General features: G+C 38.9%; 2 protein-coding genes across 2 annotated transcripts in view; both read right to left on the reverse strand.

Annotated features, from left to right (window-relative positions):
- The window catches only part of LOC139732910 (uncharacterized), a 49,162-nt gene extending 45,056 nt beyond the window's left edge, over positions 1-4,106 (reverse strand). The window contains exons 1-5 of the mRNA XM_071643748.1: positions 4,100-4,106; positions 3,448-3,570; positions 2,862-2,933; positions 1,981-2,109; positions 1-13 (exon numbers count right to left, since the gene is read on the reverse strand). The exon at positions 1-13 is cut by the window's left edge and continues 107 nt beyond it. Coding sequence (XP_071499849.1) covers positions 1-13; positions 1,981-2,109; positions 2,862-2,933; positions 3,448-3,570; positions 4,100-4,106 — 344 coding nt within the window. The remainder of the gene's footprint in view (positions 14-1,980; positions 2,110-2,861; positions 2,934-3,447; positions 3,571-4,099) is intronic.
- Positions 4,107-6,129: 2,023 nt separating this feature from the next.
- On the reverse strand, positions 6,130-53,576 carry LOC139732911 (pregnancy zone protein-like). Its single transcript, XM_071643749.1, has 30 exons — positions 53,529-53,576; positions 50,687-50,873; positions 49,477-49,561; positions 47,587-47,692; positions 47,066-47,192; positions 44,152-44,261; positions 43,292-43,462; positions 42,266-42,493; positions 41,188-41,410; positions 39,636-39,686; positions 34,734-34,957; positions 33,558-33,707; positions 32,745-32,924; positions 32,257-32,338; positions 31,432-31,612; positions 30,354-30,585; positions 29,995-30,139; positions 29,419-29,522; positions 28,554-28,605; positions 23,400-23,486; positions 22,068-22,227; positions 21,088-21,346; positions 20,212-20,286; positions 16,894-17,053; positions 15,759-15,979; positions 15,177-15,410; positions 14,107-14,240; positions 13,255-13,417; positions 8,773-8,875; positions 6,130-6,476 (listed from the first exon to the last, which is right to left on the reverse strand). Exons 2-30 carry the CDS (start codon positions 50,832-50,834, stop codon positions 6,130-6,132), a joined length of 4,542 nt encoding a protein of 1,513 aa, XP_071499850.1. The 5' UTR covers positions 50,835-50,873; positions 53,529-53,576.
- Between the last annotated feature and the right edge of the window lie 18,513 nt (positions 53,577-72,089).

A 72,089-nucleotide genomic window follows, 5' to 3' on the forward strand; every position in this document is an offset into this window, starting at 1 on the left:
CACTCATCAATATCTGGGGAAGACATCACATTGAGGTTAATTTTTGGGAAATATCTGAATGAATTCAATCAACCTTGGGTCACTTTGGTGTTTTTTTCCTCTATCTAATCACAAAACTTACAGCTAAATACCATATGCACACTTTATATCAGTGGTGGACAGATAACAACCCAGCATCTTCACCCCATGTGATTATACATACACTGTACATGCTTTGTAGCTAATATGACCTCTGAATATTTTGTACACCTTTTCTCTTATATGAAAATCAAAAGCCATCTCTGGCAAACTCAACGAAGTTCCCCCCCCCCCCCCCAATACTGTCTAAAGAAAACAGCGGGGTCAAGATGTGCAAAATATTTGACAAAGTCAATAAACTGTTGCTAGGATATTCTTCAAAGTTCCTTGTAGTGACTGTGGTATAGTTTATCCATCAAAAGAATGAAGCAGCAGACAATCACCTTGTAGCTCTATGAACCATATGTCAGGGGTTGTTGATTTTAAGGTTACTTTACTTTGTAGTCAGTATGAAAATGCTGTGCTCATGATTCGAAATATGGCAAGAAACAGAAAAAAAAAACCAAACAACCAACACTCTATCCCATAAAGGATTTAACCCCCAAAAGGGTCTCTTCCGGCACAACATGATTTTTATACGAAAGAATGCATTGTTTTTTTTTCCTCATTCCCCGCATGCCTATTAAAGATGAAATGCATGATCTGTTAAACTTCACACACTTGAACAGTTAAATAACTGAGATATGAAACGGTCAACTCCTGCTGGCTAAGCAGCCACATAATAAAAGGGCTGCAAAGGATGGTGGAAACTAGATATATCGCTACAGCGACTGATATGCCTCCGCCATAATGCATGGTTCTCCTAATAGGTCTATAGTACAATGTCTTGACAATGTGTGATGACAGTTTCACACAATCGGCAAAATATCAAAATGACAGGTTTGACACAAATGTGCTGAATGTTCACTTTCCTAGAACTAGGTTCAACTGGATGAATGATTAAAATGTCAGAGTGCAGGTATTTGGGGAACTGATGATTTTTACTTGACTTTTGACCCTTTTATAAGTTTATGCATTGAGTAATTTTCAAGGTATTGAGAAAAAGTATAATTTCAGTATCAAATGGGAAAATAGCATTATCTAAACCTGGCCTTTGACCTTTGACCTCACAGTTCCAAAGAAAATCACTGTTATGTTGAACATGCATAAATATGTAAGTTTCATGATGATACCTTGAGTTACTTTTGAGATATGGAGGAAAAAGTGCAATTCAGCACTTTCACTTGACCTTTGACCTTTGACCTTTTGGCAAGACACTTCCCACAGAATATATATTGGGTAATACATGTATACATCAAGTTTAAAAAAAAAACCTTCAGGCATTGCATAGATATAAGGAAAGTAGTGATATTTTGAGGAGTTGACCTTGACCTTTGACCCCTGACCTTTGAACCATGACCCCTAACTTCCCTAGATAATCACTGCCCATTGGAACAAGCATATATACTAAGTTCCATGAAGATACCTTGAACCATTTGCGAGATATGGAGAAAAACATGAATTTTCAACCTTTTTTTTCACAAAATCACCTGTGACCTTTGACCTTTGACCCCGTGACCCTAAAATCCAAACAAAGTATTATCCCCCCAGGATATACCCTCATACCAAGTTTGATGTAAAACCACCACACGGTTCTTGAGATATCGACAAAAACAAAACGGGACGGACGGACGGACGGACGGACGGACGGACGACCCGAAAACATAATGCCTCCGGCCACTTCGTTGGCGGAGGCATAAAAAAGGCATTTTACATGTTGTAGAATCAAAATCTCTCTTAACATATGAAATAAATGTGAACTATTAAAGAGATAGAATATATAAGACTTCATAAATCATAGGACATGGAATTAGCAAGTGTTAGTTCCATGTGACTTTAAGCTGTCAAAAACTTGAAACTCACCAATACACTGTAGATCTGCAGTCAGTTGACGCCCTGGTGGACAGACCACTGGCTCACAAGTGTGGCCAAAGGGTGTGTTCCTACACCTCGCTCCAACAGGACATGGATTGCTGATACACTCATTGATTGCTGACATAGAAAATAGATGAAGAGACAGATACATTGAGAGCTAGACGTAACAACACACATTCATATAGAGATATTCACATTCACACATGACTCTGAACTTTTAATTTGTCTGTTTTGCAGTAGGACTATTGAGAATTATGTCATATCATATTATCATCAAAATATGTTGCTCAAAGAAACAATACTGGTTCTTTTTTTTATACAAAGAGCAATTCACTGCTTTCCTCCTCACCTCTATGTGTACATGCTTCACAAATAATATCACACCAAAAGTACAAAGGCTGCTCTAACTCTTTTAGCATCTGAACTGCCCACAGCATCTGTTACAAGTGTGTGTGTTCTTGCAAACAGGTGTAATTGGGGATATTGATGAGTTTCACTCTGGGCGACCTAGGATGTTTCAGTAATTCACTGGGCATACGCCCATTTGTTCAGAGTATCTCAGAACAAATGAAAGAGCGCCCTCTCAAGGCCTAGGAGTTCATAAGAGAAGAATGCATGTTAGTAACACGAAAATACATCATTAAGCAAAGAGTTCATTCTTTTTGTTTGGGACATCTGTAAGTAGTTTAAGTGCACCAGCTGAATTACCCTTTTGCTACAAAATGTGCGACCCCCTATAAAAATAGCTCATGAGGTACGCTTTCTCCAAAGAGGGCTCAAATGCTCCAAATCTGGCACAGTTCAGTTTGCTGTGGTTCACTTTAGAGTGCTCCAAAACACCCATAAAGACAGTCTGGCATCTGACTCACATGTGCATCCACCATTGATCCATTCCTCTCCAGGTCCACAAAGGATGAAATTTACTGAAGGGTCTGGGAGACCTTTAAGAGGCAAACAAAACATGAACAAATAAGTATATGTACACAATGTACATCAAGACAGACAATTTAATTTTCACCCAAAATGCACATAAAACAAGGCAAGAAACACTGTAATTATCACAAGTTTCATTACTTTCTAAACCAAAGACAAAACATGTAATTATACAACTCCCCGGGTTAGAACAATGAAATAATCATCATATTCTCAAAATCCACTGCCTCACAAACACTTTGATAATGTACTATTCCATTGGGGATTTCTTCTCTTTCTCATCTCTGGTGTTTAGACTGTGACATATGATGTTAGACTTTAGAATTCATCCTTGGCCTTCTGTTCAATCACAACTTATAGAATCTGTCGAATTTCTAGTATTGGACGTTATAATCTCATATAGTATAAGACTGATACATTCATTATTGTGGCTAATGCAGAGAATTCACACCATGCTACAAATGAACATAAATTCTAACAAAGTAGATCAACTAACGTTGATGGCAGCATGAGGTAACTTACGGATGCATGTATTTGCCGGACCCTTGCGGAACCCTGGCTTGCAACCAATGCAGAGATGACCAGTATCTGTGTCAATACAATTCTGACCATCCAAGCATGGACTGCTGGCACAACCATTGATAGCTGAAACATCAGAAAAATCACACCATTTAAGTCTCGTCTGGTGTATTATTGCATTCTGTCAACCTCCTATGACTCTGGACTGGTTACAGCAGTATACTGATCAGTAGAACAACATTAAAACCTCCACTCCACATCAAAACTTAAGCTAGAGACATCAGCAAAATCACTACAAACTCACACAGAAGCAAAGCTTTGGAATAATGTATGTGGCACTCATTCTGCACAGTCTTTACAGTGGCAAATTCTGGAATTTAAATATTACCTCTTCAGACAAAAATGTAATGAATCTTGTTTGTATGTTTGGAAATTCTAACTACCTTTTTGAAAAGAAATAAAATGTATTTATCTCTTCTATGCTGTGGTTCTTGTTTATGCACATCTTCTCACTTATAAAATGATTTTCATTAATACAAGAACCCAACTCTCAAAAAATAATATTACATGTCCTGAGATGCAAAATAACACCCGCACAAATTAAATGGCATTCTTACAACAGCTTGTCCCTCATGTATTTACCACATATTCTCACATGCCATGGTGTCCAAATCTTGAACAATTTAAAGGGACTGTACAGTACTGGTTGAGGTGGGGATTCATGTTTTGAACATTCCAAAGTGATATAATGAGAAACCCCTAATGAAATATGAACGAGCATGTAATTTTAAGAAGGATTCAACGTTTATTTGATGAAATCGGTTTTCAAATGGCAGAGATATCCAAAAAAAAGTGATGATAATAAGAGGCGACATGCCACGCCTTTTATTAGGATCTCTTTGTTTCACCTTGTTTTTGGATATCTCAGCCATTTCAAAACCGACTTTCATCAAATAAACTTTTGATACCCCTTAGAATTGCATGCTCTTTGACATCTCATAGAGTGGTTTCTGAATATCTCGCAAAACTTTAAAAGATAAATCCTCACCTCAACCAGAACTGTACACACCCTCTAAGTTACATTCAGTGGAAACTTTTAAGCCTATCCTAACTGTAGATAACTATGTACAGTTTGTAATCCCCTGCTTGATAGTTTTATCTCCTGATGGATCATTAACTTAATCCACCCACTTCTTTGCCTTTGATAACTTGGAAATTTCACAGTGATTTGTTCTGAGAATAGCTACAATATGTATGAGACTTATGGGATCTTTCAAAAGAATGCATGAACACATTGCTCTCATTACTGTTGACAAATATGTCATTTTATGTTCACAAACACAGTAAATTGACACTAAAGAATTTCAGTTTTCTGTGAATAGCTACAATCTGTATGAGACTTACGGGATCTTTCAAAAGAATGCATGTTCACTTTGCTCTAAATACTGTTGGCAAATATGTCATTCATGTTCGCAAACAGAGTAATTTGACACTAAAAATATAGTCATTAATTAATGTATCTTATTAAAGCTCAAATCTTGACAACTTACGAACACATCGCAAGAGGCGATCCACAAACTTTTGACCAGCAGGGCAAAGGATAAACACTGAGTAAGGAGAAAAAAGAAGTCAAGACAATCATTTACATGTAAATATATCAAAAATAACTTAGGAATATTCATTTTGACTAGAAAGCAAATTGGGTAAAGTAACCGATTTTAAGATAAAGAGAAAAATCAGCATGGAGTAAAGGTAAACTTTGTCTTCAATTTTAACTATGAAAATCAGTGTACAAAGAGATATCATTACTGCAATACACTGTTATCAATACTGCTTCTGCTAATACTAAAAATACAACTTTAACCAATCCTCACACCATTGGCATCATCACTGTCATCAAATTAAGTTTATAAAGCTTATAGAAGTTATAGCTATATATTGTAATAAGATATTATGATCATATAATCATCAACACCATCATCACTGTCATCAAAATTGCATCCATCAAGCTTAAGGATACAACATGATAAGACATTCATATTGATGATGATGATTAAATACGACTGACAAAAATCATCAACATCACAATTGTTGCTCCTGCTGTGCCAATACTTTCTGCAGCACGAGCATCACCAAAGCAATCAGTGTCACTATAAGACTTTCACTGACTTTTCTGATAATTGTTTTATCTGGTTGCTGTCTTTCTTCTGCTGCTGCTGTCGGTTGCAGGAAACAAAGTGGTACAAATGATATGGTAATGTAAATGGGATAATGGTAATGATGTGATAACGGTTAAGAATGTGATAATTCCATAATATGATAGTGGTCAACTTGATATTGCCAAAATTGGAAAATTAATGTTTGGTAAAACATGAGTCTTTGATGGCAAAGGGTCATTTGCAGGGGCGGATCCAGGAATTCCGTAAAGAGGGGGCGTGTTTACAAAATTAAAGGGGGGTGCACGCACCCCTCCCCCCATTTTTTTTCTTTTTATTTCTTTTGTTTCAACAAAAAAAAAAGGGGGGCATGCGCCGGTTGCGGCCCTCCCTGGATCCGCCCCTGATTTGTAATCCGTCAAGCCCAACAGGGCATGAAGAATCAAATACACAGCATAAATGCAAAGAACGCAGATTTCATCTCACAAAATATACAACTAAATAGGGCTTAATACAGAGAATACAAAAACTAAAAGGAGTGCAGCTCACCATCTGATGGTCCTAAATTCCTGGCAGGTGAAATGGGATTCAGCTCTGGATTTTTCTCATTCCCATTTACATTCCCTCCATCTGTTCCCTCTGAATCTTCAATGTCAACGACGTCCGGTCCCTCCTCGGGGGTTTCGGGTGGTTGGAAGATGACCAGGCCATCCACACTGCGGAGAGCGGCGAGAATGAACGGTAGAGGGCGCATGCCATCCTTACTACTCTCATCCTCCTCTCCTGGCTCTCCAGGAACGGTGAAGAGAACCGACGGATTCCAGGAAGGTGGGCTCCTTTCACAGTCGATGTTGTACTGTTTCTTAACATTGATGGCTAGAGACAACACAAAAACAATGTTTTAGAAAAATATCTCAAAATCTTTGTTACAGATTTTAGTAGTATAGTAAACATCAAAATTTTCTAGCATTGGAAGCACTCTCAGAAAAGTGTTGCTGCCAGGTATGTCAGAATAGTAACTTTTATATAAATGATAACAAATGATAATCACCTGAATGGATATGACTAAACACAGAAATACATGAACATACAGGTTTGTATCATGAATGCCCTTTTCTTCGATAAGGATCATGTCTTCTCATGATGCTTTAACTTCAGATGACTCGGGGCCTTCTATATGTACCGAGTTTGCTTAATTTAATACACAATTACAAACACAATTGCCTCTCTCTCATTATCTTCAATCTCTCTTTATCATCCGGAATATTCCCCACCCCACTCAAGATCGCAAAAGTTATTCCTGTGTATAAAAAAGATGATTCTTCATGTATTAGTAATCACAGACCCATTTCTTTGTTACCTAGTATTTCTAAAATATTGGAAAGAATCATATACAATTATAGATTAGAAAATTACTCGACCAAACACAATATTCTGCATCCTGATCAGTATGGATTCAGGAAATCACATTCAACTGACTTGGCACTAGCTCAATTATATGATAGAGTATCAAATGCTTTAGCTGACCAAAAGCATGTTGTAGGTGTTTTCATGGACTTGAGCAAAGCATTTGATACTCTTTACCGTTCCATTTTATTGTCAAAGTTACATTATTACGGTATAAGAGGAACTGCTCTCAAGCTGTTCGCAAGTTATTCATACAGTGTTGATGGAATGTGGCGTACCGCAAGGGTCAGTATTAGGGCCATTGTTATTTTTATTGTATATCAATGATTTACCCAATGCTTCCAATATATTACAATACATAATTTTTGCTGATGATACAAATGTATTTCTCTCCAACTCAGATTTTTGGTGTCTTATTAGATCATTAAATGCTGAATTATCCAAATTGTCTCAGTGGTTTAAAAGTAATGCTTTATCTTTGAATTTACATAAAACGAATTATATTCATTTCAAACATCCGAGGAAAAATATTGATAGTGATTTTGAATGTATTTAAAAATAGATGGTATTTTTCTTGAGAAGAAATCATCTACTAAGTTCCTTGGGATTATAATTAATGAAAATCTGAGTTGGAAAGACCATGTGAAATACATTGCATAACACATGTACTGTAATTATGTCACAAATGTATTTGTTATCAAAATTGTTGAAATTGTAGAAACTAGCTATAATGAGTATCATATTTGTATATATTATGTTTGATTATGTTGATAAAAAAAAAAATTGTAAATGATGCCATACGGAGAATAAATAAATCAAATCAAATCAATTACGATTCGAATCATTGTTCATTTACACTACAGGAATTGTTACTTCACGGATTCTGTTATTCTGAATTTCAGAGCGAGGAGGAGAGGTTGGGCGTCTTGCCAAGTTCCCGTCAATCACTCTTGAGCCTTCTTTCTGCAGGAGTGATTGGAAGGTCACAGTAACCCCCCAAAACACGATTGTAGTTAAGTCACACGCTAGTTTCATTACTTAATTCTGGTCAGACGCGATTAAAAACACCAGCGAACATTCATTTGCGGCACGATTGTAATTAAGTTTCAAATCTTCCTCTGCAATTCCAGTTTGCATTCACACCGAAAGTTTGCTTAATTTGAAACACGATTCTAGTTTGCTCAACCTGTTGGGGACGAGTCCGGAGTATACTCGGGAAAGTGTCTATGGGAAATGCATGTTGTAGCAAAGTGAAACCGTCCTCAACTGGTTAATTACAATCATGTTTCGAATTAAGCAATCTTGGTACGTGTGAATGCCCAGTGAGACACGGTGACACAGGAAGACACTGAGACAGGACATTATATGATTAATGGCAGTGTGACACATTCCTCCTGTATAAATTCTAGTGGTTGAGTTACCAGTGCATTCTCTCCTGTACAGTAACATTGGGTTTTTGTGTGAGAGTCATTAAAGAGTCATACACGTATGTATCATTCAGAAGGTTTCTTTGCCGAAGTGTGTTATTACTAATTACTGAGAGGGACTTTGACGGCTTACAACAGCTAAAATTGCTTTTCGAAATTCAAAACAGTAACTACCTACTGTAAATCAATCCTAAAGTTCCTTTTTTGTTTGTGGACAGCGTATAATCGTGTCTTATGCAGTATTTTATGATAATATGCCATCTTTCTGCATCCTAAAAACTTCACAGTGACTGTCTTTTATAGAGTAAGGCAGAAACAAAAAATGAATTTAATCTTACCCTTATCGTAGTAGTCATAGACTTCAACGATGCCTGGTTTAGCATCCTTAACAGTCATCTCCTTGGTAACAGAGAACACCAGGCAGGTGTCTTCACTGGTCAGCTGTTAAATAAAGAACGCAAAGTGTGCTACAAAATGTTATGTATTAACGTGTGTTGTATAATGTAACCAGTTATAGTATGCCCTTGGCAACGGCACTATATTGTACGCGCATGTACACCACCGTAACCAGGGCTGTGAGGTCCGTACCAATAAAGCCTCAAGCCAGCAAGATGTACCTCCAGTACCGTCTCCGAATCAAACCTTATTTCTGCGTCTCTCTTTACTTTTGTGTTATGAAACTGCCACATAGTCCTACCCCATAACACAACATGGTGGCAGCGGTGGGATACGAACCCACGCCATCGAAATGACAATGCTCTTCGAAGGTGCCCTCACAAGATACCTACTTTAGAGGAGCTGAACCCAGCATTCAGCGGTGCCAAGTTTTTCTCGAAACTTAATGCAAAATCGGGCTATTGGTCTGTACACTTGGAGAAGAAATCACAAGAGTTGACCACCTTCAGGACACCCTTTGGTCGCTACTGCTTCCAGCGCTTACCGTTTGGACTGTCGGTAAGCCAGGATATATTCCAGGAACACATGGACCACATCATTGCACAGGTCCCTGGCTGTGTAGGGATTGCAGATGACATTGCTGTTTTCGGCCAGACAGAAGCCGAACATGACCACAACCTCCTCCAGCTCATGGAGACAGCCAGACGTGAAGGACTAGTCTTCAATAGCACCAAATGCCACATCAAGACAGACCACATAGAGTTCTTTGGCTCTGTCTACACAGCTGATGGCATACGCCCCGACCCGAAGAAAGTGGAAGATGTTCGTCAGATGCCCACACCACAGGACAAGGATGACCTGCAGAGGAGTCTCGGATTCTTCACGTACTTGGCACCATACATTCCCAACTACGCGGAACGTTCGTCCATACTTCGGGACCTACTCAAGAAAGACGTACCATTCCTCTGGCAGGAGGATCACCAACATGCTTTTGATGATCTGAAGCAGGCAATCACTTCTGAATCATGCCTGAAGTACTTCAATCCTCAGGAAGAGACTACTGTTGAAGTAGATGCCTCCCAGAAAGGCCTAGGGGCGTGCCTTCTACAAGGAGGAATTCCAGTAGCATTTGCATCCAAAAGCCTATCACCTGCACAGGCAAACTACTCAAACATCGAGCGCGAAGCACTTGGACTAGTATTTGGCATCACAAGGTTCCATACTTACCTGTTTGGAAGGACATTCACGGTGGAAACAGATCATAAACCCCTTGAGATGATCTGGAAGAAGCCACTTGCAAGTGCACCACCTCGTCTCCAACGCCTACTGATCAAGATACAAGGTTATGACTGCCAGGTACGCTACAAGCCAGGCAAGAACATGGTACTCTCAGATGCCCTGAGCAGACTGCCAAATCCCCACAAGAGACAAGACATTCCACTTGACTAGCAAGTGGATGAAGTACACTTGGACATTGTGGACTTTCACGGAGTGGACCTAACAAGCTTTGAGGAACCAAAGCAGAAGCAACTGCAAGATGAGACAGCCAGAGACCCAGTCCTCAAATTACTCTGGCAAACAGTTGTCACCGGATGGCCTGATACAATCAAGGAACTCCCTACTTCTATGAGAAGCTTCTGGCCATTCAGAGATGAAATCGGCATCTCAAACGGTGTGATATTCAAGGGGAAGCGAGTTCTAATTCCTCAATCACTATGGGATGACATCAAGAGTCAGTTGCACCAAGGCCACATGGGGATAGAGAGAACGAGAAGGCTGGCAAGAGAGACAGTATACTGGCCTGGAATAGACAGTGACATTGAGAAACTCGTGAAAGCATGTGAGGCATGCCAAGCCCACCAAGCTAGGAACCAGAAGGAACCACTTCAACCACACGAGATCCCACCTTCCCCGTGGACCAAATTAGCCACTGATCTGTTCACCCTGGAAGGAGACTATCTGCTGATAACAGACTACTACTCAAAGTATCCCCTTGTCCACAAACTCCCAAACACGAGTAGTAGGACAGTTGCAAATATAGTCAGCGCAACATTCAGCCTCTTTGGAGTACCAGCACAGATTGTTTCAGACAATGGACCCCAATATGCTGGTCAACCGTTCAAAACCATGTGCGAGAAGTGGAGAATCAAGCACACAACCTCATCGCCGAGATATCCCCGGTCAAACGGGATGGCTGAAAGGAATGTGAGGACCATCAAATCCCTCATGAAGAAATGCAAGGAAACTGGTCAAGATATCCAGATTGCACTTCTTCACTACCGTGCAACCCCACTGGGATCCAATCTTCCCTCCCCAGCAGAACTCCTGCTCGGAAGACAGATACGCACTACCCTTCCCAGTCACCACGTCTCCAGTCATCGTAACTCAGATGACATCTATGACAATCTGGTGAAACGACAGCAGCGAATGAAGGATGACCATGACAAGATGGTGGGACCCAGTCTTCCGGCACTACACGTGGGACAGAGAGTTAGACTCCGAGATGCCCAGGACCAAACATGGATCCCTGCCCAGGTGACAAAAGTCTGCAAGGAACCGCACTCCTATGAGGTGGAGACACCCAATGGAACACGGCTCAGGAGGAACCGTTCCCACCTTCGCGAAGTTCCTTCCGTCAAAACCCCTCCACAAAGCACAGAAGCAATGCTTCCAGTACGTAGACGTGTGAGCTTCGCTGATGGAGATGTAACAGAACCACAGAACACTCCAACACAACTCCCTCCCAAACCAATCCTAAAAACTGGAAGGACTGGTTACCAGCAGTTGGAGCCAGGTACCACAGTTACTAGGTCCGGTAGAGTGGTCAGAAAGCCACTGCGTTATCGAGACACATAGTGTACATACACGCATAGATGAGATATCTTCAAATGCGTAATGTGGGAGGAGATGATGTATATAAGTTCTAAATTTTGATAATGAGTCATGCAACATAATTGCATAGCCCCAAAGACTGGGTAGACTCCTGAACATTGTTGTTACATTATGATATACCAGGTTGTACTGTTATAAACAACACTGATGGATTATTATAATGTCCTACTCTTTTATGTGAGAAGTGATTAATGTGGACACTTATATACATAAGAATACAAGAGTTGAAATTGTGATAACACAATGTGTTAAATAGTATCCATTTCAGTCTTCAGACACCCAACTTATCAAATTTTGTTGATCTTTGTTAACTGCAGAACAGCTCTATCAGAGAGCCTTTGTTAACTATACGACAAATTCTGGTCAATAGAGTCTTGTAATTCATTATTAACTCTGAATTGTTTATAAACGTTGAAGGTTTCTGTGTTAACTAGCAAGCAAAAGAGGTACCTTTGCATCATTCGGTTGCATACACACCGACGCATACAACTACAGTTGTAGTAATCACTAGATGAATGAAGTTAGTTGAAATGTGTATTATGTACCTGTCATAAGTGTGCAACCTAAATGGAATGTTTTGAGAAGCATGCATACACTTTACTGTTTTAGCTGTTATATGAAAACGACAAAAGCGTTGCAGTTTGTTAATTAGTTTGAATGCGAATTTCAAAAGTATTGGTACTGGCATAGAAAACAAACTTGGTGTGATAAAAGGTACACTCTGTAACTTTCTTTAAGGAGAGGGGGATGTTGTATAATGTAACCAGTTATAGTATGCCCTTGGCAACGGCACTATATTGTACGCGCATGTACACCACCGTTACTAGGGCCGTGAGGTCCGTACCAATAAAGCCTCAAGCCAGCAAGATGTACCTCCAGTACCGTCTCTGAATCAAACCTTATTTCTGCGTCTCTCTTTACTTTTGTGTTATGAAACTGCCACATAGTCCTACTCCATAACACAACAATGTGTACACCTTGAACTTTAAAGCCTTTGATAAGTTTAAAAAGCTGTGAGAAAAAGTATCACACAGCTTCATATATTCTTCAGTTACTTGAAACAAAGCATTATCAAATTTTCCACTGTCAAGAATACACAACCAATTCTTATGATCATTCCAATTGTTGGGAATAATCATATCAATATCAATCAATAACAAAATTTTTCCAAAAATCATTGTGTTTGTTTGATTATGGTAAGCTTCTCTATACTGTATTACCACTTGTTCAATATCACTTGTGAAGATGAAGATTAGGCATGGCTTAGGGTTAGGATTAGTAAATATCACATGTACATGTGAGTATTTCAAACAGTTGGTCTGCATTGATCTGTGAAGTGATTTGAAGTTGACATTTAAAAAGAATGATTTCAAATCATCACAAAATCTGATGAAAAGCTTCCCTCATTGTACAACTCCATTAAAGTGAATGTTAATGGTTAATACAGATTTCTCTTGAGCAAGTAAAATTTAAAGCACTTGAATATATGTAGCATATACTCGAGTAGAGTAATGTATGTCACTGACTCTCACCTCATTAAAGTAAAAGAAGATATTCTTGCCATCAACCTCATAGCGCTGCAAGGATTTGTGTTGCTTTTGGAGCAGCCGGAGAGATTCCTTGTCGGGATAGTAACCCGACACCATCTTGACAGCAATTATCACCATGTTAGATTCATTATCACTGCCTGTGTACCTGAGATACAACGAATACCAATAAAAAGAAATTAGCTCACTTAGAGTTTTGAAATCAAACAACATCTTTTTACACCTGCATACAACTGTAATCAAATACTACACAAATCAGTTATTAAAATATACTGCAGAGAAAATGAATAGTCATTCTACATTCACAAAAAAAACTGCAGAAGTTATAAAAGGTATTTCCATGTAAAATCAACATGCAACCTGGGATGATGCATTCATTTTTATATCATTGCAACTGAATGCTCACAACAGACATCGAAATGAATACATATTTAACCATGTGATATTTTTACTCTAAATCATTGCATGTTTTTAATACTAAACTGCACAGCCTTTTTTCCATTCCTCTGGACTGCCTTGAGGTAAATGATTCTCACATAAAAACTCAAAGAAGTTCAGAACTCCTCAAATAATGATGATTTTCTGTACACACATAATACTTTCACACATATAATACATGCACCTACAAATTAGTTTCTGGCTCTGCTGGTGCAAATTAAACATATGTGGGCAGACATTTTAAATCTGTTTACTACACATATGTTTAGTGAAAAGAACTGTCACCCTTCACTGTTTTGCTGTTGATGTGACAAAATGAAAGGCTTTATCAAATGAATCACGCACTGGATAAAATTCTCTGAGAAAGACGTCTACATGAACACACAAATCTTGTCTAACCTGGAGCATATCTTGATGAAATAATTCAAACACTTGTCTTTCTTTGAGGGCCGGTAGGCTTCCAGAATTGTGACATCCAGCTCAAACCCAGCATCCTCAGGGGTCTCTGGAATCTCATTGTGAACAGTGGCAACCTGTAAAGATATGGATTGATTGAAAGAGTTAGAATTCAATAATTTGAATAATGTCTGATATATTGTTATTGCTGTAGGAAAGTTGCTATACAAACGTCACAATGTATGCACATGTATGTACATGACAGTGAACTAGTTTCAGCATTATTGCTCAAACCCATCACGGTTCAGCTGATATACCAGCTCATCAACCACTACAAAGAAAACTTCTAATATCAACATTTATGTCATGAAAAGCATTCAATTATGCAGCAAAGTCATGGATATAAAGAGGCTCATGAAAGTTTTATAATGAAGATAATGGAAATCATTAAAGTGCGTTACATATCCATGTGGCAATATCACATACAAACATTTGAAGGAGTCCACTCCTTTTGTTTCCAAAATGTATATATCATTCAAGTATTTAAGCTCTAATAATAACATGTACAGTTCGACCTCGATTATCCGGCCTCCTTTTATCCGGAAATCTCTATTATCCGGACGCGTTCACGCAGTGAAGGACTTTTTTTTCATCCAAAAATTGAGAAAAAACAGTGACTTTAAACTCAATTAAAATATCTACAAAACTCGCACGATTTACCTACAAGATATACTTTATTTTTGTGAAGAAGGGACTACAATTTTGCGCAGGCTAGCATAGATTACACCACCGTTGCGGGGTACGCTACCTGCCCAGCTGCCAGTGCGCTGGGACGGCAGCTTGGACGGCAGCTACATGTATATACATTGACATTGTGTCTCCCATATCCGGCCAATTCGCTTATCCGGATGAGCGCCAGTCCCGACATGGCCGGATAATCGAGGTCGAACTGTATACCTCATGTCCCCTATATCTTTGGGGACTTAAAACAAGATACATATGTAGGTAAGTACACAAAGGATCATGCATGAGGGAGTGCAGAGGCAGCTGTTATAGTAATCTAAAAACCACACCTGGAAGAGAGCGCATCCAGTTCCTGTAGCCTGCAGTGTGACCAGGGCAGGGAGAATCTGAAGGGGATGTTCCTGTAGGACCAGGCTGTTTAAGGCATTGATGGTGAAGGCGTGTGTCTCTACGTTACCGGCTCTCTCAGGACTGACAGCAGTCACAGTCGCCTTGATGTTAATGGCATCGCTGTATGATATCTTGGCAAACTCGGCTAATGCCTGCAGTGCCACCACTGTATCCTACGAGATGGGAGAAAGATGTGGAGCTGGTGTCACTTTAAGAAGTGTTGACCATCAATAGAGTCTTCACAAATTTTAATAGAAACTGAGTATCAAGCTATTACGGGGGGAACAATTAACTCATGACATTTTTATTTTCCATTTGCAATCTAAAAGAGGAGACACAACAAACCATTTGTGCAATTCATTACACTTAAGCTACAAAATCACTGTTCTAACATGGGCAAAATTTAAAAAATTTTTGCTTTATGGGGACTTTCTAACCATTCCTTCCATACAGTACTGTATTTGAGGTGCATGACTATATATACAGCTGATGAGTTACTAAGAAGCTCTTCTTGGTCTCACCTGGGTTGAGGAGAATCCTCCATCACTGTTCCTCTGTAAGACAATCCACCTTGCCATTGGGTTGCCAAGCTTCATAGCATGAGACACATTCTTGGCCCCAGTGATATGAGCGAGAAGAATGTAGGCCGTTATCTCGATGTCCATACTGGCTGCCTGGTGGGAGTACTGGTCACTGGACGTGGCTACCTGTCGTCTGTTTGACTGCCAGTACTTCAGACCATCTGGGTATAAATCAGAGGTACAGATTGGATTGGGAAATAAGAGCATGTAACCTGTTGCACACGGGAACCTGGTGGCCTGCGTATTAAGTCCATGGACATTTCAGAATTCAGTACAGAATGGGTTAATACATTGTAATTGGTGATTTAAAAGACAGTTCAGAAGCAGTGACGCTACAAACTAAGCAGCTATCATGAAAGTATTAACAGCCTTTAAATCTGCATCTGGTTTAGTAGCAGAATGCTTTACTGTTGCTGTTGTTACTCTTTTGTCATAATATCTAATTTCAAAATTTGATAGTTTTGATAATCTATTCATCATACAAGTTTATCCACTTTGTCAATAAAAAGTTGCTAAAATTATGTAAGCAGGAAGAGATATGACTTTTGATGGAAGGTCAGGTCATCTATCCTATTTTCAGTCACAAAACTGCCTGAAAGAGTAGTTGACAGTGAAATCCTGCACACTGCAGCAGTAATCATGTTCTGTTCTGCACAGCAGAGTTCTGCACAAGAGTTTTCTGTCCATTTTCTGCATTGTTAAGTCTGTCAGTTTTTGTATCTATTCAATTTTCAATGTAAGATGCTTTTCTCATCCCCCAGATTAACAACATGATTATACCAACATTCTAGATAACTCCCTTCTACATTCCAAATTAACCACACGCTTAGGCCAATGTGTCTCCAAAATTATCTCTCTGCATTCAGTTTTGATCAATGAAGCATTTTCCATATCAATACGAGAGACTAAAAGCAACAAGCTCTCCCATAAACAATCAAAGAAAGATCAACAGAATTGATCAAAAGCAACAGGCACTCAAACACAAAACTGAATAAAGTTTACTAAAAGTGCAAGAAAGCATCACACACACTCCAACTCCTAATTAAAATCAAGTTTGGCTCATCTAATCACTCACCCTCACTGATAGCTTGTGATTCTAACTTCTCCAAGACAGTATCTTTATGGACGCTTTCTGCCAGGGTGAGGGCATAGGCCAGCTGGGCCAAGGCGTATGTGTCCTCCAGTGCCTCAATCTCCCTGGTTACACAGCGAACTGCATCCTGGATCATGGGATCCTACAGATGAGGATGTCAATCACACAAACATTATAAAGTGGTGAAATGTGCATACTGTGAAGCATGCATGGGGAAGACCATCTTCAAAAAAAGGGGGGGGGGGACAAGAAGAAATAAGAGTGACTGTCGTATCAGAACTCTTTTTATACACTAAATATGAATTCCAATAATATTCATGCCACATGATCTTGAGAAAATTTAAATAAAGGGTGTGAAAACATGTCTTGGATTTTTTGAGAAAACGATAAAAATGTAGCAAATTTATGCAAGACGCACAACAGATGACGCACAATGGATAATGAATGACCACAATCAGCGTGTTTCTACACAGAATCCGATACAATTGGAATTTTGTTAACGCGTTAATTGAATACGCGCTAACACAGACCTGAGTTGTTTCCACAGAAAGTGTATAATCGGTTAGAATCTGATTCTACGCCTGTATGCAGTAGTGAGCGGATGTCTGAAAAGTTGACTTAGTGCATTGTGGGTAAATAAATATTCATCATGACAGCTGGTATGACTGCCGATCGAGGGTTTTGCAGTCTAGCTTAGCACTGTGTCTGATGACGCACGATGACTCCATAAGAGTTAAAACACCCTTAAAAACTACTTCATCAACATCCTAATCTTTGGAAAGCTTATATCTACAATGACTCTGAATCATGACTATGAGTTTATGACACCAGACATGAAATTCCAGAATGTGACCTCTATCTTAACCCGTTGATGACGCACTGATTTTGCTATAACACATATTCCACAAAGATATCTGCCCGAGAACACTCGGAACTAGTCTTCAATTGGTTAAAGCCTCAAACTTCATTTGACCAAAAATGAAATCAGATAATTTCATTATGTTTGTCATATTCAGATTGTATCCACTATCCCCCCAGTTTTATGAAATATTGTTGCCTAAAATTATTCCTCACTCTCAATACTATCATTGTTGTTGATATTGTCATCAATGTTAGTGCAATTATCAGCATTGTTAAAGTCCGCAGAATTCACTGCAGAGATTTGGGTCACAAGAGCCGTGGTCACACTTTATGTATAGTTTGCTTCCCAATAACTTCAAGAAGAGCATGTGGTCACACTATACACAAAACTATACATACTTTCAGTGACAGGAAACTACAGGTACCTGTAGTCTTGGTCTCTTGTAGGAAAACAATGCCAACAAGCAACATTGTACAAAAGTATGCACAATGTGCGTAAACAACAAGAATGGATCGATTATGGTGTCACAAACTTCTTGGAAGTTTCAGCCGGATGCAGTCACATTGCACAAAACTACACATAGAATCTTGCAATGTGTATGCAGGAGGTATCGTGGGATATCCCCAGTCGTTTTTTCCAACTAAAAAATATATTTTTAATATATTTTTTGGATATTTTTTGAGTATTTTCTTTCAAACTGCATATTTTTGTGAGATTTTTTGGAAAAATACTCTAAAAATACCATATTTTATCAATATTTTTTTAAAATACTCTGAAAATGGCATATTTTGTGGGTATTTTTTTGAGTCTTGAGATGAGACGAATATTTTTTCTATATTTTTTCATCTTCCCTATAAACGCTCTTGACAGTTTGTAAAAATACTCTAAAAATAGGATATTTTTCGGATATTTTTGTCAAATTTGAAATGTTATTTATATTTTTCCCGTATTTTTTCAGCTTAATTAGTGAAAAACAAATTAATAAATAAAGCATTAAAATATGCTTTAAAATTAAAAATGTGGTAAATCTGTGGTAAAAGTGAATTCAGTTGGTACAAATTGAAGTTGACAATCAAACTAGCAGACTATTGTGTAGACCAGGTATGTATAATGCTCTTGTGTGTGTTTGTGCAGCAATATTTATATATATATATATATATATATATATATATATATATATATATATATATATATGTGTGTGTGTGTGTGTGTGTGTATGTGTGTGTGTGTGTGTGTGCGTGTGCATGTTAATTTGTGTGTAAACAGTTTGTTGACACTTGAAAGCCATGTACCTGACTGGGCTTGCTTACCAGTTCATACCAGATTAAAACCCATTAACCATAATACCTGTTGGTTTTCACTGATTTCTACTGATCATGCATATTCATGAGCTATTCAAATTCTCTTGGAATGGAAAAATAAAAAAATATGGTTTTGATTGTTTTTATGATTACATTAAGCATTAAACTGTGTTAGAAAGTTTACTCAATATCATTGTTGTGGTATTCATAATTTCAACTTTTGTTATGAGGAGGCATTTTCATTTTTCAATATCAAAAGTGTAATTTACTTGGTAACCATGCCGTAAAACATTATAACAAAATGGCCCTATATAAGTTAGTGTGATGTGTCTTGTACCAACTAGGTATAGGGTGTAGATACATGGTTTACATAGGCCTAGATTCTAAGACTAATTGCAGGGTTATGTTTATGAAAGGTTAATTTGGATATGGATAATGACTTCACATATACCGAATGGACATTCTATGTGTTTCTAGGATAAGCTCAAACATCAACATAACTCAAGAAATTCATTTTGTCCAAACTTGAAAATGTAAAACAAAAATATTTGAAAAATATATTTTTGCAGTATTTTTGTAGCCCCAAATGATAAAGGCACTAAAAATACCTAGAAAACATATTTTTACAGTATCTTTTTGCTGTAGCAGCACGATGTGACAAAAAATATTCAAAAAATATATTTTTAACATACAGTATTCGGTGTTCCAAAACTGAACGTAAAAAATATATTTTCAAAAATATATTTTTTGGGTATTTTTTAGATACAAAAATACCGTAAAAATATATTTTTTGGGTGATTTTTGGAATATTTTTCTAATATTTTTCTGATATTTTTTTTCGAGCTGGGATGTTTCGCTGGTAGCTTATCGAGAAGGTTGCAGTCACGCTGCCCAAACTGTACGAAGCAAAATACCCTGTTGTGAAACTATGTGTAGTTTTGTGGAGCATAACTGCACCTAAGGTGACAGTTCAAACATTGAAGTTGACCCACAGATGGCAGATGGACATTCACCGGCCCTCTCGCTGAATTCCTGGGCCAAGTTAGATAACAACAAACATACTGGTCCAGCGCTGACCCTAAAGATCTTCAGATTTATTTTTGGTACTGTATAGTTCTGTACAATTAATGTACTTACACTTCTAGTGAGCCCTGATTCCAGCATGGTAAGGAGGATGTAGGTTGTTAGAGTCTGCTCACTGTCTACTCCACCCTGCAGTCACCATGCAAACATACAAAAAAAAAGAAGAAATATAATATATATATATATATATATATATATATATATATATATATATACATGAAAAGTAAGGCATGTTGTATTAAATAATCACATGTTTATAGACTGCTATTACAACATATCACTTCAGACAAGAGAACACTACGAAAAAGTGGAATATATTCTATCCATACAATTAATAATCACAAGCAAGACCAAATGAGCATGCAGTTTTTCTAATCGACTGGCTGGCATTAGTGAGTGTCATCGCAAAAGACTATATTTGCTTTTTCATCATTTCAAAAACAACATCTTTCGACACATGTATGTTCCCACACATATCTCACTTATTCCTCAGAGAAAGGTCCATCAACACTTGACATATCATTTCATGCACATTCAAAGGCTCTAAAATAGACTCATGTACTAAGAATGTTCCACTGACAAACAGATCCAGTCCATGATTTGTTACATCATGTGGATAAAACAGGATGCAAAGAGGAGTACATCAAGACCATCATAACACGTCAAATTACAAAGCTCTCATTCTGGAGACCACATCATGATAATATAGACAAAATTTTTCTCCAAACAAGAACACATCTCAGTGGCGGATTGGGGGGGGGGGGGGGGGGGATGGGGGGGGAGGGCATCGGGTGCACGCCCCCTCTTTATATTTGGTTAAAACAAAAGAAATAAAAGGAAAAAATGGGGGAGGGGGTGCATGCGCGCCCCTTTAATTCTACAAAGATGCTTTCCCTTTAGAGAATTCCTGGATCTGCCCCTGCTTCTTACCTTCATCCCCTTGTGAATGACCCTCCCTCTGGACTGGAAACACCCCGTCTCCTGGTCTTGGAGTCTCTTCAGCCACGAGATGCTAACATCCAGGTCATCCTCATCTATGAAGATGTATTCCGCCGCCTGGGCAAAGGAGCGCACCACAAAGGCAGTCAGCCAAGTGCTTCCCTCTTCATCGTTCTCACCAAACGCCGAGTAAGAGCCGTCCCTGTGCCGGTAGTTCAGCTCCCGTTGGTATCCTCGCTTCATGTTGAAACTGTGATATCATAAACATGACTTCATGAACTCTGGAAGAGTCTACTGTAGCTGCATAACCGGCAGTAACCAATAATAAATACAACCGAAGGAGAACTGACCACATTCATATTCAAAGAGCTGCGTCACTTCAGTGATCCCTCACATTTATCCCCAAATTGATATCTATCCCTCAGGTTTATGTCAGGTTTTAGTAAGATTCTGACCATACAAGCATTGAGAATTACAGTGTAAGGGGTTTCTGGGAAGAACGCATACACTGCACCATACTGGAGCTTTCTATAGCTCAATTGGTAAAAGCATCGGTCTAGCAATAATCCAGAGGTCTCAGGTTTGAATCCCTATGGAATCCCCTTTTCTTTGCTCACTTTTTATCTACATGAGAAAAATTGACACTTAAATTAAAATTCTATTTGCGATAATGAACATACTTTAATAATTTCCTATTCATATTAAGAGAACCACGATCCATTATTGAAAACTAATTCATACAGCTTTCAGTATATTAGTGATACACACTCTTCTTGAATAAAGCACTAAAAACTGCCTTTCCCATATTTTGGTAGCCCAGGGCACAGAGCTAAAAAAGAAACAAATACAATGTAATTCCACAAAATGGAGGAATTCTATTTAATCAGGTACCCCAGGGTACCAAAAACCGTATCAGACTTAAGATCACTCAAGTTTGTTTTAGAGTTGATGATACAGCTTTAGAATCGCACCTTGCTTTGTTTTCAATGGAGGGAGTGAGTTGATTGGTGGTGATGAGGTAACTCAGGGCAACAATGTTGGGAACAAAGCCAAGCATATTTTGTTCTCCACAGCCTGTTGGTAGCTGGATGAGATGGTCTAAATTGGACAAGCTGGGTCCCATCATGTCTCCTGGAAAGACATAAAGACAACAGAAGACAACCAAGGAGACAATCATAACAACAGTATCTACAGTGTGCAATGTACTTAAGGAAACATACAAACAAAAACGTACAAACACAAATGAATGAGTTTTGCACTTTTATGTGGAAAATCAGAAAGATTGTTTGAAGGAATGAGTTTTCAATGTCCATATTTTTGAAAGAAGTGAGCCATAGATTGGACAGGTGATACTAAGTAAAATATGTTTGTTTGTTGTTGTTGTTTTTTTGACAAGAATTGGGATGTGGAGCACTGCAGGAAGAGAGTATATCAGAAAACACAGAGAATGTTGATCAAATTTTGGATATCATTCTATTAAAAACCCATATAAAGCTTGTAAATCCTCTAAAATAAACCAAATATCCTCTGTTAACATGTTTTGTGCAGTACAGGAACAGATATGAAGTAGCCCCTCTTTATTTTTATTTTTTGTTAAAACAAAAGAAACAAAAAGAAAAAATGGGGGGGGGGGCATGCACCCCCTTTAATTTTGTAAAGGCGTCTCCTCATTACAGAATTCCTGGATCTGCCCCTGCATACACATACAGAAGGTGAACACCATCTCTTCCTTCTTCCATGAAATAAACTGCAAATATTTCATTAAATCTTGAAGCTAGAGTTTGCCAATCGTAACATCACGGATAGATTTTAAAAAAATCATGTGTCTAGGAAAAATGAAGAATCTGGAAATGCAATCACGTACAGAAATCTCCCGAATTCATAGTCATAAATCTGAGCCATGGAGTACAATATGTATATCACACTGCTCAGAATAAATCTGAACTGTCTGCTCATCCATGTAGCCCTCTTATTGCAATAGGAAGCATGTGACAGGTTGCAAAATTGGAGATATCAATAGGTTTACATTACACTTGGCATGTTCTGCTTAGACACAAAGTTTTGAGCAGAAACACTAAACCTAACTAAGATATATATACATCAAGATGTCATCGCTTTGCACTAATATCCTTGTAATTAACATACATTTATGGTTACTCATGTTTTAAAGAAAAACCAACAAACTTTCATGTCACTTACTCCCTTTTGCCGAGGTGGGTTAGTGTGGAATCACTGAAGGCCTCACACATGACATACCCATTTATATTTCAACTGAGAATAACTGTAGCAAAAGTGTACCTCACCTGTCATGGATATCTTTCCTCTGGCAGACCCTTCCACTCTGTTGGCTGGCAGAGTGATGTTAAACATCTTCAAGTTGCCACCTTCCTCTACATCAACATCAAAGAAGAATGTACAAGAATCCACCACCACATAACATAAATGAATACACTGTAGTTAATGTAACATCTAAGGTTACACATACTCAAACCAGCCATCCCACATTAAATCAAACATGCACTCTATTTCATAATTCTTACCATTAAGTCGCAGTACACATTATGTTGAATCTGAAGGAATACAGGCATGATGCTGAATTTATTGGCCATACCTATATCCCCTTCTAAATGCCTTCAGAGGATGTTACAAATAGTTATCATGTGTCTATCCATTGGTGAGTAGCAGCAGAGTGCATTCATACTCAACACTAATCAAACTGCCTTATCATTCTTTAAAGCTGAATGTGAACTATCCTGCATTAGTATTTTGATCTTAATGCCATACTATCAAGAATGACATAAAGAGCTACGAAAATTGCATTTTCTTTTACAGTAGATCCTCATCATGATTGCTTGAATAATGTACATGTTTACGAATCACACAACCTATCAATATCTACATTTCAACAGACGCTGGATCAAAATCTCTTCAGACTTCCTGAGTCATTGGTCACATGATTATTTTCCTCTTGACCCCAGTGTTCTCTTATAGCAGGAGTGAAGAAAGGCATATCGTACACTTTTGTAGTCTCTCAAATGAATGAAAACAGTGAAAGACACACACAAGAGGCATACAATACACAGCAAGTTGTACTTCTTTGTTTCTGTAGATGGCTTTCATGACTCTAATATCTCTTTATCTTCCCATGTGCAGTCTACATTTATAATGCCTACATAAAAACTACACTGTAGGTAGCGCTATTAATTCTACATGCTGCATAGTACTACTAGAGTAAGATGAAACCCTTCAATGTATTGGTACATAGAAAAGGTGGGAAGTAAATGAGGAAAGCATCATGTGGTGACTTGGGAAGCTGAACTGATTCTCCACCAATATCCCTCTCTCTATCTCACAATCCGCTGCCTTTTGTAATGTTGTTGATGCCCCTTCACAACGGTCTTTCACAACTCATCAGTTCCATCTGCCAAAGAGAAAGATAAAGACAGAATCTTTTACTAACATGGGGAAAATCTTATAACCATAATCTTTGCCCTCATTAACATCACTAGGAAAATTATTGTGTGCAAAGAAAAATATGTTTTGATATGTTTGTAAAGTAGCACATAATTATATTCACTCACTTTAAAATACATGTCTCGGTCTCTCACTTGTTTCCACAAATGACTAGGGAAGTTTTTTATCATACATATACTGTAGCTAGTGATATACAAGAATTAAAGGAATTCAATATCGGTATATACAATATACATGTATGATAATTCCCTACAGACTTTAACCACAATAGAAAAAGAACCATTCCCCCCCCCCCACCCCAAATTGAAATGTTACACATTGCTATACAGTACACTTTCTATTACAGCACACATTACAGTTCACATGATGTGTAGTGTAACTTTCTTTAATTACAAGCTTCTGTACTAAAACAAATATTTGTGTTTTTTTTTCATTAAAACGAATTTAATCAAGCGGCATAGATATGGCATAATTAACTGTAGGACAAGATATTTCTAAATCATTTTTTTGTGTCTCATTATCATCACATTTAATATTTAACATATATGATACGAGGTACATGTACACTGTATGGCTTCAGTGAAGACATACATGTATGTACTGCACTTCCAAATGCAATGTTAGTTATGGACTTGATCAATAGTTACATGCATGATGATTTTATTATCAATTAGTCCATTAAGTAACACTAGTAAATACATACAAAGTTGGCCAGTACATATAAACAAGTTATGATGTGACGACACAGGCTGGATGCATGAAGGAAGAAACCAAAGTACCAAACCATTGTTATAACATAATATGACCAGTGACACAAGACATCCAATGTATTCTAACACAATGTGCATATCAAAACAAAATGTGAAGCTTTACTGCCCAAGAACAAGAGATGACATGTGACTTACAGATGCAATAAAGTCAATCATTGCAACAAGCTTGATAGTTTTCTGTATCTCATGCTGAATGTATCAGGTTGTATGTACAGTGATTTCAGAGCTGGTAGATATCATCTTTTTGTTATCCACCTCAGTCCATTAAAACACCACTCAAAACTGGTATCAGCTCAACACATCTCCCTCCTACCCCCCCCCCAAAAAAAAAAACAAAACAAAAATATAACGACAAAATCGCATGGGTATTGTGCATTCCTTTAATTGTTCAATATGTCTATTGCATGAAATTATCCTTTATTGCATCTGTAAATAAAACAAATACAAGAAGGCATGCATAGTTTTGTGTATCACCACATACACAAAGAAAAGCTTGAACAGTTCAAGACAGAAAAGAATTATCTGTGTTGTGTCTAATGACTCAATTCCTATCTAAAAATAAGTCATTAGATATTGATAATTTATACTATGATAACTTTAAAAGAGAGTCCAGACAATTGTTGAAGAACAAACTTTAAATTTGCAAATGCATGATGTGCATCTTTAAAATGTAAGATTTTTGGCAAAATATATTCAGAATTTTTAAAAAAAATCAAATTTTCCAGAATACTATGTAAATACAAAGACTGTATTTACATCTTAAAAAATATATATCACTCATTTCACTGTCTGTGTGAGGGGTGCTCACACTATCACAGTAGGAATGTCAAGATTGAAACAAACAAATAATCACTATTCAACTACAATACTTAACCCACTGAATACCTGAACCAGATTTGACACATATCAACTCTATGTTGTGCTTACTTAATTTCAGGAACAATAGGTTTAAATATTCATTTGGGCATTTATTTTCTGCAAAGCATCACCCAGATTTTGTCTCTCAAAGGAAGGAACAAATTATTTTGTGACTAAATTGATGTTCTCCACTACCTTGATTCACATAATCTCAAATTGCACACAATGTCTTGTGCATTCCATGCTAATGGATCCTGACATATTTTCCTGTCAATGACATCTAGCATGATAAACTTAACTGAACCTGATAGAGAAATTGAAGGTGTGCTCTCCAGCCACAATTATTTGGTTTTTATAACATGCTTTTCAGGCCATTCATAATACACAGATTCCACATATTAATATGATATTTGCATGGCAGTCATACACAACATTCCAACATGGCTAAAATGAAGAAAATGTATCTTACCTTATTACTCCACAGCCATCCTCACAGCATTTAATATTGAACTCTAAACTGCACCTACAGTTAGCTCACACACAAAACAGGTAAATAATACTACCCTGGTTATCTCTATTTTGGAAATTCATGAGCTTCCCCCAAGTGATTTCTGCCTAATACTCAGTTAAATTGAATTAAAGGGAAGACACAAAAATATTTCTTTTTCAAAATAATCAACACTTAATCTGACTTACAATGTATCACATGATATCATTTCAGATCAATTCAAATAGATAACACAGAATGACAAAGATTAAACAGCGACATTTTGAGAAGCAGAGGATATTTTGCAGGTAACTTTGGAAACAAGGACATTTTGTGGACTGTCACATTTACACATAACATTAAGCAGGGAGAGTTTGGGAGGCAAGCATCAACTTTGGGGGTGCACACACACACAAATACAACAAAGACACTTTTTTCTCAAGTTAAACATGTGAACAACAACGCAATGTAGTCTTAGACACACTGAGAAACACAGAGAAACACACACACACAAGCAAAGGCTTTCAATTCAGTGGAATCACATCTTCATGTAAGCTTAGGCAGTTGGTTTGGAGAGCAGTAACCATATATCTCGAGTTATAACATTTGCATAGTTGTGGTAGAAAAGAAGAAATTGCACATGAAGTATTTACTTCAAATTTAAAATTAGCCCTTAAACTTTTATCTTTATTAAATGTCTTTTTCATCAAATAAAAACAAATATGAATGGCTTTTTTACCTTTTTGTGGACATTGTTCTCAAGTTGATATGTACATGTATTGTAAAAGTATAAATCCATATGTTTGGTGATCACATAACCAAATTATCACTTAAGTTTAATACTTCATACATCTCAAAGTATATGTGTTTATCATTTGTGTCTCAGAGTTTGAGACACACTTAGAATCCTTGCACTAGCTTTATCAGACAATCCACAGCAACATCTTGCGGTATTAACTGGCTGATGGCGAGGCGCCAAAGCTGTGAATCCACTGAATTCACAGCTTCCTCTCATCAAATGTCAACATGCCATTTCCCTTTATTCACCAACAGACTTATTTCATGACACATACCATTAAATATCAATCATACATATGACATAACGACACCACTCAGTCACACAATATAAAAGAGTGATCCCATCTATACAATGCTGTCAAATAAAGCACAGTGAAGTAATAATAGTGAAAATAATCTTAAATATTGCTAACAGTCTCCACAGAATCCTGATAAAGTTACCAGTGCAAAAAGTCTCCACTGTTAAATCTTAATAGAGATGTATAACATTGTCAAATTTTATTTCAACATACAACCACACTAACTAATGAAAACTGTGTCTTTAAGCTTAGAATACAGTCAAGCACTTATCACAAGTCACTTCACAACACCACTTGAGTAAGTGCTTCATTAACACAGGAGAAAATTTAAATTACTTATAATCTCTGACATGAAGTAGTAAAGATCAACATTTGGATATACTTGAAACATCTCTCTTTCACGCAAATCATCTTATTTACCTAGTTTTATTCTGCTGCTTCATTGTTTGTAACTTCATCAGGATAAGGTGGTGACAAATGACAAAGAAATCATAACAACTCTCTAAATAAGCACATAGCATCATCAAAATATGAATGCTCACGTTGCTTGAATCATTAGAAACATTGTAATTTTACTCTAAACATTATGCAAGGGTTCAATGCAATAAAACAAATATGACAACTCAATGAGAATTCAGAGAACAACATTAAAAAGAAACACAATGGTCAAACTGCAAATATTTTTAGAAAATAAATAGGAAAATTCAAATTTGATTAGATAACTTGAAACAAAAATCTTAGATTTCCTTTAATTCTAATTAACCCACATACCTTCAGGACAGAAGTAGCAATTTTGAGTTACTGCAACCTCAGCACCCTCTGCCTATGAATAAAAGAACCATAAGAGGAAATGAAAGGATACTATGTGTATGACTACAATGACAACACAAATAATATCTTAACATTTTCTCATAAAGCTACCAAATGATAAGAAATTAACATACTTTTTGTAGTCAGGTAAACATGAAATATATTTAGTTTCTGATCCATGCTTGTAATTGTATGACTAAGAGCTGCCATTGTGCTGTATACCAGTAATAATATATGATATGCATATCTTCAACATCTAACATGCATTATGAGTTGACAACAAAGTGAATTCAGCAGAATTCCAAAGAGCAAGAAGCTGCAGTTTAAAAATACAAGACAGCAAAATACTTGTATAAAGGTAAGGATTAATCTCCACATAATGCAGCTCTTTGCAAGTGTTGAAGTTGGTAAAAATGTTGGATTAGTGAAATAAATGGTGCACTGGTATTTTGAAGACAAAGAGTCTAAGAAGCTCGTCATGCTGTGACATCAAATCATAGAGAGAAATGTTTGATCTGCTGTATCCTTGTTTGTTTTTGTTTTTCTTCAACTAACTGCATTGCAAAGGTTCCAGCATCGTCAGCGTGTTCAGAATCTGCACAAGTTTTAAATTGATCCTTGGTATTTTTGGACACAATGGACCTTGACATAACTTTTCTTGCAAACCATCAGATCATAGCATTTCGACTCTCTCTCTCCTACTTTCAGTATCAATATACTTTTGATATCAGTACCTAACCATAAGCAATTCATGTGGGTCACTGCCAAGAGCATCTATGGACAAGATTTCAAATCAACCAATCTGAGAGCAGAGAGGATGACTAACCTCAACAAGAAGTTCTTTGTAAATGACATCCCTGGCACCAATGATGCCACTGACCAGTTCATTGCCACAGAGTGCATCTCCATCAGTTACTGAAAGGCCAAGTGCTGTGAAGGTAAGGTGTCAAATGGAAATTGATTACATGGTGCTGAACAGTCATACTTGATTTATTTAAACTCATCTATTTTTGCATCAGTTTGTTTTTGTTGTAACTGATTGACAAACTGCCCTTCAACTTACATGTAAAAAAGGCACAGAATATTCAGTGTTTCAATAGTAGCCATGATAAAAAACAAAAACAAAAAACAAACAAACAAACATGGGCATACATACTTGGGTTGGACTCGAAAGGATTAGAACCAGCACTGGTTGTCAGACAGAAGCTCAGTAGTCTAGTGGATATGACATCCATCTAGTAATCAATAGATCCTTGGTTCGAATGCAAATGATTACTTCTCACGGCTACTAATAATACACTGAATACTCTGCTTTATTAGTATTGTAAAATAGCTGGGAAAAAAAATAAGACTTGGTAAATATATGGCATATACGGTATTTAGAGTGACCCAAGACTGTTACCTTCCAGAGCTATGTTGCCGAGGGTCCTGGGGATGATGCGGAACTCCACAGACTGAGACTGGGATCCACCGACACACACTTTCTGTCTGCTGCGACTCCTCCTTGCCATTCTGAAGTCATTTGTCCTCTCCAGAGTCACTTCCACCTGGATGATTTGACACCATAGGAATGATATTATTAAGATAATTTGTGTAATACACTGAGCACCAAGTTTAATTGGATACAGGGCTTCATTAACAGACATCACTTCTATTATGATTATCACATTTAGAAAGGGTATGTGACATCACTACAAAGGAAAAACCGAAAATGGTAATTTAGTATATGAAAATGCAAAGATGTTTCCATCCATAGCTCACCACCAGACTCTCTGTCAAATAGTTGAAGACGGTCACTCTGACTGGAACGACCTCACCCCTGACCACAGAGTAAGGAAGGGTATAGGAGAGGAAGAATGGCTGGAAGGCACGAAGCTTGGTGGGGGGTGACACACCCACTCCGTACTCTGGTGAGGTGCAGAATCCACTCCCAATCCACTCAGTGACGGTGTCTGGGACCTCCATACTGATTGAAGTCTCACCAGTGACAGAACTGAGATATAAAGTATGATACCATTGACATAATACATAGTATGCAACAACAATGGCTAAGGTCTGAATCATGAGGTTGAAGGTAAAGAATGCATACATGTATTTCATAGACAAAGGCATCAACAAAGAGTTTGGTTTAATGCTCGAAGGCACAATGACATGCATAACCTATCATTAAAATCACCTTAACTATTAAAGGAAATGACAAATATATCTTTTTTGAATCACAGCACTTCTACTGTGGTCCATTCTAGTATCAAGAGTTTGCTTCACCTTTGTCAAATAGCTCTAGTTTTCGACGAAAGTGCCTGTTTTAACAGGAATTTTGCTTCAAGTTGGTGTGTGCCAAACTGGAGATCAGAGATAACTTAGAAGTAAGCTTTATCCCGAATAGGTGGATCCACATCAAGTGTCAGCTTTAAAGGGATCCTATAGTTTTGGTTGAGACCTAATGTCAGGTTTCTAACATTTTTTGATGAGATAATGAGAAACCTCTTATGAAATATGAATGAGCATGTGATTCCATGAGGAATTCAACATATATTTGATGAAAATTGGTTTTGAAATTGCTAAGATACCCAAATCAGAGCGATTCTAATAAAGTATCGGGCCCAAATTTTATTACGATCGCTTTGTTTTACTTTGTTTTTGGATGTTTCAGTCATTCCAAACCCGATTTTCATTGAATAAACTTTGAATTCCTCTTAAAATGGTATGGTCTGCACTATTTCACAAGTGTTTTCTTGGTACCTCGCAAAAAGTTAAAAGCCCAATTCTCCTCCCAACCAATACTGTACCATCCCTTTAAGTATTCTACAGATGGTAAAGACTAAGGTCTTGGACTCACTCAGTCCTTCGCAGGTCCCAGAGCCATGTTTCTGGGAAGTAGGACCTGATCCTTGGTGCCGTCTCAAGGGCATTGCTGGGTATCTCCACCTGCTCTTGGGCATCATCCAAGTCAACATCCACCTTGTTTCTTTGGAGCAGAGGTACAGCAATGGGATCCTCTGCTGTCTCCTCTGCCATATCTAGGGATGGACAAATTAAAGAGTGGTATGACTGCTTTCCTTTCACTCATACAGAAATGTCTGTGCACAGTGATAGGGCATAAACTTTCATGTGGTCAGTATTGGATGTTCTCTAGCTCCCCAGCATTACTCACATAAACTCATGGATATTCTGAATTGTAGAGCTGGGGCACAAGTGAAAACATTTTATGTTGCAGGATCACCACACATACTCCATAGAGGCAGCTCACTTATGACTCAAAACAGCTTCAATGGATGCTCTTAATAGCATATCTGAACATATAACTCTGAATGCAGATTATAATAAATATTCAAGTTGCTAAGTGATGTTGGTACAGTATGTCTTCCTGGATACAGACACAAGTCTTTCCTTTCATCTTCTCAAACTAAGTTTGGCCCTTTTTTGTGTGTGTTTCTATCTCACTGGCAAGACCATACTCAGGCACACCACAATTTCACGCAATGTAACATGGCAGCATGCATCGCTGTGATACATCCACACTACAGTACAAAACAATTGTCACTGTATTGTGATAAAATCCAATATACTACTCAAGCAATGAAATAGAAAACACATTTGAAAGGAGGGAAAAAGTTGAAAGAGAGGACAATGCAACATTAAGGCTGAGGCTAATTTGACTTACCACCACCTTGGGTCATTGAAGCCATGCCAACACATGGACTGGTCTCAACATCCATGTTAGTGATGTAGATCAATCCCATATCCTGTTATCACACCAGCATAAAAGAATATTAACAAAATCAATAAAAGACCAGCTTACTTCACAGAAAGACAGTATAATACATAAGAAAGAATTAAAACATTTCAACATGAAGCTATTCCCCTCCTCTACTGTTCTACAGTGGCACATAAAAATTAAACCTTTAAATAAGTGAGCACACATTTTGGGAGATGAGAAGTCATAGAGGTGCAGAGGAAGTCTTTACATCAATGTAAAACTTCAACTACTCCAGCACCTTTTACCATCTGCATTTTTCTAATGCTATGGACACTTAAATTACATCTGCCAATATCATGAAATTTACATTTCCTCCCCGAGTGCTGTAACACAGCAAACACAATTAATGTATCTTTATCTTTCAATTATGGCACGGTGAGATAAAAACTGACCTTGAATGCCCTGGAGGAATCTTGGTACCTCGCCCCGTATCCAGGGAGGAAGATGCCTCTCTTCTTACGGCCAAGGGGAAAGAATTGTGGGTACTCATCTTCCTCTGGCTCACACCGTGTACTAGGCTCCAGGTAGCCTCCTGTAGAGGACAGCTGATAGCGGTCTAGGGAGGAGAAGATCTGAAAGTACAGAGGAAGCAAAATACACACTTATGTCTTTATACCAGATTCTATATCAGTACAAAGGGCTAATTACTAATAACACAAAAATCACGTACGGTATTGCCACAACTGCCACTCAGTGAATTAACGCGGAAATCATCAACACATGTGGCTTGCTTGGGCATTCCCACTAGTGGAGATACACAGTATATCAAAGTTGGACCAGACAAACATATGGGGCTCAAAAACAAAATATTGCATTGCAATTTGAGCACAGACATGGTGTGATCTTTCTAGTACTGCTCTTACTTAATCTTTATCACTGTTGCAAAAGTAAGTTGGGATTTTCTTTCTTTTCTTTCTTCCCTCCTCCCCCCCCCCCCCCCCCCCCTTGACATAGGCTTCATGGCAGAATAAGGTGAAAGCAGTCTTTACTCTTTGGGTGAATAATGAGATATCAACTAGTCAGATGTAAGTCATGTGTACTGTGTAACTGGCTTGGTGGGAGTTTTGTTGAAGCTGGAATTCCTTGCATATTGCTAGTGATTCCCTATGCATAATGATGTCATGTTGCCACACTGTCACTGATATGTTCATCTTGGACCAACAAAGAAACATAATACCAGAGAGACGTTTTATGACCACGCCTACCTTGTCACCCTTGAGTTGGTTGTCACCACCTAAGATGTGGACACTCCTGTCTACCACACCCACGGCACATAGGGAGCCAGGAGAGGCACGGATGGTGATCTCTGTCTCCGCCCCTGGCATCCGCTCCTCATCACTGAACGAGATGTCCACCTTGAAGACAAAAATCCAGTGGATTTCATCATCACATAAACATCATGTTCTGGTGAAGATAACTGTCCAGTGAAAGTAATCTTTAAATCATATACGGCAATGCTGTACACTGGCAATGATTCAAAGGTCCCTGACCAGTAAAATCACTATCGGACCAGTAACTTTTTTCAGGAATGGACCAGTAAAAAAAAAAGAATAACTGGGTACCTACTGGTCCGGTCCACCAGACAAGTCGGACCAGTAGAAAAAAAAAAAAAAAAAGGTTAGTGCGCAGTCCTGCATACGGGATGATCAGAATACACAAACTCTAAACTTGAAACTTGAAATTTGTCACTGGATCTTTTCAACGACCTATCATTTCCTAAAATCTGCAAATTTTCCACCTTCTATCTCCAAAGATGTCAGAATTTTGCCATGCTACTTCCTTCCTCTTTTCCCTCTTCTCCTTTTTACGCATTTTATCCCATTTCTGATTGCTTGCTGACAGTAGAGGGTTTGATTTGATATGCATTTGACTTCGTGAATTATTGAAGAATACTGCCTCCTTCAAAATAAATATTACATGTGATTAGGAGTGTAAATAAATCACTGCTTTGTAAAGAAGACAATGAAATTTCACAAGGAAAAGACCTGGGCATACAGTCGAAGAATAAAATATAACCTCCATAGCCCCAACAAAATGCACTGTATTGTAATCAGTATCCTATGCTTTCTCTCTTTTTTTTTTCAATACTTGTGTTCTCTTTAGCTTAAAAAGAAATAAACTTTGAGTCAATTACAATACAACATTTTACATACATTTTCCATTGCAGTTAGTAAAGTGATGCATTTAAATTCTATTGCAAAACACTTTGATTTCTGTACAATTCAAGTTTGCAATTCTTAACAAAACTTTTGCATAGACGAAAGCACATCTACATGTATGTCAATTTCTAACTCTCAAGGTATTTCCTATCCATTAAACAGATAAGTGACTACCTGCTGCTTGATCATGGGAAGAAATTTCTCCACCCAAGTCTTATTCACCTCATTCTCAAACTTCTTTTGCACCCTGAAAGCAATGCTGTCTGCGACAATCTCTCCATCAAGTGTGATGTAATAGGCCAAAATCCTCGTCTCGGGCACCATGTCTGATGAGACGCGGAACTTGAGCTCTCGTGAGTAGAGGTCTCCAGGCTCCACAATCACCACAGGAGGATCGGTGGGCGGAACAAAACTGAAGTCAGATGAAAACGAGGACCCGCCCAGTACTGATGGAAGAAGACATGGATTTTAAAGAAAAAAATAATAAAGGAATGGATTTTCCAATGTTGACAGTGACAGTAGCAGTTAGTCAAGACTCTTTATAAAGCTACATTAGTCATACATTTGTAGCTATCACAAGATAGAATGGTGACATAGCTACTAGTTCAAAGGGCATACATTTTGTAGAAAGAGGATACATGCTGCATCATATCTTTTTTTGTACCACATGAAGATATTTCCCTATCTCCTTGTGATGTCATTCTATTGAAATACTGTAAAACAAGGAATTTTCGCGTGCACTTTAATTTTGCGAATTTCGCGAGCGCCAAGATTCGTGAAATTAAAATGCACACGAAAGTCCTTGTTTACACTATTATCATTGAACGTCAGTGGCACTTCGCGAAAATTTCATGCCACGAAAAAGGCTGCCGGTACCAATTCGCGAAAAATTCATGCCGCGAATATATCATGTTTTACAGTACTTTGCTACCTTCATGTGAATTTTTCTAATATTTGTATCAAAAACAGGCACTAAACATCTACTTTTTGTTTCTCCTTTAAATGCAATAAATCAACAGAAATAAACAGCTAAGCCTGCAGGATTATTCTGAGTGCTATACCAGCATCATAATACATTTTGAGGAACATATGGGAACCTTATCACTATCCTCTGGGAAGACTGCATTCAATTTGTGTTTGCTTGTTTGTTTGTTTTGTTTTGGTTTTGGTTTTTTTGTTTTTTTGAGGGGGGCAATGCAGAAATATTTTTACATGTAAACACTGATAAATTCTGAACCTCCATGCTTTGAACTTTTCCTTTATGAAGAAGTCACTGTGAAAAATCTGAGTTATTTTTGAAGAAGTATTATTATATTATAGTATTGCATTACAGAAAAATCAATTCATATTTGCTTGATTCATGACCTCTTTGGGATGAGTCTACATACTATCTAATTGATGGTATGAGGGCAAGTTTGGCAAAAACATTGATTGGGTATTCAAAATAACGACATCACTAGTTGAATTAATGGATTTTGGGGAGTAATTTCACTTTGATAATTTGTTGTGAGAAAGGCTAGCTACATACTTGTACATCATCAGTAGAATTCTTTGGCCAATGTGACAGACAACTGTCTTCAGGAGGTGAATTGACATACACTTTTGTTGGTAAGCCAGCAAATAAAGAGCACACACAGAGTAAAGCTCTAGAGGAGAGATATAAGCAGGAGTATATACAATATCATTCCAATTTACATGCAATGCAAATCAGAAAGGCTTTCCATCAATGTTATAAGGTTCAGCACTATTATTGAACATATTCATACTAGCATTATACAGAAAAAGCGCATAGTATTCAGTTTTTGCTACACCTAGTATTCTGTTCAAATGATATCTGTTAGCAATAAAGTGTGTATACAAAGTAGAAAGTAGTGGGGGGGGGGGGCAGCCAGATTACAGAATAGGGAGAGGCAGAGAGAACACATGCTGTTGGGAGATAGAAAAAGCAAAAGAATACCAGTAGACAGATATAGACAGGGGTACAAGTATACATGTTTGTATATGGACTACTCTACCACACGACAAATAGATAACAAAGATATGTTACTAGATATTCTATTAAAACCCGAACAGGTATGAGAGCTTCTGATTACAACCAATTAGACAAGTATACAATACATGGGGGAAATATGATGATTGACTGGGGGCTCTTCTCTTCAACCTTTGGATGATGAACAATTGCTATAATGCAGTTCCTTTCATGCTTGAAGCATTTCCTTTTTAGTGATGGGCAACACTGACAAATGATGCTTGATTGGCACTTGGGAACAAATAGATAAAAAAAAAAACAATTTCTTTAAATGCACAATTCCTTTCTCACTTTTTAAGTAATAAGGCTGCAGATTAGCCCCTCTGTACAAAAAAAAAAAAAAAAACCTACCCCACAATAACAGCAACAGTAACAAAGAAATCCCCTCCATCTCTAAGAATTGTAACTTGTAAAAAATAATCATGTGCACACAGCGATTAACAAAATGGTGAAGTTTATCTCTCTATTTTTTTTTTTTTTTTTGGGGGGGGGGGGGTCTGGGGGTGCCTAGCTGTTGCCATGGGGTATGTAATTAGCAAAAGTTACAAGTTTTGTCTGGTATTGCATAACATGAGTCAAGAAATGGACTGCATATTTTGATTACAAGACATTTCCTATTGGACCATTCCTTACAAGAATTTGGTATACCAGGTTCCCAAAGTATGTAGACAAGAGTGTCTGCATTCGTGGCCTAAATTCGTGCTTATTTGTGTATTTTCCCCCTTTTTTATGCTGACCAGAAAAATGACTTTGATCAAAAGATTAATTAGAGTTTCTCCTATCAATATCTGTTTGGTTTTTTTTTCCTGTATCAAAACTACTTTTATTTTTGACTAAGGTACCTTTTCAAATGTAGCAGCGCACTTGTTTGGCTATAAAACTCATATGTGACCGGCGACAACAGTTTCAGGCAAAAGTCAGGAATTTTGAAAATGCATATTTTCATGGAATCACATTGCCTTTTTCATTTAATCACATTGCCCATTTCCTTAGCTTTGCATTGATATAAAACACTTGTATTCTCCAGTAGCGTAAGTGGTCATACAAAATGAAATATACATTGTAATGCACTTTTTAATTTGTTAGCCTGACAAAAATGTGAGAAAATGGGCTTTGAAGGTTCACCTCTGCTCAAAGACAATGTCCGAGTGGCGATGCGAAGTGAAAATCACCCATCTGTATGATAGTGCCAATCGAGATTAAGCTCCGCCTCTAGCAACCAGTGCCTTCTGACTGGCTCACAGAGAGAGTCAGGCACCAGGCACCTTCCTCGGAACTCAGCGCATGGAGCCGAAACACAATGCGTTTCACTCGGGTTCGTTTACCGGTACATCTTTCAAGATGGCGGATACGATAATTACAAGCTCACTGGTGTACGTGTGTATTGTGCACGTATTACCTAATGGCATCCACACGCCATGCCCGTGTGCACAGGTAACAGGAGCGAGTGACGCATTCGTATCCACATCTTTACAAATCACATTTTCTGTAGTTGATTTGTTTTTTCATCATGGTGACCCTTTCCAATGCAGAAAAAAAAGCTAGAGCTGGCATGGGTCACGCTTCCTGTTTTGTTTTTCAAGCCGTGCAAGTGTTGCATTTTGTGTGGTGGTTTTTATTGTATTGATAAAACAAACAAACACAACTACTTAGTAGTTTGGTGCAATTTTGATGTTTAATATTTGAATATTGGTCATTTAATATAACCGCTCTTTCCCTCTCCTCTGCTGTCTTTTTGTGTTAACCTGCTGTCCACGTATCCTACACAGTTTCGAGAATATTGTAAGTTTTCTTTTTACATGATTATGTCACTTTGCTGCAATTGACAAGTGAGTTTCCGATCACATGTTTCACGATTTGTGTGGCGATTTGCGACTCTGATGCATTCAAACCATGTTCCCTATCGTATTCGTTTTCACATCGGAAGTCAGTGCTACCTAGTGCTGCTGTTTACTTTTGTTTCACTTCCGTTGTTGAACACTGCAGTAGAAAAGCTTGGATAGAAAGCCGAACGAAGAGCATACTTGTACACTACACAGCAAGCATATCTATTGTAGCAACAATGGAGCATGCATGTGTGCACAAAACATTCCTGTAACGCTGCGAGACGTGTTTCCGAAAGCCGAACTATGTAAATGTGTGCGACGCACTAGCCAATTACACGCAAGACGCCATGCCGCAGCAACACTGGGCATATTGGCGTGGCATTCGAAAGAAGATCGAAACTGACGAGTGCGATCCAACATAGGGAGTTTAAAATTCCATTTTCAATAGGAAAATCTTAATCGTATGCAATGAAATTTAGTGTAAATGTAGAAAACATATGGGTCATTCCACGTCAAATCATCCAATTTTCAGACAACTTGTAACCCAACCCCCTCCAATTTTTGTGACAAGCATTGGATGATTTGAAATGGATTGACCTATATCAAAGATTCTATTTCTACAAAAACCCCAAATCTACAAAAATAATGGTCAAAATCTTTGTACCCAGCCTTGGAGGGAATTAGCTCTTGCAATTTTTGCCTGAAACCGTTGTCGCGGGTCACATATGAAGACGTACGCAGCAGTCAAGGATGAGCTCACCAGATTATGACTTTCGTTGACCACATTCTGGTACCCTTAACGTAGTACACAACATAAGAGTCCAATGCATGCTCTATTCATAGCTTACGTCCAATGACATTTTGCATTGTTCATTGTTTTCTGGTTTTTTTTTTAAGTAAATGCTGGTATAGATAAAGAGTGGATATGACTTTCCATCACGCTCAGAGGGGCTAGAGTGTATACAGGGAGCAGAGTATAGTTCACTTTGCAATTGTAAATGAACACAAATATTAGCATAAATGACAATTGCAACTAATTTCAGCAATTTATCATACATGCAGAAGATGAGAAAATAAATCACATAAAGGTGACAAGCTTTCCATTAAATCTTTACTCTCAAGACAGTACTTTCAACAACACAAACACGATTACAAGAACACAATGCTGTACATAAGCATGGCATTTTTTTGTGTGTATATTTGAGCAATTTCTATCTACAGCAGTGACAAGAGGCAAGCAACCTTGCTAGAAAGAATTGACTGTATTACCCAAACTCAACGGAATTGAGACAAATTGCAAAGAACCATCTTCACCAATCCCTGTGAAAAAATTACAGGAACAAGAAGAATGACAGACTCAATGTGGTACAAAAGACACACAAAACTGGAGCATACAATGTACATAGATGTGTGGGCTTAGATGAGTAGATACATGTGGATGATAATGATGAAAGGAAATGATGTCTAGAAACAGTAAAGAAATAGAGAGGAGGAAAAGAGAAGAATGAGACAGGTGTTATACATGCTGGGCTGAAAACGGTGGTCATGCATAGGAAATGATTATGAACAGCACATGGTACAGGATGGATGACAGGTTGTCTAACAGGAAACACATTTACACACACGTGCACGTTCAAAGATGACAAAGCGGAAAAGATGAAAGGGTAAATAAAAGGAAAAGATGAACAGGTTAAAAAAAGAATAATAATAAGCATGCCATAGGTGCAGGTTAAGCAAACATGACCACAACATAGAGTTGACATGAAAATAAATAGGATTAGGCATAGTGTAATAAAACAAATCTTATTCATGCTTTATGCATCAAGATCCCTTAAATCTGCACAGGTATTTGAAGAATTATCATGACCACTGAAGAATACAACAGATATGCTGGATTACAGTATAAATCTAGGGTAAATGTCTATTGACCATTCCACAATTTCTTGAAATTGTTTACTTCTATGATAAAATACAATCAGTGGTAACATTCACACAGATAAATTAAATCTAGAGAGAGGTGTACACTATTTCATTCTCATTGTAACTGAATTACTTTTCATCTGCCTCAAGCACTAAGACAAATCAACTTAACTTCTCTGAGGTACACTTGAATGGACAATTCTAAAGAAATTTGTGTGTCTTTGCATCAATTAATCTTGACACAACTGTCCTTCAACACCTCTAACTCGGCAATATTACATCTGACATACTCACATTTTAGATAGGATCAGATACAGTGTATATATCAACATATTCTGCAATTAACTGAGTAGTTGTCTATTCTTGTATTCTTCTCTGTACTACAAAGTCATAAATTTTGTAGAAATATACAAAAAATAAACATGTCCACAGTAAGACAAAATGGCATTAAAATCATTTACAGCAAAGTATGAATTATTTTGATGACATTCAATCCCAATCACCCTGTACATGAAAGACGACATAGCACCTGAAATAGTTTTTATAATACCACCCAAGTAAAATTTATGAAACATTGAAACACTAATTACTAAACTGACACAACCAACCATTCAACTCTGAAACAAGAAGGAAAAAAAAAAAGCTGCAAGGGAATACTGAGAAGACATTTGTCGTAGATTCACTCTGAGGGTTTTATTTTTGCTTCTCAAAGATGGCGGTCTCATTAGAATGAAGAAAATGGCATGGTATTGATTGCCATCAATTCCAATAAAGCATAAAAAATAAAACAGTACATCAAGAGTATGGCATGGTACTGGAAATGGACATATAGACAGGTTAACACTAGACTTGATAAGAGTTAGGAAAGTAAGCAGAGACTAAGATGGAAGGTTTGACCCACCAGAGGGCAGCATTGATGGCAGGTCACTGGCAGCTCCAGCAGAAGGCCCTTCCTCAGCAAAAGAGGGCATCCCATCCACAGAGGGCACCCCATCCACAGACTCCATGTCTGGTGCCGATGGCTCATCACTGGGTGAGCCTTCTGGTAGCCCCTCTGCTTCTCGTCTGGGCCTCTTGTTGGGACGGTAGAATCTGGTCGGGATGATGTTTCCTCTTGACATCACCTGATGACACATTCAAAGATTTGTGGAATGTCCGTGAAGTATGGAAAAACAAAGAGAGAAGATACTGCACAAATAGATAAATCCAATGAAAAGAGATGAGAACCCAGTTGGCAATAATATGATTTAAGTGATGAACAATAAAATCCAAGCTCATGGATACATATCATTTGAAAGTACCTATTAGCTAGAAAACAATCTGACAGGGCAGACCTCAACCAAGCAGCAAATTTCCACCCACATACACATGCTCAAAATCATCCAATTTCCTAATATAGAAGCCTTTTGTTTACATCATCAGTTTCAAGCCATGTGGCATATCGCCCAGCAGAGCATGCGCTTTAGAATGCGAATGCAAACCTCAAATACATGCCAGCATGAACTCCCTATGCAATGACCCTTTCAGCAAAAAGATATATAATCTTTCAAAAATCCATAAAAATTCCTGGATCACCTTCAAAATTTAATCATCTGTTCCCTATGTCATTATCAACTTCCTCCAAATCCATTCTCAAATTTTTGAGCTATTTTGTACAAAGACAAACCAACAAACAAACCAATGCCGATGAAAACATAACCTCCTTCCTTAGCAGAGGTGATAAAATCAGGAATGTTGGTAGCCAAACTGGTTTCTGAGTGCTGATGAACATTCCCTGAGCACTGAATTTCTCAAAGGATGACCATTCTCAATTTAAGACAGCATAAAGTGATCTATGCTCTAATAGCTGCATTATGTTGTTACTTCACTTTCCTCACACATTTTTATTCAGACATTTTTAAAAACAACTAACATAAATAATGTTGTCCTAAGCCAAACTCTGTGTGCAACAAACAATGCGACTCTTAAGAGTGACTTACCACAAATCTGAAGCGGAAATTTTCTTCAGGATCATTAGCAGTGTAGTCAATCCTCAGCGTTTGCTCAGACCCAACAGCCGCCATGCCCCTGATAGGAGCAAGCTGAAGGAAGCTGCCCGTGGGGGAGTACTGGGGACGAGCATAGTGGGAGGTAGCTGGGTCATGCAGGGTGTACGCCCTGTTACGCCCAAAGGACACTGGTGGAGGCGTGAAACCTGGTGCGAATGCCTGTATGACAGTGAGCAAACATGCAAAAAAATAACACATGGTCAGAAAACATGGCTTAATGTCAGCATCAATTATCACTCTTGCACCATTGTACCGAAGAGGAGATTGACTTCTGCAAAAAGATTTCCATTTACAATCTTTAGCATTTTTTTGTTTCTACAAGCCTACAGTACATGAATGTTTAGATATTAGTTATTTACAGACATTGTGTGATTTAAGATTGTGTCCAATCCATCTCTGCTTTGTTTATTCTGAGAACTTACTCTGCATACTTCTTCCTTTTCATAACTTTACCACTTAGAAACAATGTATTATGCATTTAAGAATATAATTGCTCTTACTATAAGTATTTCTAGTAAGAGACACCAATACCAATACACACTCATGCTAAAGTAGAGCCAGAATGGAGGGTCTTTGAGCACCAGCCCAATCACACACATGATTGAGTTATGTCCCCAGTGCACTACACCTGGGGGCTCAAGCCAGAGCATTTCATTTTCAGATTATTTGAGGATCAAAATGGAACACATTTTGTTTTGCTATAAAGAGCAATTTTCTAGTCCACAAGTTTCTCTTTTGTTCTACTCGACAGAGAAATATAGCTAAGATAATGTCATGGGACATGTAAGATAAAAGGACTCAATAGTTAAAACATCCTGTCAAAGAATGTAAGCGCCAGGTGGGACTCGGAAACTCCCATACAAGAGCCTCGAGCCCTATCCACTGTAACACAGTGCTCCCGGATAGTGAGAGTATGTTGTGTCAGGATGAATCTAGCTCACCACAGAGAGAACTCACATAGAGATTGAGGCTGGTAGCTGTGATGTTGATGTCAGTGACGACAAACTCAATGGCGCCCGTGTCAGGTGAAGTGAAATTCCTCTCAAAGATCTTGCCCTGGTCAGAATTACAGCTGAGGCTGATCAGCCGATCTCCCGCAGGACTCCCATCAGGATATGTCACCAAGATCTGTCAACATGAACAACAAAATAAAGCTTGTGTCCAATTCACACCCAACCAAACACATAAGCCCTATGAACATTGCAACGAGTGCTACCTGCAAGCAAAACTTGTTCCTGGTGTGAACTAATGTCAGTCTAATTTGAGACAACATGCTTACTAGTATCATGAAAATTTAGGTGCATCTTTAACAATTTGGATAAGTCTCTTGGTCACTCCAATTTCAACAATTACTGGTCAACTGCTGCCAGAAAAATGTCTTGGTTTTGATGGATTCTGATGATTTGAAACTGACATGTTCATACATTCTTTTTCTTTTCATCTTTTATAGTGTATCTGAGCCTTCTCATTTTAATAGGCAGCTTAATCTGTTTACCTCTAAATTTTGCTTGGTATAAAAGCACTTATTATGTCAATATCCAAGTTATCAATATATTCCATCACTACTGGTATCATCCCAGAAATTAAGCATTCAGTTGATCTCTATGACTTTTATTACACATTTCCATAATACAGGATAGATAATCTGCATCCAAGAACCATAAACACCTTGAAGACTTGTCCCAAGTATACTTGTGCAGGTTTCTATTGGAAAACGTAAGTTAAAGCAAAACCAGCTTGTCCTCAACAGGTAAACATTAAATGTCTCTTCTCTGTCTACTCCTTCTTCACGACCAAGTAAGGGAACTGAGTCTGACCTTGCCATAGTAGGGAACACCTGGTTTAAAGATGTTGGGAGCATCAAACTGGAGTTTGAGGGCATCTCTGGTGATCTTTGAACTCTCACTTGTCGCCGTCAGCATAACACCTGCAGACCAGCAGATCAATCAAAACACAAACAACTCCATAAGGGTGATAAAAGCAACCAAAAAAAAAAATTGGAGTTTGTGTCACTTTGAACATCAACACAATTTGGATCTGTCATTCTACATATTAAGTGAACGAGACATGTGAAATTTTCTCAAATAAAGTTTACATATTTGTGAGGTATGTACATTGAACTTCAGTCCTCATATTAAATAAGTAATATGTACTTACTGTAAAATTGCTTTCTATACATACAAAATTAAACAAACAAACATAAGTCAAGACAGTGCCTGGGTTATACGCAAAATTTAGATTTAAGAATTCAGGGAACACATACATTTTGTGTAAGATGTATCAGTTTACATGTATTTCATCACAACACAACCTCTTTGGTCACATATAAAAACATGCAAAATCATGGATTCCCTTGTTCAGCCCTGTCTGGTAAGTGGTATGAATATGAGAACTATGTCTGTATCAGTCACTACAATATGACACATAACCATATGTCTGGCACAATTTGAAATCTTCCCAACACCATCTGAGCAAGTATCTATCACCATAAAAAGTATTTCCACTAATTTTCAACAATTTAAAAGTAAACATCTTAGAGCAAACTGAGTCAAGTAGTGCAGCAAAATACGACAAAGAGCAGTTGCTTCACACTTCCAAGCATGGCTCAGGGTAATTAGAAATGGCGGGGGAACCCCAGTTAACATCAACTCATAGTCTGGTGACAACCACATCATGAATGACTTGATGACATCAGTCTCTCACTCACAGACACCCGAGGGAATTGGCAGCACTTCCTGAGAGAGGTGAAGCAAGACCTCAACTCTTAGAATCACCTTGTCTCCCAAAGACATAGAGCAGAACTCACGCTCATAGTCTCTGCTATACCTTCACCATGAGAACAAGACGGGAAAACCAATCACTGATGATCGTTTTGGCAAAGAAGGGCAACTTGAACAGGTGCAAGTCAGGAGAATCAATTTAGCCTCTGGATTTCTATGTCCTTTTGATTGAAATCTCTGTCAGTTTCTACATCTAAATACAGATAACAAGAAGTTGTATGTCCTCTCTGACTTGTTCAATAATATCCAGAGTATAATAATTGTAGAAAACTTTTATGATTCCTATCAACTAAGTATTGCAAATACATGGTATCTCTGTTTCCTTAGATGGTCACTGACACTAAAAACAAAAGTCTGTCGATATGCATAATTATCACTGCCACTCTCTGCATTTTAATTTTCATAAGTTTTGCTCACAATGGGCATTTTACCTGAAACTTCCTATTATAACTTGTATGTGATTGTTACTAGTACCAACCTCATTGAAATGTGCTGCTGGCACAACCTTCACTTTGCCTGGAAACATAACAACCACTGCCTCTGCAATTAGCATTCTGAAACAAATACCATTACAAATACCACCAAACACTACCACTACCACTCTTCACATCATCACCACCACTGATGGCACCACTAATAACATCATCATTATCATCAAAATTGCCTTCACTGCAACCACTATCTTGATCATTACCATTGCTATTACTACCAACAGTTCCACCACCACTACCATTACCTTCATCACCACCACTTTCATTATTTCTACTACCACCATGACAACAAGGAAAAGTAGAAATTACGCGGTGCGTAATATATGTCCCCGCCGGAAGTAGCATTTTGTAACAAAATGTACAATACAGGTCAAAAAATAGGGGTCAAAGGTCAAAGAAGTCAAAGGTCAAAATTCTGTGTAGAAGTGTTGAAGCCCTCACCTAGTGCCATCACATAAAGCAAACGGAATCGAAATCGGGTTAGAAATGGCGAAGGAGTAGCATTTTGTAGCAAAATGTACAATACAGGTCAAAAAATCAAGGTCAAAGGTCAAAGAAGCCAAAGGTCAAAATTCTGTGTAGAAGTGTTGAAGCCCTCACCTAGTGCCATCACATAAAGCAAACGGAATCGAAATCGGGTTAGAAATGGCGAAGGAGTAGCATTTTGTAGCAAAATGTACAATACAGGTCAAAAATCAAGGTCAAAGGTCAAAGAAGTCAAAGGTCAAAATTCTGTGTAGAAGTTTTGAAGCCCTCACCTAGTGCCATCACATAAAGCAAACGGAATCGAAATCGGGTTAGAAATGGCGAAGGAGTAGCATTTTGTAGCAAAATGTACAATACAGGTCAAAAATCAAGGTCAAAGGTCAAAGAAGTCAAAGGTCAAAATTCTGTGTAGAAGTTTTGAAGCCCTCACCTAGTGCCATCACATAAAGCAAACGGAATCGAAATCGGGTTAGAAATGGCGAAGGAGTAGCATTTTGTAGCAAAATGTACAATATAGGTCAAAGGTCAAGGTCAAAGGTCACGACTGAAATTCTGTGTAGAAGTTTCAAAGCTCCCATGTAGTGCTATCATATAAAGCAAACAGAATCAAAATTGGCTCATAAATGACAGAGAAGTAGCAAATTGAAGATTTTGATCACACACGGACGCACACACGGACGGACACATGGACACACGGACGGACGGACGGACGGACGGACGGACACACGGACACACACACGTACAGAGCCCGTTTCATAGTCCCCTGCTCGAACTCGTTCGGCGGGGACAACAACTGCTTTAACCACTACCACTACCATCACCATCACATCTACCAACAACTCCCCACAATCAAATCCACCTCCATTACTACCACATCCACTACTACTACCACCGCAATCACTACCAACACCAACACTTCACTCATCACAACCCTGTATACCAACATCTGTAATGACTGCGATGGAGCAACATACCTGTGGATGCCTCTGTGTACTCTACATCCACACTCAGACGAGCATTCCAGAGGGAGAAGTCGGTGGAATTGAGTTCAAACCGCCACACATCCACTGGAAACTCACTACATCCAGACGGGCCAGTGTCCTGTATTGATGTGAAGAAGACATTTCCATTCACAACTGCAGATTTTATTGGGGGATCACGATGAAAATCAGAAAAAACAAGGGTCATTAACAAAGTAATTTGGTTGGATGCGATGACCTCCTCTGGATACCTCTGTACAAAAACACTTTGTTGTATTAAATTTCATTGCACTCATTTTTAAGCAGTTCTCAATTATTGAGTGAACACTATAAAAGAAATAGAAGTAGAAGTGTTGTTATTGTAGCAGCAGGTGTAGGAATATAATAAAGTGCATGGGTAAATTTTCAACACTGGATAAAACTTATTTGTAAAACTATTACTTTCCCATTTCTACTAAACTATCAACAAAGAAATCAGAGGAGAGTTATAATTGACACATAGAATTGTTTCTTACCTCTATTCTGCGGTTGATCGTCCTACGTTCACGAGAGTTCCAACCTTCACTTTTAACTGTGACTCTGGCATTGAAGAATCCCCTTACAGGCTGGCCATATGTGTACCTTGTAAAAACAAAGGAGATGTAAGTGGTACATGGAACAGATCAATGCACTGGCATTTATGAACATGACTGTGACATTGCAGCCAGCCTGATTGTAGTTGAGAACTCTTTTAACTTTATATATTGTTGTGTTTACTTTTGAAATCTATGCCTCTTTACAAATATGTCATCTACACATGCACGATGAACAGTTTTGATCATAAACCTATTAAAATGACAAACATCAATGACCTGTCATTTGTCATGCTAAATATGTGTCACAGAACATAACTACTGTTGACATTTTATGAATCAAAACTCTGCAAACACAATACCTTTCTAATATTACATGTGTTTTCAAGGAATGAAAAGTATTATCCATTAAATCTAAATTCATGAAGTATGTATTACATATATATGATGTGTTATCATTTTATTGAATGAAGCAGTATTTGGTAATGGTAATTCATCAAGAAAGTTATACCATGGAATATAAAAAATTATGATTATCGTTTCAATAAATCAGTGTGAACAGTACACCCCTATCCCCATTAGTGCATTTTGTCTTTCATGAGAAGTTCCCCTCTTGCTTTCTCATGGGTTGTTGCTTGAATATGTATGATTGGTTGTTCATTAATTGTTTGAAAAGGAGCTGGTATGATTGAACAAAGAACAGAATGACCAAAAGCTCAAACAGAAGGCATGTGTACAAGGATAACAGGATAGATAATATGACTGGGTAGTGTCATCACCTAAAGAACGACAACAAACACGACTTACATTTAATCACACAAGTTTATCATTTAACATGTCCTTCAATATGCATGTGTACGCATCTAGCACATTCACTCCATCAGATATCCTATTAACTTTTGTCCACACAGGCTGTCATATTCTGAATCACAATCTCACTAAAGTTTAGCCAAACACGACATTGCATCGCTTGACAATTCTCACAAGTCAAAAGCATCGATGAGAACAAATGGGTACACTTGGCTCCTACCAATGGCTTGCACTTCACTCTTGATTAGTCACACCCATCTACTATACGTTCATCCACCTGTCGATCATCTTCCATTGCATAACTCACAACAGTTCTTGACTGGGTCCCTCTCTTTCAGGAAGTGGTGGTAAGACAATAAATTACACGCCACAGCTACTCCCTTGACTCATGGAATTATTGTCTCCAGGTGCCAAGATGCAGGTCAATCATTCATAACGAAGTACAGTTTTTCCCATCCCAATCCCCCCCCCCCCACACACACTAACACACATTCTGTCCCTCTGAACACCTGTCAGATCAACAATAAAACAAACCTTTAATTTGTGGGCTACAACACAGAATTTCTCTTTCCTTCCCACAGAGGTCAGTTTTATGCATTATTAGTTAACTGTTTGCAAGGCTATCTCATGAAGTCGAACAGTGTGTGGTACCATCGGCTGAGATGAGTATTTTCTTCTAAACAAGTCTGTGAGATCAGGGCTCGACACGAACGGTGGCCCGGTGGCCCGGGGCCACCAAATTTCAGAAAAGGGCAAATTTGGTGGCCCACCTCGGGCCACCAAATTTTTTTGAAAAGTGTGTCAATAAATTCGTAACTTTTTGCGCCGGAAATGCATAAATGCATGCAGTGAGTGTGCGACTTATTAAAAGAAATGGACTTTTATCAATGTTGGTTTTTTTTTTTTCGGGCCACCAAATTTTTCTCTCGGGCCACCAAAAATTTGAAATTGATGATTTTGGTGGCCCCATCGGGCCACCGAAAAATAAAGTTAGTGTCGAGCCCTGCAAATGAATGAGCTTACCTTCCACAGACCTTGACGGTGATATTTGTTGCATTGATCATGATGAATGGCGGTGGTGTGATGATGATCTCAAACTTTGGAAGCACTATGGAGGATGAAGATGCCAGGACATGATCTAGAATTCTGAACTTATCATTTATTACTTTGCTACACCCATGACAAATTACAAAATGTTGCACAAACTGACTACTAAGGAAAAACTAGAGACTGATTAAGACTGTAAATGTGCTGCACAAGTCTGTTGTTTTCCAGCAAAACTTGCAATGTCCAAACTGGACCCAGTTGGAAGATCTAGCTATTTATTGTAGAATGCATATCATAATATTTCCATGTTAAATCATGATCATTGTATCAAATTAATGACATGTGGTATGAGTGAGTCACACAGGGAAGGCAGAGATATGCAAAGATAATAGAACAGAGGCTTAAAGGAACAGAATTGTAAACAACTCATGCCTGATCAAAACTCTTAAAAATCCATGCAACTTGGATTCTACCATGACACACTCTTATGTGCATTACTGTAAAGCAAGATATTTTTGCAGTATAAAACTTTCTAGACTTGGACGCGACAGCCTTTTACGTAGCATGAAATTTTTCCGAATTGCCACTGCCATTTAATGCATATATACAGTTGTATATACACCCTGCACATTGAGCCCCACATTGAGGGTGCAGTCACCAAAGATGTTCTCATTTTAACAACTGACCGTCCACACTGCTATTTCGACTGTCCCCAAGCTGCGGGGCAATCGAGGCTTTGGGCAAGCCCTGCCACTTGAAACCAGATCAGATGCATGTATGTACATTTGATGACTACAGCTGGATGCTATCAATTATGCCCCAAGGTCATTCTCCCCTCCAAACTTTGTCCCTGGACGAACAAGTCCAAGTGAGCATTCACATTACGGTTTTTGAAGAGAAAGTCCCAAAGCACCAGACTATCCCCACATTGCAGGGACTAATGTGAATGCGGGCTTAGTGTAAACATGAAGCGAAGTAGCTTCATGGTGTAGACAAGAACTTTCGCATGCATTTCAATTTTGCGAATCTTAGCTCTCGCGAAATTTGCAAGATTGAAAAGACATTTCAGTACCTATATGTACCAGATGGGCAATTATTTTTTTATTGCAAAGACTGGTAGTGTTATATATCACATCTGTTTTGATTTGCACTCCTAAAGACTATCATTACTTGGTAATAACCTTACCATATTCATCCACCTCAAATGTCTTGGAAGATTTCCTGCCCTTGTGGACAGCGTTAATGGTCCAGGTGCCTAACACAGGGTCAGGGGTCATGGGAAGTTCTAGGTCTATGAGTCCATCAGACCCCTCCTGGTTCCTCCACTGCTGCATGCGGACGCCATTGGGGCTCTCAATCCAGATCTTGCTGACCTACAAGGATTAAAACAAAGTACTGCATCATAGCAAAGAAGCCTGGATTAGGTAAATTACGTGATGCAGATTATGAGATTACTGGTTGTGATACAATGCACTAAAAGTATGAATGACTGTAGCATATCTTTTCAATTATTTTAGATTATTACAATGTTAATGTGCTGTCAAACCCTATTTTAACTGTGCTATTTGAGACCAAGTTTTTACTGTGGGGGTCAATTTGACCCCCCCTTCAGATCTCGGCCGCCAATCGCGCGATTGCCGCAAAATTTTGCCTGAACATAGAGCCAGATGTCAACTACAATATTACATGGTCATACAATAGAAAAATGTTGATTTCATATTTTCGAATAAATCAATTCTGCAAATTTACCCATTTACCCATTAAAGGATTGCTAAATTTTTGTGTCAGAGTTCCTCAAGACACATCAAACAATTTTCTTGTAACAAAAATAGCGCAATCAAATTCATTTTCTTTTGTTTCTTATAGTTTTGCTAATTTCCTATGTATTTCATTGTTTTTTCGACCTTTTGTTTTCTATTGTTTTTTTTGCCAAAATTTGTGGCAGGCACTTTTTCAAGCTTAGCCACTTTAGAATTGATTAATTTCAATGTTCAAAAGTTGAAATAATCTAATTTATATCAATTAAGCAAAAAAACAAAATTTGCATTGGATTTGCACATGAAATCATGAATTTGAGCTGTTTTTGGGTTGACATGCATATGCAAAACATTGTGTAACTTCAGAATGGTGTACAATGTACCCAGACGTCGCAAATTTGGTCTCAAAATATGCGGGAGACTTCAATGAAAAAAGTCATGAAACAACATGGCAAAATCTTTGCGCGTTGCGAAATCACGGCGAGAAATGTCGAAGGGGGGGGGGGTCAATTTGACCCCCCCTTCAGTTAAAATAGGATTAAATGCATTAAGTCTTCCACACATCTTCCCAAATATCCTTAAAATCTCATTTCACAATGCCAACAGATTTCACCGTGTCATGAGATAAATTGAATGAAACTGTATGCCATGGCATGACTCTAGGCCTATTTCTTTGTTTGTTTTTTTAATGCAAATTTTCAGTGATGTTTCTTTTTCTTCTTTTTTTCTTTTTGAGGGTGGTTGTTCTTCCAGTTACCAAGCTGTCCTGTTACAAAGAGTTTTGTAAAAACATGATTTCTAAGATGATGTGAAATTTTCTGCATTATTATGCTGACGAAATGCATTTTTGTTCATGATTTTTTTTTTTTATATTTAGGCTGAGGCCTATACATGTATGTTTATAAACTAGTGTTTTTGGCAATGTGAAACCCCTCCCTTGTCATATCTGCTCTCTTTAGACTGGCATCGTTCATGTAACATAAATCACTTATCCTGTCATTAGGAAAGTACTTGACCTCAAGAATCCCTGTCTTAAAGTTTTCAGGATAGCAGTCCCTTCTTTCTTCAACAACTGCTCTACATTCAGTTCACTCAGACATTGCTGACCCCCCATGACCCTGGGGACATCAGGTGAATATGTAGGTCACACTAAATAGGTCACCCAAGAGCACACCTCCTGAGCAATTTGTTTTCCTGAGACTGAAGGCCACTTTCTCCTACCATGGACCTGCTCCAACACAGGAGTCTTGGTGGCAGAAAATACCCAGGAGCCAGTAATAACATCATCATAGAAATATGAGTAACCCAAGGGCTTAGCAAATCAGTTAAACCTGTCCATAGATTGGGAATGGGTAGTAAATTGCGGTGGTGGTGGTGGTGGTGGGGTAAATTAAATCTGCAGCATTTCTGGTTCTTACCCAATTAAGGAGAAAATTGAATCATGACAGTCTCACAATGTGCAGTTAATTTCTTTCAAAGAGGGCCACTCTCACTAAAAAAATGTTGCAAGATTGAAATGCTTCGTGAACTCTTGCGAAGAGTTGTTTATTTGGTGGCTCAATCGACAAACTGACCTTCACGGACATAAAGATGCACCAATTATTCAGTGTTCTATGAGTAGCAATGATTTTTAAAGAATGTTATTCATATTTTTTTTGTCTTTATTCTTTACATTTGTTATCACTAATCTTTATATGTGTGGTAGTACTGACACCAAAACCAAAATGATCATAATTGAATGAAATGTGACTGCACTCACATTTACACTAAGTCACTGCAGTAGGAGGTAAAACATGTTATTTTGCTTAGAATTTGATCATTATATGGTTTACTGCATTGATTTGATGTTTATATGAGAAAAAAAAAATCTTTTATGTTTTTCTTGATTTTGGGGGCCACTAAAAACTAAAATTTGACTATTCCAATGGCCCAAGTGTGCCACAACAACAAAAAAAGAAAAAGAAAATAAGTGTTGAACCTTGGTATTTATGGTATAGACAGTATAGCTGAAACATTACGCTAGAAAATTGATGAATCTAAGTTAGAAATATACCTTTTCAGCCATATCATTTTACATAATTCAATATAATGCTACCAAACTCACACAGGCCTTTCAATGTAATGAAATGAGAAAACATAATATATTTACCAAAAACACACACAATCGGCATCATTAGGTGACATTCTGTCCACTTTGGTTTCTTTTAATGTGGTTTAAAAAAAAGGAAAACATGGTATTTGTGATGAGAAAGAAAAGAAGCAATCACTTACAGGCAAGAGGTCAGGCTTCAGGTCTTGATTGATGTTGATTATCCTGAATTTCACTGCAAAATGAGAGAATAAAAGGCAAAATCAGTAACTCCAAAGTATGCATCACTTAGTTGTTCAAGGGGAAGTCCAAACTGAAAATCAGTTTGTATGACTATAAGCAGCAAAACTAGAGGAACAGAACAGTGAAAGTTTGAACATATTCTGCTTGATACTAAGAAAATTATATTTTGAAATTGTGATTGATAAAAAAACACACACACAAATTGGCAATTTTATGATGTCACATGGAAGCTTACTCCCTCTTTGTTCTGTACTATGAAATAGGAACTTTTCATTTTTCCATCAGGTGAATTTTCAATTGTACTTATACCCTTAAAACAATAATTGTAATTATTATCCATACAGAGGATTTTTAGAGCCCAAATACAAGTGTTATTTTGTCGACGCACCTCATAACCTCCAACCCACTTAAAAAGTTTGATGAACTCGACCAATATTTTTTGCCGAGGCGACCAATATTTAAAATATTGGACGGCAAGAGGGGGATTCCCCAAAGCTTTTATAAACTGCACCGTGATTGGTTGAGATATATACGAGATGACCTGAAATAAGAAGTAAAAACGTCTGTGATTGGTCAATCACGAATTAACTAGAATATCGTTTCTTCTAAAATTCTGTGTTTATACAAATAAATTTCATATATCAATTAGTTGAAATTGTTTTTCACACAATTTTTCAAAATATCACTTTCATAACAGGAAGTTAAATTTAGGTTTGATGAAAACAAGTTGCATTTTTTTTTTTGTGCATGCAGGCGCAAGGCGACGATTGATCTGCAGCTCTGCATGCTCAGCGCTACTGCTAGATAGCCCGTGCGCGATATAATGTAGCCGGCCGCCGCCGCTGCGCTTGCATTTGCATGCGCGATATGCATATTACAGTTACTGTACATGTACGTACGTGTGTACAAGTACGTTACATACAGCACAGTAGGACTAGAGCCTAGTTGTGGTAGTAGTAGCCTAATTCGATCTTTCACGATCTACGGTAGATGTGACGTGAATTGTTTCTCAGATCTCGGATACTAATACATCTGATTCTGGTCTAAATTAGCTAGATCTCGGTCTAACAGTAACATGACGGCTACCTTGGATACATAGATCACTGTTTTATCAGAGACTGAAGTGGATTAACTTGCACTGAAGAGTGTACATGTACCATACCCCATGTCAGGATCACTACACAGTAGGAACAGCACTCGAAGTCGGAGACAGAAAGGGTAGGCCAAAGTGAAAACATTCTTTGCTAAAATCCTCTGTAGGATAATAATGATGATATTGAATGTCCTATTTTCGATTAATACAAGGAAATATTGGACTCGCTAAGCAAAATATTGGACTCGTCTTCGACTCGTCCAATATTTGTGCATAGCTCGTCCAATATTTCCTTGTATCAATCTCAAGGCCATCCAATATTATATAAATATTTTTCTATACCATCCCTACACATAAAAAAAAATGATAACAAACATTCAATTATCAATAACAAAAAAAAAAAGAGAGTGAGAGATTTGTCTGGAATTTTATGCCCAAGGCAAAAAAAAAGTTGACCTCATATGCTTCATTACAGAGTCATCAATTCCAAAATTTCAAAACTTTCTTATTCTAATCACGATCTGATCCATTTTTCACTCTCCTGTTTGAAACAGTTTGGGGGTTATGATCAAACAAACTTAATTGTGGGTGGACTTCACTTCACTTCATTAAGAATGCAAAACAAACAGGGATACAACATATTGCACAACATGAGTGCAGCACCTGCATGATTACCCCATGCAATGAATTTTCACAGAAGATTCAATTCATTTCATTCATTTCTGCATTTATATCAAACAACAGAATAACATAATGAAATATACTGACATGTATAAACATTAAGGCTATATAACACTAATGGTTTCTCTTTACTAAAAACAACACAGTCCTGTCCACATTTTTCCCTACTTTCCCATCTTCCTCACTTTTTCCTCCTCAAGCACTCCCCTCTAACCAAGTTACACTGCATAAAAACCAACCAACCAACAAACAAACAAACAAAAGGGGGGGGGGGCTTTGGACGAGATTGTCCCAAGCATCCATTTTGGTTGTTACAAAATCCTTCACTTGTAAAGCTCAATTGGGTTCAACTATTGGACAAGCAATTACGTTGGTCCATCATGCCAGGCTTTATGATTTCCTCTATTGTCCAGACAGAGGATATGAACACTTCCCTGGACAAACTGACTTTTGAAATATCCCAGACAAACTTTATATAAGTGATAAAATCCTTTTATGACCCATTCTATGACTGCAATATGACAGTAGAGGTAATTCAAAAGGAGAAAATGGTTGAAAATTACAGGCAAAAAGCATCATTCATGACTTCAGTAAATTAAGATATAATAACAATTATCCAAATCCTGTGCATGCCACAAAGTACTATAAGAAAGAGGGAAAAAATGAACAGATGATATGGGCAGTGATTACAGATAACTGCAGAGATGAATGACAAAATGATGAGATATCTTCACGTAAGGACCACAAGTATTCTGTAATGCATATTACCATTTCATGGTGTGATACCAGTAGAGTTGTGAAGCAATAACACCATCCCCTTGTCTAATTTGCATAATATGACTGTGGCTGACATTATTTTTTTTTTTAATTGTCCCATATTAAGTAACATTTTTGCAATTTGTTTGAATTCACTCTTCATATCAAAATCAATTTAAACACAAAAGCGTAGTTTTCCTGTAGTTCTCGCAATCATGTTTCAATGCATAGGGCTGAATTCTAAAATCGAAAAAAAAAAATTCCATGGTTAAAATCTTCCTCTGCTTGAATGTCCTGCACATGAAGATAGTATATGAAATGACTGTAAATCTGTTTTCTCAAAATGATGACCCTCAGCACAAGTGTATAATTTAAAGCACATTTGTAAACTAGAAAAGCCTTCATAGAGCACAGACCTCCACCAAGCCAGCAACTCACTTCCACCCTTACATGCATGCAATTTCCAAAAACAGAAGCATTTTGTTTACGTCATTGCATGGCACCTTGCCTGAGCAGAGCACGCACTTTAGTGCGCGTATGTAAACCTCCAGTATCCAGAGCTTGAACCCCAAGTTCATTGACCTTACATTTGAAGAGTTTGTTTGCAAAAACCGATAAGTCCATTTTTGAAGATTTTGAACTACGGTCTCTGTCATAAAGTACAAAATAATACCTTTTAAATGACATATTGGTCACTATTTGTGAAGTTATGGTCAAAAGAAGCAAAAATTTTCTTATTATTCTCTTTCTTTAATCGCAAATATCTCCATTTGACAAATATGGACTAATCGGTTTTTACAAACAAACTCTTCATTTGTATTTATGCCAAAAGATAAAAATTAAAAAGACCTTCAAAAATCCATAAAAATTCCCAGGTCACTACCAAAATTAAATGAGGTGTTCATTGTATTAATATCAACTTTTTATGCAAGTTTCATTTTAATCCGTACACAACCTTTTGAGTTATTTTGCAAACAGACAAACCAATGCTGATGATCACTTAACCTCTTCCTTCCTTGGCAGAGGTAATCAATTACAATGTACCATATCAAAGAAATCCTGGCTAAAAAAATTACTTGATCATGAGAATTTGAGATAAGAAGTACATATATGTACTCTTATTGCCACACCATAAGTGTGTGATGCCGAAACCTTTTCTTTAATATTCATGATGAATAGGTTAAAAGTGTCTTCCATTATGATACTATGTTTATAATATAAGATATATATATACATTATGTTATATAGATGAGGCATGTTTGTACAAGTGATCTCCAGGTCTGTGTTGTCCGGTGAGAAGCTTCTGAAATTCACTGAAATCATATCATGTGCGAGTACATTTTAAAACTAATGTAGAGCACTGTAAATGCTTCGCTCTCAGTATTTTGTTTTTGGGTCATTCTAAATGTAATTAAGTTAGCCATGAACAAGTGCCATGATCTTGTCTAAAAACAAGCATTTTCACACTTTAGCCAGCCAAAATATAAGTGGGGCAGTAGAACTGTCTGTGTAGTTGATTCAGATCACAGCAAGCTGTGAGGAATACAACAGGTCAGGTTCCGGAGCCAGGAGATATCAGCGGGAGTAGCAGATGGTATCCATGCAAATGTGAAATTCTGCGCTCCGAGGCAGCCACCCTCATTACACCTATTTTGTATTACAAAAATATATATTGTCTTCATACTACACTATGTATCCCTATCCTGAAAATCATTCCAGGTGTAAAAAGAGAAGGGAGAAAAAAAAAATCCTGCATCATCACAGGAATATTCTGACTTAGCCACAGTGCCATAATGGACATGGAGCAAGAATATTCCTACTAGAAATTCCATTCCACTTGAAGGCCTACAGGAGACAGGATCAAAGGTGTACTCATGCACTCATATCTTCAGCTACAAGTGAAGAAAGTACTTCACTAGTGAGAAGTTCTTACCGGTTCAAATTTCTAAGGCATTCACCACAAAGTGCAGTCACATTCAGACATTTCCAACTGTTCATACCCTCAAGAGAATACCTTCTTGAAACTACTGAAGTAAAATTCACTACCTCCTGCAAACAGCACCAATTGACAGGGAAACACATATACACTGTACCCATTTTCACAAATATTCAGGCCAACAATGATAAAAAGAAGACAAAACTCCGTCACACAAATTCTAATCATGATCAACTCTTGGCTACTGTAAAAGTAGGATGTTTACACCAACGTTGTAATACCCAGTGCCTATTCTTATATTTTGTTATTGTTTTTGTTTGCATGGATTCTTTTTGAAGTTGTTACACAACTATCTGTATGCTTATGAATATCAAATTAAAAACCTTTTCTCTGAACTTACTGAAGTACAGTTGTTTTGTTACTTTTTCAACTTATATTTGGTTGGTTTCTGCAACTGTAAGTTCTACTAACTCCCTTCTCGATGGTATTTTGTTTGTTGTGTGTGTTTGTGTTTGTGCATGTGTGTGTGTGTCTTGAAACACCCCAATCTCTCTCCAAAGTGAATTTGGAGAGATTTTTCCCCCTTCCTTCCAGTACAAAAGTCGGGTGGAATATCTAAGACTTCAAATTCATGAAATTCTTCCGTTGAGGTGTTTTCACTGCAACTGATTGACATATTGCCCTACATCGACTAAATAAGCACTGAATTGATCAGTGTTTTAGTAGTAGCCATGATAAAAATTCATGGGCGTACATACTCGAGCAGGATTCGAACCTACTACCTTTATCATGGCTACTACTAAAACACTGATCAATTCAGTGCTTATTTACGTCGATGTAGCGCAATTTGTCAATCAGTTGCAATGAAAACATCTCGACGGGAGAACTTCATAAAAAATTTGAATAACAAAGCAGTACCCGCTGCATGCTATAAGGATTAGAACCAACACTTGCTGTTGGGCGAAAGCTCGGTGGTCTAGTGGAGATGACGCCTGTCCGGTGATCAGGAGGTTGTGGGTTCGAATCCTCCTCGAGTATGTACGCCCATGATTTTTTATCATGGCTACTACTAAAACACTGATCAATTTTAGTGCTTATTTACGTCGATGTAGGGCAATTTGTCAATCAGTTGCAATGAAAACATCTCGACGGGAGAACTTCATAAAAAAAATTGAATAACAAAGCAGTACCCGCTGCATGCTATAAGGATTAGAACCAACACTTGCTGTTGGGCGAAAGCTCGGTGGTCTAGTGGAGATGACGCCTGTCCGGTGATCAGGAGGTCGTGGGTTCGAATCCTGCTCGAGTATGTACGCCCATGATTTTTTATCATGGCTACTACTAAAACACTGATCAATTCAGTGCTTATTTACGTCGATGTAGGGCAATTTGTCAATCAGTTGCAATGAAAACATCTCGACGGGAGAACTTCATAAAAAAAAATTGAATAACAAAGCAGTACACGCTGCATGCTATAAGGATTAGAACCAACACTTGCTGTTGGGCGAAAGCTCGGTGGTCTAGTGGATATGACGCCTGTCCGGTGATCAGGAGGTTGTGGGTTCGAATCCTGCTCGAGTATGTACGCCCATGATTTTTTATCATGGCTACTACTAAAACACTGATCAATTCAGTGCTTATTTACGTCGATGTAGGGCAATTTGTCAATCAGTTGCAATGAAAACATCTCGACGGGAGAACTTCATAAAAAATTTGAATAACAAAACAGTACCCGCTGCATGCTATAAGGATTAGAACCAACACTTGCTGTTGGGCGAAAGCTCGGTGGTCTAGTGGAGATGACGCCTGTCCGGTGATCAGGAGGTCGTGGGTTCGAATCCTGCTCGAGTATGTACGCCCATGATTTTTTATCATGGCTACTACTACAACACTGATCAATTCAGTGCTTATTTACGTCGATGTAGGGCAATTTGTCAATCAGTTGCAATGAAAACATCTCGACGGGAGAACTTCATAAAAAATTTGAATAACAAAGCAGTACCCGCTGCATGCTATAAGGATTAGAACCAACACTTGCTGTTGGGCGAAAGCTCGGTGGTCTAGTGGAGATGACGCCTGTCCGGTGATCAGGAGGTCGTGGGTTCGAATCCTGCTCGAGTATGTACGCCCATGATTTTTTATCATGGCTACTACTAAAACACTGATCAATTCAGTGCTTATTTACGTCGATGTAGGGCAATTTGTCAATCAGTTGCAATGAAAGCATCTCGACGGGAGAACTTCATAAAAAATTTGAATAACAAAGCAGTACCCGCTGCATGCTATAAGGATTAGAACCAACACTTGCTGTTGGGCGAAAGCTCGGTGGTCTAGTGGAGATGACGCCTGTCCGGTGATCAGGAGGTCGTGGGTTCGAATCCTGCTCGAGTATGTACGCCCATGATTTTTTATCATGGCTACTACTAAAACACTGATCAATTCAGTGCTTATTTACGTCGATGTAGGGCAATTTGTCAATCAGTTGCAATGAAAACATCTCGACGGGAGAACTTCATAAAAAATTTGAATAACAAAGCAGTACCCGCTGCATGCTATAAGGATTAGAACCAACACTTGCTGTTGGGCGAAAGCTCGGTGGTCTAGTGGAGATGACGCCTGTCCGGTGATCAGGAGGTCGTGGGTTCGAATCCTGCTCGAGTATGTACGCCCATGATTTTTTATCATGGCTACTACTAAAACACTGATCAATTCAGTGCTTATTTACGTCGATGTAGGGCAATTTGTCAATCAGTTGCAATGAAAGCATCTCGACGGGAGAACTTCATAAAAAAAAATTGAATAACAAAGCAGTACCCGCTGCATGCTATAAGGATTAGAACCAACACTTGCTGTTGGGCGAAAGCTCGGTGGTCTAGTGGAGATGACGCCTGTCCGGTGGTCAGGAGGTCGTGGGTTCGAATCCTGCTCGAGTATGTACGCCCATGATTTTTTTATCATGGCTACTACTAAAACACTGATCAATTCAGTGCTTATTTACGTCGATGTAGGGCAATTTGTCAATCAGTTGCAATGAAAACATCTCGACGGGAGAACTTCATAAAAAATTTGAATAACAAAGCAGTACCCGCTGCATGCTATAAGGATTAGAACCAACACTTGCTGTTGGGCGACAGCTCGGTGGTCTAGTGGAGATGACGCCTGTCCGGTGATCAGGAGGTCGTGGGTTCGAATCCTGCTCGAGTATGTACGCCCATGATTTTTTATCATGGCTACTACTAAAACACTGATCAATTCAGTGCGTATTTACGTCGATGTAGGGCAATTTGTCAATCAGTTGCAATGAAAACATCTCGACGGGAGAACTTCATAAAAAATTTGAATAACAAAGCAGTACCCGCTGCATGCTATAAGGATTAGAACCAACACTTGCTGTTGGGCGACAGCTCGGTGGTCTAGTGGAGATGACGCCTGTCCGGTGATCAGGAGGTCGTGGGTTCGAATCCTGCTCGAGTATGTACGCCCATGATTTTTTATCATGGCTACTACTAAAACACTGATCAATTCAGTGCTTATTTACGTCGATGTAGGGCAATTTGTCAATCAGTTGCAATGAAAACATCTCGACGGGAGAACTTCATAAAAAAAAATTGAATAACAAAGCAGTACACGCTGCATGCTATAAGGATTAGAACCAACACTTGCTGTTGGGCGAAAGCTCGGTGGTCTAGTGGATATGACGCCTGTCCGGTGATCAGGAGGTTGTGGGTTCGAATCCTGCTCGAGTATGTACGCCCATGATTTTTTATCATGGCTACTACTAAAACACTGATCAATTCAGTGCTTATTTACTTCGATGTAGGGCAATTTGTCAATCAGTTGCAATGAAAACATCTCGACGGGAGAACTTCATAAAAAATTTGAATAACAAAACAGTACCCGCTGCATGCTATAAGGATTAGAACCAACACTTGCTGTTGGGCGAAAGCTCGGTGGTCTAGTGGAGATGACGCCTGTCCGGTGATCAGGAGGTCGTGGGTTCGAATCCTGCTCGAGTATGTACGCCCATGATTTTTTATCATGGCTACTACTACAACACTGATCAATTCAGTGCTTATTTACGTCGATGTAGGGCAATTTGTCAATCAGTTGCAATGAAAACATCTCGACGGGAGAACTTCATAAAAAATTTGAATAACAAAGCAGTACCCGCTGCATGCTATAAGGATTAGAACCAACACTTGCTGTTGGGCGAAAGCTCGGTGGTCTAGTGGAGATGACGCCTGTCCGGTGATCAGGAGGTCGTGGGTTCGAATCCTGCTCGAGTATGTACGCCCATGATTTTTTATCATGGCTACTACTAAAACACTGATCAATTCAGTGCTTATTTACGTCGATGTAGGGCAATTTGTCAATCAGTTGCAATGAAAGCATCTCGACGGGAGAACTTCATAAAAAAAAAATGAATAAGAAAGCAGTACCCGCTGCATGCTATAAGGATTAGAACCAACACTTGCTGTTGGGCGAAAGCTCGGTGGTCTAGTGGAGATGACGCCTGTCCGGTGGTCAGGAGGTCGTGGGTTCGAATCCTGCTCGAGTATGTACGCCCATGATTTTTTTATCATGGCTAATACTAAAACACTGATCAATTCAGTGCTTATTTACGTCGATGTAGGGCAATTTGTCAATCAGTTGCAATGAAAACATCTCGACGGGAGAACTTCATAAAAAATTTGAATAACAAAGCAGTACCCGCTGCATGCTATAAGGATTAGAACCAACACTTGCTGTTGGGCGACAGCTCGGTGGTCTAGTGGAGATGACGCCTGTCCGGTGATCAGGAGGTCGTGGGTTCGAATCCTGCTCGAGTATGTACGCCCATGATTTTTTATCATGGCTACTACTAAAACACTGATCAATTCAGTGCTTATTTACGTCGATGTAGGGCAATTTGTCAATCAGTTGCAATGAAAACATCTCGACGGGAGAACTTCATAAAAAATTTGAATAACAAAGCAGTACCCGCTGCATGCTATAAGGATTAGAACCAACACTTGCTGTTGGGCGACAGCTCGGTGGTCTAGTGGAGATGACGCCTGTCCGGTGATCAGGAGGTCGTGGGTTCGAATCCTGCTCGAGTATGTACGCCCATGATTTTTTATCATGGCTTTTGATCAATCATGCTTATTTACGTCGATGTATTTGTCTCAGTTGCAATAAAACACTGATCAATTCAGTGCTTATTTACGTCGATGTAGGGCAATTTGTCAATCCGCCCATGATTTTTTTATCATGGCTACTACTAAAACACTGATCAATTCAGTGCTTATTTACGTCGATGTAGGGCAATTTGTCAATCAGTTGCAATGAAAACATCTCGACGGGAGAACTTCATAAAAAATTTGAATAACAAAGCAGTACCCGCTGCATGCTATAAGGATTAGAACCAACACTTGCTGTTGGGCGAAAGCTCGGTGGTCTAGTGGAGATGACGCCTGTCCGGTGATCAGGAGGTCGTGGGTTCGAATCCTGCTCGAGTATGTACGCCCATGATTTTTTATCATCGCTACTACTAAAACACTGATCGATTCAGTGCTTATTTACGTCGATGTAGGGCAATTTGTATATCATTTGCAATGAAAATATCTCGACGGGAGAACTTCATAAAAAATTTGAATAACAAAGCAGTACCCGCTGCATGCTATAAGGATTAGAACCAACACTTGCTGTTGGGCGACAGCTCGGTGGTCTAGTGGAGATGACGCCTGTCCGGTGATCAGGAGGTCGTGGGTTCGAATCCTGCTCGAGTATGTACGCCCATGATTTTTTATCATGGCTACTACTAAAACACTGATCAATTCAGTGCTTATTTACGTCGATGTAGGGCAATTTGTCAATCAGTTGCAATGAAAACATCTCGACGGGAGAACTTCATAAAAAATTTGAATAACAAAGCAGTACCCGCTGCATGCTATAAGGATTAGAACCAACACTTGCTGTTGGGCGACAGCTCGGTGGTCTAGTGGAGATGACGCCTGTCCGGTGATCAGGAGGTCGTGGGTTCGAATCCTGCTCGAGTATGTACGCCCATGATTTTTTATCATGGCTACTACTAAAACACTGATCAATTCAGTGCTTATTTACGTCGATGTAGGGCAATTTGTCAATCAGTTGCAATGAAAACATCTCGACGGGAGAACTTCATAAAAAATTTGAATAACAAAGCAGTACCCGCTGCATGCTATAAGGATTAGAACCAACACTTGCTGTTGGGCGAAAGCTCGGTGGTCTAGTGGAGATGACGCCTGTCCGGTGATCAGGAGGTCGTGGGTTCGAATCCTGCTCGAGTATGTACGCCCATGATTTTTTTATCATGGCTACTACTAAAACACTGATCAATTCAGTGCTTATTTACGTCGATGTAGGGCAATTTGTCAATCAGTTGCAATGAAAACATCTCGACGGGAGAACTTCATAAAAAATTTGAATAACAAAGCAGTACCCGCTGCATGCTATAAGGATTAGAACCAACACTTGCTGTTGGGCGAAAGCTCGGTGGTCTAGTGGAGATGACGCCTGTCCGGTGATCAGGAGGTCGTGGGTTCGAATCCTGCTCGAGTATGTACGCCCATGATTTTTTATCATGGCTACTACTAAAACACTGATCAATTCAGTGCTTATTTACGTCGATGTAGGGCAATTTGTCAATCAGTTGCAATGAAAACATCTCGACGGGAGAACTTCATAAAAAATTTGAATAACAAAGCAGTACCCGCTGCATGCTATAAGGATTAGAACCAACACTTGCTGTTGGGCGAAAGCTCGGTGGTCTAGTGGAGATGACGCCTGTCCGGTGATCAGGAGGTTGTGGGTTCGAATCCTGCTCGAGTATGTACGCCCATGATTTTTTATCATGGCTACTACTAAAACACTGATCAATTCAGTGCTTATTTACGTCGATGTAGGGCAATTTGTATATCATTTGCAATGAAAATATCTCGACGGGAGAACTTCATAAAAAATTTGAATAACAAAGCAGTACCCGCTGCATGCTATAAGGATTACAACCAACACTTGCTGTTGGGCGAAAGCTCGGTGGTCTAGTGGTGATGACGCCTGTCCGGTGATCAGGAGGTCGTGGGTTCGAATCCTGCTCGAGTATGTACGCCCATGATTTTTTATCATGGCTACTACTAAAACACTGATCAATTCAGTGCTTATTTACGTCGATGTAGCGCAATTTGTCAATCAGTTGCAATGAAAACATCTCGACGGGAGAACTTCATAAAAAATTTGAATAACAAAGCAGTACCCGCTGCATGCTATAAGGATTAGAACCAACACTTGCTGTTGGGCGAAAGCTCGGTGGTCTAGTGGAGATGACGCCTGTCCGGTGATCAGGAGGTTGTGGGTTCGAATCCTCCTCGAGTATGTACGCCCATGATTTTTTATCATGGCTACTACTAAAACACTGATCAATTCAGTGCTTATTTACGTCGATGTAGGGCAATTTGTCAATCAGTTGCAATGAAAACATCTCGACGGGAGAACTTCATAAAAAATTTGAATAACAAAGCAGTACCCGCTGCATGCTATAAGGATTAGAACCAACACTTGCTGTTGGGCGAAAGCTCGGTGGTCTAGTGGAGATGACGCCTGTCCGGTGATCAGGAGGTCGTGGGTTCGAATCCTGCTCGAGTATGTACGCCCATGATTTTTTATCATGGCTACTACTAAAACACTGATCAATTCAGTGCTTATTTACGTCGATGTAGGGCAATTTGTCAATCAGTTGCAATGAAAACATCTCGACGGGAGAACTTCATAAAAAATTTGAATAACAAAGCAGTACCCGCTGCATGCTATAAGGATTAGAACCAACACTTGCTGTTGGGCGAAAGCTCGGTGGTCTAGTGGAGATGACGCCTGTCCGGTGATCAGGAGGTTGTGGGTTCGAATCCTGCTCGAGTATGTACGCCCATGATTTTTTATCATGGCTACTACTAAAACACTGATCAATTCAGTGCTTATTTACGTCGATGTAGGGCAATTTGTCAATCAGTTGCAATGAAAACATCTCGACGGGAGAACTTCATAAAAAATTTGAATAACAAAGCAGTACCCGCTGCATGCTATAAGGATTAGAACCAACACTTGCTGTTGGGCGAAAGCTCGGTGGTCTAGTGGAGATGACGCCTGTCCGGTGATCAGGAGGTCGTGGGTTCGAATCCTGCTCGAGTATGTACGCCCATGATTTTTTATCATGGCTACTACTGCAACACTGATCAATTCAGTGCTTATTTACGTCGATGTAGGGCAATTTGTCAATCAGTTGCAATGAAAACATCTCGACGGGAGAACTTCATAAAAAATTTGAATAACAAAGCAGTACCCGCTGCATGCTATAAGGATTAGAACCAACACTTGCTGTTGGGCGAAAGCTCGGTGGTCTAGTGGAGATGACGCCTGTCCGGTGATCAGGAGGTCGTGGGTTCGAATCCTGCTCGAGTATGTACGCCCATGATTTTTTATCATGGCTACTACTAAAACACTGATCAATTCAGTGCTTATTTACGTCGATGTAGGGCAATTTGTCAATCAGTTGCAATGAAAACATCTCGACGGGAGAACTTCATAAAAAATTTGAATAACAAAGCAGTACCCGCTGCATGCTATAAGGATTAGAACCAACACTTGCTGTTGGGCGAAAGCTCGGTGGTCTAGTGGAGATGACGCCTGTCCGGTGATCAGGAGGTCGTGGGTTCGAATCCTGCTCGAGTATGTACGCCCATGATTTTTTATCATGGCTACTACTAAAACACTGATCAATTCAGTGCTTATTTACGTCGATGTAGGGCAATTTGTCAATCAGTTGCAATGAAAACATCTCGACGGGAGAACTTCATAAAAAAATTTGAATAACAAAGCAGTACCCGCTGCATGCTATAAGGATTAGAACCAACACTTGCTGTTGGGCGAAAGCTCGGTGGTCTAGTGGAGATGACGCCTGTCCGGTGATCAGGAGGTCGTGGGTTCGAATCCTGCTCGAGTATGTACGCCCATGATTTTTTATCATGGCTACTACTAAAACACTGATCAATTCAGTGCTTATTTACGTCGATGTAGGGCAATTTGTCAATCAGTTGCAATGAAAACATCTCGACGGGAGAACTTCATAAAAAATTTGAATAACAAAGCAGTACCCGCTGCATGCTATAAGGATTAGAACCAACACTTGCTGTTGGGCGAAAGCTCGGTGGTCTAGTGGAGATGACGCCTGTCCGGTGATCAGGAGGTCGTGGGTTCGAATCCTGCTCGAGTATGTACGCCCATGATTTTTTTATCATGGCTACTACTAAAACACTGATCAATTCAGTGCTTATTTACGTCGATGTAGGGCAATTTGTCAATCAGTTGCAATGAAAACATCTCGACGGGAGAACTTCATAAAAAATTTGAATAACAAAGCAGTACCCGCTGCATGCTATAAGGATTAGAACCAACACTTGCTGTTGGGCGACAGCTCGGTGGTCTAGTGGAGATGACGCCTGTCCGGTGATCAGGAGGTCGTGGGTTCGAATCCTGCTCGAGTATGTACGCCCATGATTTTTTATCATGGCTACTACTAAAACACTGATCAATTCAGTGCTTATTTACGTCGATGTAGGGCAATTTGTCAATCAGTTGCAATGAAAACATCTCGACGGGAGAACTTCATAAAAAATTTGAATAACAAAGCAGTACCCGCTGCATGCTATAAGGATTAGAACCAACACTTGCTGTTGGGCGAAAGCTCGGTGGTCTAGTGGAGATGACGCCTGTCCGGTGATCAGGAGGTCGTGGGTTCGAATCCTGCTCGAGTATGTACGCCCATGATTTTTTTATCATGGCTACTACTAAAACACTGATCAATTCAGTGCTTATTTACGTCGATGTAGGGCAATTTGTCAATCAGTTGCAATGAAAACATCTCGACGGGAGAACTTCATAAAAAATTTGAATAACAAAGCAGTACCCGCTGCATGCTATAAGGATTAGAACCAACACTTGCTGTTCGGCGAAAGCTCGGTGGTCTAGTGGAGATGACGCCTGTCCGGTGATCAGGAGGTCGTGGGTTCGAATCCTGCTCGAGTATGTACGCCCATGATTTTTTATCATCGCTACTACTAAAACACTGATCGATTCAGTGCTTATTTACGTCGATGTAGGGCAATTTGTATATCATTTGCAATGAAAATATCTCGACGGGAGAACTTCATAAAAAATTTGAATAACAAAGCAGTACCCGCTGCATGCTATAAGGATTACAACCAACACTTGCTGTTGGGCGAAAGCTCGGTGGTCTAGTGGTGATGACGCCTGTCCGGTGATCAGGAGGTCGTGGGTTCGAATCCTGCTCGAGTATGTACGCCCATGATTTTTTATCATGGCTACTACTAAAACACTGATCAATTCAGTGCTTATTTACGTCGATGTAGCGCAATTTGTCAATCAGTTGCAATGAAAACATCTCGACGGGAGAACTTCATAAAAAATTTGAATAACAAAGCAGTACCCGCTGCATGCTATAAGGATTAGAACCAACACTTGCTGTTGGGCGAAAGCTCGGTGGTCTAGTGGAGATGACGCCTGTCCGGTGATCAGGAGGTTGTGGGTTCGAATCCTCCTCGAGTATGTACGCCCATGATTTTTTATCATGGCTACTACTAAAACACTGATCAATTCAGTGCTTATTTACGTCGATGTAGGGCAATTTGTCAATCAGTTGCAATGAAAACATCTCGACGGGAGAACTTCATAAAAAATTTGAATAACAAAGCAGTACCCGCTGCATGCTATAAGGATTAGAACCAACACTTGCTGTTGGGCGAAAGCTCGGTGGTCTAGTGGAGATGACGCCTGTCCGGTGATCAGGAGGTCGTGGGTTCGAATCCTGCTCGAGTATGTACGCCCATGATTTTTTATCATGGCTACTACTAAAACACTGATCAATTCAGTGCTTATTTACGTCGATGTAGGGCAATTTGTCAATCAGTTGCAATGAAAACATCTCGACGGGAGAACTTCATAAAAAATTTGAATAACAAAGCAGTACCCGCTGCATGCTATAAGGATTAGAACCAACACTTGCTGTTGGGCGAAAGCTCGGTGGTCTAGTGGAGATGACGCCTGTCCGGTGATCAGGAGGTTGTGGGTTCGAATCCTGCTCGAGTATGTACGCCCATGATTTTTTATCATGGCTACTACTAAAACACTGATCAATTCAGTGCTTATTTACGTCGATGTAGGGCAATTTGTCAATCAGTTGCAATGAAAACATCTCGACGGGAGAACTTCATAAAAAATTTGAATAACAAAGCAGTACCCGCTGCATGCTATAAGGATTAGAACCAACACTTGCTGTTGGGCGAAAGCTCGGTGGTCTAGTGGAGATGACGCCTGTCCGGTGATCAGGAGGTCGTGGGTTCGAATCCTGCTCGAGTATGTACGCCCATGATTTTTTATCATGGCTACTACTAAAACACTGATCAATTCAGTGCTTATTTACGTCGATGTAGGGCAATTTGTCAATCAGTTGCAATGAAAACATCTCGACGGGAGAACTTCATAAAAAATTTGAATAACAAAGCAGTACCCGCTGCATGCTATAAGGATTAGAACCAACACTTGCTGTTGGGCGAAAGCTCGGTGGTCTAGTGGAGATGACGCCTGTCCGGTGATCAGGAGGTCGTGGGTTCGAATCCTGCTCGAGTATGTACGCCCATGATTTTTTATCATGGCTACTACTAAAACACTGATCAATTCAGTGCTTATTTACGTCGATGTAGGGCAATTTGTCAATCAGTTGCAATGAAAACATCTCGACGGGAGAACTTCATAAAAAATTTGAATAACAAAGCAGTACCCGCTGCATGCTATAAGGATTAGAACCAACACTTGCTGTTGGGCGAAAGCTCGGTGGTCTAGTGGAGATGACGCCTGTCCGGTGATCAGGAGGTCGTGGGTTCGAATCCTGCTCGAGTATGTACGCCCATGATTTTTTATCATGGCTACTACTAAAACACTGATCAATTCAGTGCTTATTTACGTCGATGTAGGGCAATTTGTCAATCAGTTGCAATGAAAACATCTCGACGGGAGAACTTCATAAAAAATTTGAATAACAAAGCAGTACCCGCTGCATGCTATAAGGATTAGAACCAACACTTGCTGTTGGGCGAAAGCTCGGTGGTCTAGTGGAGATGACGCCTGTCCGGTGATCAGGAGGTCGTGGGTTCGAATCCTGCTCGAGTATGTACGCCCATGATTTTTTATCATGGCTACTACTAAAACACTGATCAATTCAGTGCTTATTTACGTCGATGTAGGGCAATTTGTCAATCAGTTGCAATGAAAACATCTCGACGGGAGAACTTCATAAAAAATTTGAATAACAAAGCAGTACCCGCTGCATGCTATAAGGATTAGAACCAACACTTGCTGTTGGGCGAAAGCTCGGTGGTCTAGTGGAGATGACGCCTGTCCGGTGATCAGGAGGTCGTGGGTTCGAATCCTGCTCGAGTATGTACGCCCATGATTTTTTATCATGGCTACTACTAAAACACTGATCAATTCAGTGCTTATTTACGTCGATGTAGGGCAATTTGTCAATCAGTTGCAATGAAAACATCTCGACGGGAGAACTTCATAAAAAATTTGAATAACAAAGCAGTACCCGCTGCATGCTATAAGGATTAGAACCAACACTTGCTGTTGGGCGAAAGCTCGGTGGTCTAGTGGAGATGACGCCTGTCCGGTGATCAGGAGGTCGTGGGTTCGAATCCTGCTCGAGTATGTACGCCCATGATTTTTTATCATGGCTACTACTAAAACACTGATCAATTCAGTGCTTATTTACGTCGATGTAGGGCAATTTGTCAATCAGTTGCAATGAAAACATCTCGACGGGAGAACTTCATAAAAAAATTTGAATAACAAAGCAGTACCCGCTGCATGCTATAAGGATTAGAACCAACACTTGCTGTTGGGCGAAAGCTCGGTGGTCTAGTGGAGATGACGCCTGTCCGGTGATCAGGAGGTCGTGGGTTCGAATCCTGCTCGAGTATGTACGCCCATGATTTTTTATCATGGCTACTACTAAAACACTGATCAATTCAGTGCTTATTTACGTCGATGTAGGGCAATTTGTCAATCAGTTGCAATGAAAACATCTCGACGGGAGAACTTCATAAAAAATTTGAATAACAAAGCAGTACCCGCTGCATGCTATAAGGATTAGAACCAACACTTGCTGTTGGGCGAAAGCTCGGTGGTCTAGTGGAGATGACGCCTGTCCGGTGATCAGGAGGTCGTGGGTTCGAATCCTGCTCGAGTATGTACGCCCATGATTTTTTATCATGGCTACTACTAAAACACTGATCAATTCAGTGCTTATTTACGTCGATGTAGGGCAATTTGTCAATCAGTTGCAATGAAAACATCTCGACGGGAGAACTTCATAAAAAATTTGAATAACAAAGCAGTACCCGCTGCATGCTATAAGGATTAGAACCAACACTTGCTGTTGGGCGAAAGCTCGGTGGTCTAGTGGAGATGACGCCTGTCCGGTGATCAGGAGGTCGTGGGTTCGAATCCTGCTCGAGTATGTACGCCCATGATTTTTTATCATGGCTACTACTAAAACACTGTCAGTGCTTATTTACGTCGATGTAGGGCAATTTGTCAATCAGTTGCAATGAAAACATCTCGACGGGAGAACGTCATAAAAAATTTGAATAACAAAGCAGTACCCGCTGCATGCTATAAGGATTAGAACCAACATGGGCGAAATCTCGGTTCTAGTGGAGATGACGCCTGTCCATGGTCGTGGGTTCGAATCCTGCTCGAGTATGTACGCCCATGATTTTTTATCATGGCTACTACTAAAACTGATCAATTCAGTGCTTATTTACGTCGATGTAGGGCAATTTGTCAATCAGTTGCAATGAAAACATCTCGACGGGAGAACTTCATAAAAAATTTGAATAACAAAGCAGTACCCGCTGCATGCTATAAGGATTAGAACCAACACTTGCT

The sequence above is a fragment of the Diadema antillarum genome, unplaced genomic scaffold, assembly GCF_040938485.1.
Source record: "Diadema antillarum isolate AM-2024a unplaced genomic scaffold, OU_Dant_1.0 seq00000455_RagTag, whole genome shotgun sequence".
Classification (NCBI taxonomy): Eukaryota; Metazoa; Echinodermata; class Echinoidea; order Diadematoida; family Diadematidae; genus Diadema; species Diadema antillarum.

Coding starts and splice junctions, on each gene's coding strand:
- LOC139732911 (XM_071643749.1), bottom strand. CDS start 50,834: ATGCAGCAGTGGAGGAACCAGGAGGGGTCTGATGGACTCATAGACCTA. Junction 43,463..44,151: donor GTGTTCCCTACTATGGCAAG/GTCAGACTCAGT, acceptor TCATGTTGACAG/ATCTTGGTGACATATCCTGA. Junction 29,523..29,994: donor CGGCAACATAGCTCTGGAAG/GTAACAGTCTTG, acceptor TTACCTTCACAG/CACTTGGCCTTTCAGTAACT.